Source organism: Silurus meridionalis, chromosome 11, assembly GCF_014805685.1.
Source record: "Silurus meridionalis isolate SWU-2019-XX chromosome 11, ASM1480568v1, whole genome shotgun sequence".
Lineage (NCBI taxonomy): Eukaryota > Metazoa > Chordata > Actinopteri > Siluriformes > Siluridae > Silurus > Silurus meridionalis.
This window is the reverse complement of record NC_060894.1, coordinates 12950133-13016400: the sequence shown is the minus strand read 5'-3', so window position 1 is coordinate 13016400 and position 66268 is coordinate 12950133. Positions and strand designations below refer to the sequence as shown.

The following is a 66268-nucleotide window of genomic DNA, read 5'->3' as shown; positions in this document are numbered from 1 at the left end:
GCTATTTTAAATATTTGGTACTTGGACACATTTTTATTAGTTTAGACATTTAAAACAATTTTAGCGATGCACTACATTTATTAACATCGGTCAACAAAATATTTTGTCTTTTTAGTTTAAGTTTTAAAAAGAATTTTAAAACTCCAAAACAACATGCATTTCAAAATCAACATTTTATCATTTGTATGAACTCTAATTAAAAAAACAAACAAAAAATATTGTCCAGGAACAACAGTAACACAATTTGATGATATATAACATTTCTTTGTCCAATTTTGAGGTCAAATGATAGACGTGATTGCGTATTTGTCATGTTCTTTCCTGACCATCTGAAGTCCTTAACATAAAGTGACACTTCTTGAGTTGCCCGGGTTGCATATCACTGTAATTATATCGGTTTTATAGAATAAATACTTACCCCAACTTAATTTTAAAAAGTTTATTTCATTCAAATTAAATTGGTTTCTTTGAATCAGTATACGTTTGACTAAATCAAATTAATATACTTTTATAAGTTTAACTTAACTTTGTCCAAATGATTTTACATTTGTCCAGCATAATTTGATTACTAATCATCTACTTGATCTAATGTTTCATTTCATTTTAGTGCTACTTCATTTTAATAGTTTTCTATTGTAAAATAATTTAATATTGGCCACTTTATTGACTACTTATTTAATTAAGTAAACATCTTTATTAAATTACTATGATTAAATGTATTTTCCCATGTTAAAATTAAGCAAATTTATAACTAAATGTTTATTAAAGATTGTAAATAAATTTTCTCTTTAGATTTTTGTTACACATGTATTAAAAAAACATAAAATGCAAGAGAACTCAAACGCAAAAAAGAAAACACAAGAAAGGAAACAGAAACCTCTATTTCTAAACATACAGTGCCTTGCAAAAGTATTGACCCCCTTTGTCATTTTTCCTATTTTGTTGCCTTACAACTTGGAATTAAAATTGATTTTTTTTTTTGGATTTCATGTAATGGACATACACAAAATAGTCCAAATTGGTGAAGTGAAATGAAAAAAATAACTTGTTTCAAAAAATTCTAAGAAATAAATAACGGAAAAGTGGTGCGTGCATATGTATTTACCCCCTTTGCTATTAATCCTCTAAATAAGATCTGGTGCAACCAATTACCTTCAGAAGTCACGTAATTACTTAAATAAAGTCTACCTGTGTGCAATCTAAGTGTCACATGATCTCAGTATATATATATATATATATATATATATATATATATATATATATATATATATATATATATATATATATATATACTTTCAGAACAGGTATATATATATATATATATATATATATATATATATATATATATATATATATATATATATATATATACACACCTGTTCTGAAAGGCCCCAGAGTCTGCAACACCACTAAGCAAGGGGCACCACCAAGCAAGACCATCATAGAGACTTTCAAAAACTATAAATTTCTATGAAATCTTTACACTGGTTTGGAACATTCAACATTCAGACACAAACAACATAAATATTGCAGATTAATTGTACAATACTACATTATAGTATTTTCCCTGAGTATGTTCAGAAGCACACAATATACTTATTAAATATAAATTATTTTTATTTGTTTAAAATTCTACTGTCACTCAAAATCATTAACTTGCATTTAATAAATGTAATAAATAATAAATACGCTAAACAAGGCTTTATACACTTATTCTGCAAATGTAAATGCAAAACTGAAAGCATTACATTCCTGCCTTGTGAAAAAAACAGCACAAGCCGCAAACTGCACATTTAAGAAAAACTAAGAAAAGCTTGGATTTGAGTGCTTTTGCCTGTTTCTATCCAATTTCATAATTATTTTCTGAATTACCTCAGATGTATACTTAAGTTTAAACGCAAATAGAGTAAAACACCCAGCAGCTATTCAAAGGAAACACTTGGTAAAATGCTGTGCACTTTCAGCTAATAAACTACTTCCAGAATTATTCCAATGTCTGCTGGGGCATCTATGGCTTCTGCACCTTCATGTTTAAGAACAAGTAAGAAGATTCCAATCTCTGTCTCAGACATGTAAATTCTGGCATTTCTGCATGTTCTGAGACAAGGCTATCGAAGTAGGCACAAATGTATACATTAAAAACAGGTATATTAAATGAATTTTACTCATTATACCACCTGATTAATCAAGATTTTTATGAAAATGTTCTCTCAATTACTGTGTTAATGCAATGACATTCAAAACGCCTAGATTTTTCAGACTATTATTTTTTATACTTAGTATTCTTAGTATAGAAAGTATTCTGAGACTTGTCAACAAGCTCAATACAGGACAATGAAGCAACATATACAGCTTGAGTTATAATCCAATTTTGTAAGTGAAAAGAGAGATTTGTGTAACACTTCAACTTTCAAATTTTTTTTTTCATTCCTTCCTCTATAGCTTTTACAATTCAATCTCATGTCATAAATGACAATTTTAATTCCCACCAGTTTATGAGCAAATGTGGAAGTTTATAAGGAATTAGTCATGGATGTTTTGATAAATGTCGTGTCATTGGAAATGAGGGACAATAATTATTTAATAATTACATCTGTAAATAGGCCAAATTCTGTAAATGTGTAATTACTTAACGTAAGTACCCACCATCCTATCCATTCCTATCAACACACACACAAAATGACACAATCCTACACATCAATTCCCTTTAACTTGGCACAAAAAAGAGCACAACTTTACCTGGTTCATGTGCTGAGCATTATGTCTATAATGCAGTGGTAGACAAACCATGTAGTTGAGTTAAAATAGAAATACAGTAGTTTAAATATTACTTCATTAAAAGTAAAAGTGCCCCCTTTAAACTTTCACTTGAGTAAAAGAACAAAAGTATTGGCTTTCAGATGTACCTAAGTATCCAAAGTACTATGATTTACATATTTTGGCTACAATGTCCTATTATTATTTTGGTCACAAGTTTCTTTCTTAATCAACTCAGTTTATGTGGAAATAATCTAATGTAACTCTTAGCACACCAATTTATTAACAGAATTATATTAATTAGTCAAAATCTGATTAACATCTTTTTAAATTATCATGAGCCCAAAACCTTCTTTTCAACTACTTTAGAAATAGCATAAATAACGCCACGGGTGTTGTGGCGAGTTACAGTCAGGAGCTTCTTTTATTACTCTCAACATGTTCTGCTTGTTGTTGAACTGATGCTGAACTGGATGTTGGTGCATAAGATATGTATTATTATTTGAATTGTGGTTATTTCCTTTTGAGTGTGTAATGTAAGAGGGATGTCCCCCTATGCCTAAAGGTTTGCCACAAGCAAAGAAAGCCATGATCATAGTGAAAGATTTGAGCTGGCTGTTAACCTCTTTGAGAGCTGGGACTAATTCTGGATGAGCTACTGTTATCAATTATTTCATGTTTGTGTTTATATATATAATTTTTTTGTCTTTTTTTGTCAAAATCTTTGTACCTTGGCCATCTGAAGGGTTTCGTTTTTGGGCCCATGCTCTAAACAGGGTTTTTCTCCTTCAAATTCGCTTTGAAGGGGTGGCGTAGTTGCTACAAGGGCACAGGTGGAAATTAGGCTACTGTTGGCTGAAGGAGGAGAAAGAGAGGAGGATGGAGTCTACAGAGACGGCAGGAAAAAGAAATGTGGAGGTTAGGGTTGGTACTTTAAATGTTGGTACTATGACTAGTAAAGGGAGAGAGATAGCTCATTTGATGGAGAGCAGAAAGGTAGATATGTTGTGTGTTCAGGAGGCCAAGTGGAAGGGGAGTAAGGCCAGGAACATTTGAGGTGGGTTTAAACTGTCCTTCATGATGTGGAATGGAAAGAGAAATGGTGTAGGGGTGATTCTGAAGGAAGAGTTTAGAGTTAAGATTGTAGTGAAGTTGAAGAGAGTTTCTGATAGGGTGATGACAGTGGAGCTGGAAGTTGAAGGGGTGATGATAAATGTCATCAGTGCCTATGCTCCACAAGTGGGTTGTGAGATGAAGGATAAGGAAAAATTCTGGAGTGAGTTAGATAAAGTGGTAGAAGGTGTACCTAGGAATGAACGATTGGTGATTGGGGTAGACTTTAATAGCCATGTAGGTGAAGGGAACAGAGGTGATGAGGAGGTGATGAGTAGGTATGGCTTTAAGGAGAGGAATGTGGAAGGGCAGATGGTGGTAGATTTTGCTAAAAGGATGGAAATGGCAGTGGTGAATATGTATTTTAAGAAGAAGGAGGAGCATTGGGTGAGTGTGGGAAGGTGCAGACAGGTGGACTATTTTCTATGTAGGAGATGCAACCTGAAGGAGATTGGAGACTGTAAGGTGTTGGCAGGGGACAGTGTAGCCAAGTATAAGATGGTGGAAACTGAAGGAGGAAGACTGTAGTGTAAAATTAATGGAAGAGGTCAGACAGGGGCTTGGTGTTGCTGAAGAGGTGCAGGATGACTGGGCAACTACTGCAGAGTAATAAGGGAGACAGCAAGAAAGGTACTTAGTGTGAAATCTGGAAATAGAAAGGGAAACAAAGTGATGTGGTGGTGGTGGAATAAGGAAGTGCAGGAAAGCATAAGGAGAAAAATGTTGGCAAAACAGATATGGTATCGACAGAGAAATGAGAAAAGTAGGCAGGAGTAAAGGAGATGCAGCAGCAGGTAAAGAGGGAAAGAAGGAAAAGGCATATAAGGATCTGTAAGGGAAGTTGGACACTAAGGAAGGAAAAGGATTTATCCTGATTTGCCAGGCAGAGGGACCGGCTGGGAAGGATGTGCTGCAAGTTAGAGAAAAAAAGAATGGAGATGGAAATGTGTTTACTAGTGAGGAGAGTGTGCTGAGAAGATTGAGGGAGTATTTTAAGCAGCTGATGAACGAGGAAAATGAGAGAGAGAGAAAAGGTTGGATGGCGTGGAGACGGTGAAGCAGGAAGTGGATAGGATTAGTAAGGAGGAAGTGAGAGCAGCGATTAAGAGGATGAAGAGTGGAAAGTCGTTTGGACCAGATGGCATACTGGTAAAAGCATGGAGATGTTTAGGAGAGATGGCAGTGGAGTTTTTAACAAGATTATTTAACAAGATTTTGGAAGGTGAGACGATGCCTGAGGAATGGAGAAGGAGTGTGCTGGTACCGATCTTTAAGAATAAAGGAGATGTGCAGACCTGCAGTAACTACAGGGAATAAAGTTGATCAGTCACACTATGAAGTTATGGGAAAGAGTTGTGGAGAGAAGAGGTAGCCATCTGTGAGCAACAGTATGGTTTCATACCAAGGAAGAGCACCACAGATGCATTATTTGCTTTGAGAATGTTGCTGGAGAAGTATAGAGAAGGTCAGAAGGAGTTGCATTGTGTTGTTATGGATTTAGAGAAAGCATACGACAGTGTTGAGCAATAACGCGTTACTAGTAACACAGTTACTTTTGACAGTAACTAATACTGTAACGCATTATATTTAAATAAAATAACTGTTACCGTTACCTTATGGTGCGTTGTCTGTTACGTTTTTAAATTAATTAATTTTGGCTGAAGTAGCCTACAGCTTAACCTGTTTACAGCAACGACGCATTGTAGGATTGGTGGATGCCAACCACTGTAAAAACAAAGAAGACGCACCGTGGGCATGTTTCCGTTTATTCAAGTACTGTATGTGCGGCAGTAATGGCAAGTCAAGGCAAGAGCAAGACGAGTTTCTCAAAGTGGAAATATGTTCATTATTTCACTTTAGTTGAGCATTAGGACAAAAACTTTAGTCAAATGTAAGCTGTGTCTTTCTGGTTCGAAGGTTGTATCTACTGTGATAAACAACAACTCCAATCTGTTCTCCATCTCCAGAAACCCCATGCCTCGACAAAGCTAGAAGCTAACCCGGTGTTATGTTGTACATGGTTAATAGTTTTCATACTTAAGCTATGAAAGGAACATTTTTAAAGGGCTCAACACAACAGCTTTTATGATGCAGAAGCCACTTTAGTTTTTGATTCTGAATATATTATTCAGCTTGTTTTGTTAATTATTTCAGAAATCCTTGTTATATATTCAGTTGTGCTGGTCTGACAAATAAAATAGTGTTTAAAAATTACTTTGTGTTTAAGTCAGTTTTGTGTCTATATAGACCATAACGCATAAAAGGGCATTAATGGGAACATTAAAGAACGTTTTTTAAAAAAGTAACAAAAAAATTACTTTTAACAGTAACGCATTACTTTTTGGTGTAAGTAATCAACAAAGTAATTGAGTTTTTGAATGAAGTAACTAGTTACTGTAACTAGTTACTGTTTCTTAGTAACTAGCACAACACTGGTTATAATACAGTTTGCATAGTGTTTATTAAAAATGTAATAAAAACTCTTCTTTTGGTAACCTGGAATGTCTGTGATAAGCTTGCTGGCTCAGGGAAGAAGGAGTGGGAGGCAGAATTCTCGACAACAGACATTATTTGCTCAGTTCACATTCTCATTTTACTTTACTGATTCCCTGTGTTTTTTTAAACAATAGAAACTCAGAGCCACAATTACATCAAAACACCTTGAACTTTGTGTGTTTTGTGGAAAAACTCTGTGCTAGTTTCTGTTTACTGCCCATCGTTGTTCTTCTTATTTTAGCTTCTCCCATTAGGGGTTGCCACAGCAGATCATCCGTCTCAATACCCCCTGTCCTCTACATTTTCCTCTTTCAAACTAACTACCTGCATGTCTTTCCTCACCACATCCATCCAAACCTCCTCTTTTCCTCCTTCCTGGTGGCTTCATCCTTAGCATTCTCCTACCAATATACCCTATGTTCCTCTGCACATCTCCAAACCATCTCAATCTCGCCTCCCTCACCTTATCTCCAAAACGTCCTACATGCAAGTTTATTATTGAAATATAATAAACTCGTTTCTAATCCTGTCCATCCTTGTCACTCCCAACGAAAACATCAACATCTTCAGCTCTGCTACCTCCAGCTCCATCTCCTCTCTTTTAGTTAATGCTGCTTTCTTTAAACCATACAACATAGCCATTCCCTTTCACTCTTGCAGATGCCCTCCTATCACAAATCACTCCAGCCACTCTTCTCCTGCACTCTTTTCTTCACTTTTTAACACACTCTGTGTTACTTTGCACTGTTGATCCCAGGTACCTGAACTCCTCCACCTTCTCCACCTCTTCTCCCTGCAACCACACCACTCCACTGCCCTTCCTCTCATTCACAGACATGTACTCTGTGTTACTCCTACTGACTTTCATTCTCCTTCTTTCCAGCGCATACCTTCAGCTCTCCAGGCTCTTCTCAACCTGCTCCTTTCTTTCACCACAAATCACAATATCATCCGCAAACATCATAGTCCACGAAAACTTCTGTCTGACCTTGTCCGTCAACCTGTCATCACTGCAAACAGGAAAGGGCTCAGAGCTGATTCTTGATGCAGTCAAACCTCCACCTTGAACCAGTCTGTCGTTCCAACTGCACACTTCACTGCTGTCACACTGTCCTCATACATGTTTTGCACCACCCTTACATACCTCTCTGACACACCTCACTTCCTCATACAATACCACAACTCCTCTCTTGGCACCCTGTCGAACGCTTTCTGACCTTCTCTATACTTCTCCATCAACATTCTCAAAACAAATATTGCATATTAAGTGCTCTTTCTCAGCATGAAACCATACTGTTGCTCACAGATGGTCACCTTTTCTCTCAGCCTGGCTTCCACTACTCTTTCCCACAACTTTATGGTGTGACTGATCAGCTTAATTCCCCTGTAGTTACTGCAGGTTTGCACATCTCCCTTATTCTTAAAGATCGGTACCAGCACACTCCCCAGGCATCCGCTCACCTTCCAAAATCTGAACAACCTGGTTAAAAACTCCACTGCCATCTCTCCTAAACATCTCCATGCTTCTTCCTGTATGTCATCTGGTCCAATCTTTCCACCCTTAATTGCTGCTCTCACCTCTTCCTTACTAATCCTATCTTCCTGCTTCACCATCTCCACACCATCCAACCTTCTCTTTCTTTCTCATTTTCCTCATTCATCGGCTGCTCGAAATAGTCCATCCATCTCCGTAACATACTCTCCTCACTAGTCAACATATTTCCATCTCCATATTTTATTATTGTACTTGTACTGCTTTGTACAAATACAAGTATTTATTGTACTTGTAATCCTTGTACTCCTGTCTACTTTTCTCATCTCTGTGTCAATCCCAATTCTGTTTTGCCACTTCCTCATTCCACCACCACCACCTTTGGTAGTTGACCAAACATCCAGCACCTCTTTACCACCATTGAGCCTTCTTCTTCACCTCCAAAACCATCCTACAGACCACCATCTGATGCTGTCTAGCTACACTGTCCCCTGCCAACACCTCACATTCTCCAATCTCCTTCCATACCCACCAATCACCTCCTCCTCACCTATGTTCCCTTCACCTACATGCATTTAATTCTGCCCCAATCACCAATCTTTCATTCCTAACTCACTCTAGAATTTTTCCTTCACCTCCATCTCACAACCCACTTGTGGAGCATAGGCACTGATAACATTTATCATAAACCCCAGCCTTTACCTAAGAAAAAAATCTACTGATAAAAGGCTTGACTAAATAAATAGATTTTTAACCTAGACACTGAGACTGTGTCTGAGTCCCGAACACTAATTGGAAGGCTGTTCCATATCTGTGTGGCTTGATAAGAGAAAGATTTGCCCCTGTAGTCTTAATTATTTGAGGTACCAACAGATAGCCTGCAGCTTTTGATCTAAGTAGGCGTGGAGGATCATACTGGTACAGAAGTTCACTCAGATACTGCGGTGCGAGACTGTTAAGTGCTTTATACGTCAGTAGTAGTATTTTATAATCAAATCAAGATTTGATTGGGAGCCAGTGTAGACTGATTAAAACAGGGGTGATGTGGTCATATTTTCTAGCTCTAGTGAGGACTTTTGCTGCTGCATTCTGAAATAACTGAAGCTTATTTATGCACTTACTCGAACACCCAGACAGTAAATGCATGAACTAGTTTTTCTGCATCCTGTAACGACATCATATTTCTAATTTTAGCAATATTTCTAAGGTGAAAGAAGGCGATCCTGGTAATATTATTCACGTGAGCCTTAAAGGAAAGACTAGGGTCAATAATAACACCAAGGTTTTTGACAGCCGTACATGCTGAAACAGAAACACTATCCAGAGATGCTACATAATCGGAAAGTTTGCTTCTAGCTGCATGGGGTCCTAGTAAAAGTACTTCTGTCTTATCTGAGTTGAGCTGAAGAAAGTTAAGTTAAGAGAGAGCTGTTCCCTTTATTCCAACAACATTCTCAAGTCTAGCAAGCAGTATAGTATGATCAAAGGTGTCAAAAGCTGCACTAAGGTGCTCTAAGCTGCACTAAGCTGCACTAACCCTGATCAGAGGCCAATAGCAGGTCATTTACCAGCTTAACTAGCGCCATCTCTGTGCTATGATGAGGCCTAAATTCTGACTGATACATTTCAAAAATGTTATTCATAAGTAGATGTGAGCATAACTGCTGTGCTACAACCTTTTCTAAAATTTTGAATATAAAGGGGAGATTTGGACAATTGTCTATTGTCCTGCACTGTCCTGTGTTGTTTTGCACTGTCTTGTGTTGTCTTCTACACTGTTTGCACCAGTTGCACACATGCACTTTATGTGGCAAGGATCTTTTCACTAGTTCTTGGCCCTGTGTTTTTCTGTTTATGTGATTGTTGTTTTATGTTGTTTTATGTAGCACCTGGGTTCTGGAGGAAGGTTGTTTTATTTCACTGTGTACTCCATCAGCTATATATGGTTAAAATGACAATAAAAGCTTCTTGACTTGACTTGACATAGGCCTGTAGTTGGACAGCTGGTCAAGGTCAGATTTCTTAATTAGGGGTTTGATAACTGCCAGTTTGAAGGATTTAGGTACATAGCCAGTGCTAATGGAAGAGTTTATTATTTTTAAAACAGGTTCAATTACCTCTGGAATTATCTGTTTGAGGAAACTTGTAGGCAAGGGATCGAGAATGCAGGTTGATGATTTTGATGAGGAAATTAATGAAATTAAGTCATTCTCATGAATAGGAGTAAAGCTTTGTAATTGATTGTCTGTTATAATTACACTGCTGTTTACAGGGTTACTTGTAAAATTATTTGGATTTATATTAATCTTCTGAAATTCTTGCCTGATGTTTTCAACTTTAATCACCTGACAGAACTAATAAGCACGGCCATGGTCACACTTGGGGATTGACTTTGTGACGGACCGCAGTCGGAGGGGTACACCTGCATTCTTGTGGTGGGGCCCGGTTCTCCAAGGTCTGCTGCTTCGTCCCCTTCCGTGGCCTCCCTACTGCACTAGAGACCGCCGAAGCCCTCTTCCACCATGTATTTCGGAACTTCGGTCCCTCAGAGGACCGTGGCTCCCAGTTCACTTCACATGTGTGGGGGGCATTCTTTCGGTTCCCGGGAGTATCAGTCAACCTGTCTTCTGATTACCATCACCAATCAAATGGGCAAACAGAATGAAAGATTCAGCTTCCCCCACCCCCCAATATCGGATACATCCAACTGTCCATGTGTCGCCCAATTAGAAAATTTAGATCAGCTCATCAGATTGCTTTTGCGTTGTTTTGCAGCGCATTTTTGTTGATCTTATGAGCACAATAATGGCCAATTAGAGGCATTTAGATTATTTAGTAGTGGAAATGCAGGAGTTGAGTGCACTGAATTCTGAACACTAAGAAAATGTTTTTATTTTCTATTAATCGACAACAATATATATTACATTAATGAGCAATAATCAAGAATTGTATTATAATTTGCAGCCCTATTAGTTGAAAAAAATTTATATAAATTTATATACAGTTTTGAAGTTTCTATAGTTTAATAAACTATTTTGAATTTAATTAATTAATTGGTTAAATTAGTATTTTACATTATACAACAAGGTGTGATTATTGAAATTGCCTGACACATTTTTAAAAAGGCCCTGGAAATCAGTTCAAGGGGGCAAATATTGCCACTTATTGGAAAAGTTAATTTTTTACCCTGGTTGAAGACCACTGATCTAAACTAATAGTAAAGGAGTTTAGAGTTGTGAAGCTGTCTCTCTCTTTGTGATTGAAACTATACAGGAAAATCAAAAAATATCTACATGACTTGGAAGGCGAAACTTTCCAGAGTGACACTAATGAGGTAAGTCCTAAGTAAGAAAATAAATCAGACAGATTTACAAAGTAAATGTTTCAGAAGTTGTTGTGGTATTGTAAATTGTGATTTTTATTTTTATCCACCTTGAAATGGACTGTTTTGTTTCTCCTCTTTGTACATTTCCTTTTGTCCTGTCTTCACCCCAGGGTACTGAAGAATCCATCCCCACAGAAACAGGGCCAAAGGAGAAGAAGGAGAGGTGGAAGACGTCTACAGAGGAGACAGGGAAAGGAGAAGTGTAGGAGAGTAGAGGTTAAGGTTGGTACTTTAAATGTTGGCACTATGACTGGTAAAGGGAAAGAGGTAGCTGATATGATGGAGAGGAGAAAGGTAGATATGTTGTGTGTTCAGGAGACCAAGTGGAAAGGGAGTAAGGCCAGAAACATTGGAGGTGGGTTTAAACTGTTATCATGGTGTGGATGGAAAGAGAAATGGTGTAGGGGTGATTCTAAAGGAAGAGTACAGTAACCGTGTAGTGGAGGTGAAGAGAGTTTCTGATAGGGTAATGATTGTGAAGCTGGAAGTTGAAGGAATGATGATAAATCTCATCAGTGCCTATGGTCCACAAGTCGGTTGTGAGATGGAGGAGAAGGAAAGATTCTGGAGTAAACTAGATGAAGTGGTGGATGGTGTACCTAGAAATGAACGATTGGTGCAGACTTTAATGGACATGTAGGTGAAGGGAACAGAGGTGATGAGGAGGTTATGGGTAGGTATGGCCTACAGGAGAGGAATGTGGAATGGCAGATGGTGGTAGATTTTGCTAAAAGGATGGAAATGGCAGTGGTGAATACGTATTTTAAGAAGAAGGAGAATCATAGGGTGACCTATAAGATTGGAGGAAGGTGCACACAGGTGGATTATGTTCTATGTAGGAGATGCAACCTGAAGAAGTTGGAGACTAAGGTGTTGGCGGGGGCAGTGTAGCTAGTCAGCATCGGGTGGCGGTCTGTAGAATGGTTTTGGAGGCAAAGAAGAAGAGGAGGAGAGTAAGGACTGAAAGAAGAATAAGATGGTGGAAAGTGAAGGAGGAAGAGTGTAGTGTGAGGTTCAGGGAAGAGGTCAGAGAGGCTCGGTGGTGGTGAAGAGGTGGTGAAGAGGTGGTGAAGAGGTGCTGGATGATTGGAAAACTACTGCAGGAGTGATAGGGGATGCAGCTAGAAAAGTACTTGGTGTGACAAGGAAAGGAAGATAAAGAGACATGGTGGTGGAATGAGGAAGTGCAGGAGAGCATAAGGGGAAAGAGGTTAACAAAACAGAAGTGGAATCGACATGGTGATGAGAAAAGTAGGCAGGAGTACAAGGAGATAAGGCAGCAGGTAAAGAGTGATGTGGCGAAAGCCAAGGAAAAGGCATACAAGGAGCTGTATGAGAGGTTGAACAGTAAGGAAGGAGAAAAGGATTTGTACCGATTGGCAAGGCAGATGGACCGAGCTGGGAAGGATGTGTTGCAAGTAAGAGCAATAAAGGATGGAGATGGAAATGTGTTGACTAGTGAGGAGAGTGTGTTGAGAAGATGGAGGGAGTATTTTGAGCAGCTGATGAACGAGGAAAATGAGAGCGAGAAGGTTGGATGATGTGGAGCTAGCAAAGCAGGAAGTGAATAGGATTAGTAAGGAAGAAATAGGAAAGGGCCCTGGGCCCTGTCAAAACACTTGGCCAATAAACCTGATTCTGATTCTGATCTCCTAGATTCTAGAAAAGGTTGCAGCACAGGAGTTATGCTCACACCTACTTAGAAGTAGGATTTAGGCAGCACAGAGCACAGAGACAGCACTGGTTAAAGTGTGTAAATGACCTGCTATTGGCCCCTGTTGAATGCTGTGTCTCCTTTGTGTTGCTTGATCTTAGTGCAGCTGATGTAAATAGTTAGTGCTCTACACTCTCTAAGGTAAAGTTAGGTATCCCACAAGGGTCTGTCTTGTTCACTGCTTTTCTCTTTATACATGTTGCCTTCGGGAAAAATTATATGTAAACAAGGGTCTGTCTTGTTCACTGCTTTTCTCTTTATACATGTTGCCTTCGGGAAAAATTATATGTAAATATGTAAAGCTTCCATTGCTATGCTGATGATCCACAGTTTATGGTTCAGCAAAGCCAGATGAGAGAGATCAGCTTAACAATGTTGAGGAGTGTGTAATGGACTTTGGACAGTGTATGCTTGCTAACTTCCTTCTGCTTAACTCGAATTAGACAGAAGTAGTATTGCATCCAGCTAGAAGTAAACTTCCAGATTAAGTAGATCTTTCCATCTCAGTGTGTACAGCAGTAAAAGATTTGTGTGATTATTGACTTCAGTCAGTCATTAGAGGCTCATGTGAATAACATTACCAGGATAGTCTTATTTTACCCTAGAATTATTGCTAAAATAAAAATATGATATTGCTACAGGATGCAGAAAAAATATTTAATGTTTTGTGCAATCGAGATGCATTTGGTGCCACCCAGATGAGGATAGTTCTCTTTCAAACATCCGTTCGGTATCTCACTATAGGAATCGTCTCGGGCGTGACCAATCTTGGAAGCATCAATCACACCACGTCTGTCGGCTGACAGACCAATCACGACAGTGATGCGGGAAGTCCCGCCTCCCTATATACACTGCTGCTGACGGTCCCTGCCTCATTCTCGTTTTCTTCCCCATGAAGATCCTTTTCAGGATGCTATCCTCAGCAGATCCCCTAGGGGTGGTCGCTAAACTATTCACAAGCCGTTGAGGTACGTCTTCGAGCGCGGCTGAGTATTTAAGGGGAATATTCACTGTTAAAGTGGATTCGCTTCTGCTGTTCCTTTCACCTTGCACTAAGTGTATAGAAAGGTATCGTACGAGACCCGTTTTTAAAAGGGTCTCGTACGTTGTGGTGATCTCGTTTTTATATCCCGGTGTTTGCACCTCCATTATGGCGACTGCGAGCCCATCCGGTTGCACGGCGGCGGGGAAAGATCCCTCCCGACCGTGTGCATGCGGGTCTATGATCTCGGCTAAAGACTCTCATCCCCTGTGCATAGTGTGTTTAGGAGTTAGACACGCACAGGCTGTGCTCGCTGTGCTGCGGAAAGGGATGAGGCTGCTTCTCAGGCACAATGTAGCTGGATGTTTGGAGAGTTGATGGATGAAGTGTCTCCTGTCCTTCCTTTGCTCTTTGATTCTAACCCTTTAGTGGGGGACAAGGGTGTGGAAGAGAAAGATGATGAGGTTGCTCATTTGTGGCCAAACGTACTGCTTTACGCATTTCCTCCGCTGAGTTTGATTGTGCCGACTCTAAAAAGAGTACAAGAAGACGGTCACTCTGTAATACTAATTGCTCCAAAATGGCCAGGGAAGTTGTGGCTGAAGGAGATATTCCAACTCCTGCACGATTGATCCTGGCCTCTCCCGTTGCGCAGAGATCTCCTCACGCAAGCGCGCGGGGGGATTTTTCACCCGGCACTGGACAGAATGGCTCTCTGGGCCTGGCCCGTGAGAGGTTGAATCTCAGTGTCACTGGTTTGCCTCCGAGGTTGATTGAGACGATTCAGAATGCGCAAGCAGCTTTGACACGCTCTGCATATGGGAGAATATGGAGTATATTTAAACTATGGTGCACTCAAAGGCAGATTGTCCCTTTTCACTGTTCTGTGGCAGAGGTGTTGTGCTTTTTGCAAGAACTTTTAGATAAAGGCAGGGCGTTTCACCCGTTAAGGTTTACCTCGCCGCTGTTTCCGCATGCCACATAGGGATTGACGGTTATACTATTGGTCATCACCCACTCATGTGCAGGTTTATGAAGGGAGAGCGGCACCTGAACACGTTTTCGAAGCCGCTGATTTCGCCGTGGGATCTGTTAGTGGTCTTGAGCGCTCTCTCTCAGCCTCCTTTTGAGCCAATAGAGAGTGTTAATTTGAAGCTCATTTCGCTGAAGGTCGCTTTGTTATTGGCTCTTTCTACCGTGAAGCGAGTTAGTGAGCTTCATGCTTTGTCAGTTCATAACTCCTGTATGCGGTTTGCTATGGATTTCCTGCGAGTGACTCTCAAGACTAATCCGGCATATAATATATATAAGAGTGATGAAGGAAAGATCGTAAATTGAATGTTTGTAAATTAGAAAATTGATCAATTGGGTGTTTGTCATTTCTTTCTTTTCATTTCATTGTCGTTTCCGCTCTCTTCGGTGAGGGGTGGAAATCTTATGTTTTTTTTTTCACATCACTGAGTTGGTTGACACCTGCTTCGAACAGCATATCTGCAATACGGGGGTTGTCTATATTCCATAGTGAGATACCGAACGGATGTTTTGAAAGAGAACTTTAGGTTACTTACATAACCCCGGTGCTCTGATAACAGGAGTGAGGTATCTCACCACACTTACCTCCTTGCAGTGCATGGAGAAGAGATATGTGAGAATGAGGCAGGGACTGCCAGCAGCTGTGTATATAGGGAGGCGAGACTTCCCGCCTCACTGTCGTGGTTGGTCTGTCAGCCGACAGACGTGGTGTAATTGATGCTTCCAGGATTGGTCACACCCGAGGCAATTCCCATAGTGAGATACCTCACTCCTGTTGTAAGTAACCTAAAGGTCTTATACCCCCTAATCAGCCATCAGGAAAGACGGTTTGTTAAATTATACTTTGCATTTAGTCATGAATGAAAGGTAAGAAGAGATTGACTCAAACATATTATAAAACTGCCCCTTTTGAGTTTGACTCTTTTTTTTCCTCCCACAAGTTTAGCCATGCAGCAAACATTTTAAAATAGCTTGCAAAAATACTTTAATTTTTTAATCCAATTTCTATTTTCCTTTTGTTTAATAGGGCCAACATTTAGACAAAGTCGTATAATAAAATATGATTGTAGCTTAATAGCTGTGACTTGATGGCAAGTACAAGACTGTTTTTTAATAAAAGAAAGCTGTAGTTTTTTATCATTATTATTATTATTGTTATTATAATAAACTAGGCTACATAAAAAAAGTAAAAAAGAACAGTATTAACTGGTATTTTTTATAATCAAACATTTCAAAATGTTAATAATACAGAAGGATATTTAAAATACAGATTCTGCTTGGAGTGAACTGATTGAATATTTTTTTCTGTTTTTAATCCCTTTAAGAATATATATTACACATTATACATATTTCTTTCTTAGGGTGGAAGTTGCTACACCGTCCCACCACGGTAAATCCACCCATTTGCCAAGGACAATAATATGAGTCGGTTTGTGTGCGCTACACACACTGGATCTGGTCGGCAAGAGCGTGCTGTGCCTCCTACACATTGGCTTGTGGTGGAATGTAAACACCATCCAGAATGAATGAATGATGAATTAATTAATGTAGAAACTAATTGCTCCAACCTTCTTCTTGAGAGCTCAGTGTTGTAGTCTGCTCTTGAAAGCTGGAATACTGCCAGCTGCAGAGTCCGGTATCTGTTCACACAGTCACGTTTCTGTGAAGCGCGTAATGGAGGACGAAGAAAAGTCTAGTTTATTCCCAGCAGAAGCTGTAATTCGTATCGTTTTATTACATAGTGAACACATTGGAGGGAAATAACTCAAGCAGTGGTGTGCGATATCTGCGGAGGCGCATGAGCACACCGGCATGGTTTCCTCTACATATTGGCTTCAGTAAATGCAAGAAATGGGAATTAAACACGACTGCCCCCACTAGTAATGTACTTCATGTGAAAGAGAACTTCATTATGTGCTGTGTTTTGCCGTGGCAAGTCGTGGGATCCGTTTTCCCCTGATGCGCATTCTTAATAGACACATCTGTATTTCCTGCCCGCATTGTGCCCATCCTTATGCCTGTCAGTAGGATCAGAGAAGGGCAGTCAATGTCAAGCAATTCCAGAGACTGCTCAGGCTTATGGCAGCAGCGTCCAATGTGATTCCACTTGGCCTCCTGCACATGTGAGCCCTTCAGTGGTGGCTCAGGACCCAAGTGTTCTCATGGAAAGGGCAATCCCCTCTGTCCTATTAATGGCCAATTCAGACAAACCGGAAAAGGTAGGTATAGTTTGTGAATGGAACACTTACCGATCCTGTCATTCAAGATATACAGGAAGTACAACAGTCTTTTTTTTTTTTTGTATTAATTAATTTTTTTATTAAGCAATTAGCCATATACAAACAAGGTGGCAATAACAGAACAATTTACATTACAATACACAGAACAGGTGCATGAAAATACACATATTTAGGTTAAAGAGGGAAAAAAAATAGATAAATAAATACAATTTATAATAATAATAAAATGTAATAAAAAAAGGAAAAAAATGAACAGGGCTATGGTTTATTTTGTAAATTATATTTTTCTATAAAGGACAAAAGATTTATTGCATTTTTAATCACTTTAAGGGCTTTTGTAAAATAAATAAACTCATTATAAAATGCAAAAAAACTTTGGTTTCACTTTCAAGTATTTCGATTTGTGATGTATCTACACACATGTTTTGCGGATGCAATTCTAGGCTAAGTAAAATGGGTCTGGTTAAATAAACAGACCCATTTATAATTTTCTCTATGGTAAAAGAGACAGCAGTATAGACTTTGCAGGCCCTGGGCAGATTAGATTGACAGGACAGCACATAGAGGCTGAATTCTGATTGTACAGAAATTTAACATCCACATACACATACTGGAAGCAGTGCAGCCAAAAGCAACGCTACGAAATGAAGATAAAAAACTGTTGGGAATAAATTAATACAATTTAATGGAACAAATATTAGAATTTAAGTTGTAAATGTAGGTCAGTGCTTCTGATAGTGTTTAGGCCAGCAGAGAAGGCTTTGCTGGCCCTGACCGCCCACCACTGTGTTTACCTGTATTTCTTTGGATATAGGCTGCCCTGTATCCAGTGGTAGCAATTACTACCTCCAGGTGCGCTGAGTCCAGAATGTCCTGCCTGCCCACCCAAGACTGCTCCTCTGGACCATAACCCTTCAAGTTCACCAGGTATTCGACGACTCTGCCCCGACAGCGGGGGTCCAGCACCTCCCGAACCGCATACACAGAGGGCTGATCCAGGTTAAATTAACTAATAAATGTGAATATGAAGAGAATCTTATTTAAGAAATAAGGATTCAAGTGTTAATATATGGTTCTTTTCAATAAAGGAAATATCACATTAGTGTTTAATGCAGACATGGGCAAACTATGGCTGCGGGCCACATGGCCCGTTGGGTTTATTAATCCGGCCCGCCAAACGTGACCAAATTATATTAAAATATGTACGGGTAAACCTTGTTCAATTTACCTTTCCTATGTAATGCCCACGTTTCCCCAAAAGATGGCGCACTTCAGCTACATTGACCTTGCTCGCGTGTATTACTCTCTTCTTCTCTTATGAGCCCTTCTGCAAAAATGTGCTTATCAAAGAAAAGAAAAGTGGATAGTGAGCGCCGAGTGTATAATACGGAATGGACAACAACATATTTTATCACTGAGGTCCGATCAAAGCCCCTTACTGATCCAGGTTAACTGACCAACACCTCGGATCGATCCTGAGAATTGCCACATCAAAACTTACTCCAGACTTTGATGAACTGGCAAAACAAGGAGTTCAACAACACTGTTCCTACTGAAACTGAACTTGAGTTTTTATGCTGTGTTTATTGATGCACTGGCAAAAAAAAAAGATCAACAAGTTGTCACTTGATGAAACTGAATTTGTGTTTTTCTGCTGAACTGAAACTGCTTAACTGAAATTTAATAAATTAAGTATTAATTTAGTTAATGCATTTGGAAAACGATTTGTACAATGAGCCATGAATATTCCTGCTTTGCTACATGTTATAGGCCAAATCTCTAATGTCTTCTTTTTCTTCTTTCGGCTGCTCCCATTAGGGGTCGCCACAGCGGATCATCCGTCTCCATACCACCCTGTCCTCTACATCTGCCTCTTTCATACCAACTACCTGCATGTCTTCCCTCACCACATCCGTGAACCTCCTCCTTGGTCTTCCTCTTTTCCTCCTTCCTGTGGTGGCTCCATCCTCAGCATTCTCCTACCAATATAACTCATGTGCCTCCTCTGCACATGTCCAAACCTTCTCAATCTCACCTCCCTCACCTTGTCACCAAAACGTCCAACATGCGCTGTCCCTCTAATAAACTCATTTCTAATCCTGTCCATCCTCGTCACTCCCAACGAAAACCTTAACATCTTCAGCTCTGCTACCTCCAGCTCCGCCTCCTGCCTTTTACTCAATGCCACTGTCTCTAATCCATACAACATCCCAGGTCTCACCACAGACCTATACATTTTCCCTTTAATTTTTGCAGATACCCTACTATCACAAATCACTCCTGTCACTCTTCTCCACCCACTCCACCCTGCCTGCACTCTTTTCTTCACTTCTCTAACACACTCTCCATTACTTTGCACTGTTGACCCCAGGTACCTGAACTCCTCCACCTTCTCCACCTCTTCTCCCTGCAACTGCACCACTCCACTGCCATCCTTCTCATTTATGCACATGTACTCTGTCTTACTCCTACTGACTTTCATTCCCCTTCTTTCCAGCGCATACCTCCACCTATCAGGCTCTTCTCAACCTGCTCACTACTCTCACCACAAATCACAATATCATTCGCATAGTTTAGGGAGACTCCTGACTGACCTCGTCCATCAACCTGTCCATCACCACTGCAAACAGGAAAGGTCTCAGGGCCCCCAGGGGCCCCAGGGGGAGTGGTAGCTCCAGCGGTTAAGGCGCTGGGTTACTGATCGGAAGGTCGGGGGTTCAAACCCCGGTATCGCCAAGCTGCCACTCTTGGGTCCTTGAGCAAGGCCCTTAACCCTCTATGCTCCAGGGGCGCCGTATCATGGCTGACCCTGCGCTCTGACCCCAGCTTCTAAGCAAGCTGGGATATGCGAAGAACAAAAAATTTCACTGTGCTGTAATGTATATGTGACAAATAAACATTATTCTATTATTCTATTATTCTTTCCTATTTCCTCCTTACTAATCCTATTCACTTCCTGCTTTGCTAGCTCCACATCATCCAACCTTCTCTCTCTCATTTTCCTCGTTCATCAGCTGCTCAAAATACTCCCTCCATCTTCTCAACACACTCTCCTCACTAGTCAACACATTTCCATCTCCATCCTTTATTGCTCTTACTTGCAACACATCCTTCCCAGCTCGGTCCATCTGCCTTGCCAATCAGTACAAATCCTTTTCTCCTTCCTTACTGTTCAACCTCTCATACAGCTCCTCGTATGCCTTTTCCTTGGCTTTCGCCACATCACTCTTTACCTGCTGCCTATTCTCCTTGTACTCCTGCCTACTTTTCTCATCACCATGTCGATTCCACTTCTGTTTTGTTAACCTCTTTCCCCTTATGCTCTCCTGCACTTCCTCATTCCACCACCATGTCTCTTTGTCTTCCTTTCCTTGTCACACCAAGTACTTTTCTAGCTGCATCCCCTATCACTCCTGCAGTAGTTTTCCAATCATCCAGCACCTCTTCACCACCTCTTCACCACCTCTTCACCACCACCGAGCCTCTCTCTGACCTCTTCCCTGAACCTCACACTACACTCTTCCTCCTTCACTTTCCACCATCTTATTCTTCTTTCAGTCCTTACTCTCCTCCTCTTCTTCTTTGCCTCCAAAACCATTCTACAGACCACCATCCGATGCTGACTAGCTACACTGCCCCCGCCAACACCTTAGTCTCCAACTTCTTCAGGTTGCATCTCCTACATAGAACATAATCCACCTGTGTGCACCTTCCTCCAATCTTATAGGTCACCCTATGATTCTCCTTCTTCTTAAAATACGTATTCACCACTGCCATTTCCATCCTTTTAGCAAAATCTACCACCATCTGCCATTCCACATTCCTCTCCTGTAGGCCATACCTACCCATAACCTCCTCATCACCTCTGTTCCCTTCACCTACATGTCCATTAAAGTCTGCACCAATCGTTCATTTCTAGGTACACCATCCACCACTTCATCTAGTTTACTCCAGAATCTTTCCTTCTCCTCCATCTCACAACCGACTTGTGGACCATAGGCACTGATGAGATTTATCATCATTCCTTCAACTTCCAGCTTCACAATCATTACCCTATCAGAAACTCTCTTCACCTCCACTACACGGTTACTGTACTCTTCCTTTAGAATCACCCCTACACCATTTCTCTTTCCATCCACACCATGATAACAGTTTAAACCCACCTCCAATGTTTCTGGCCTTACTCCCTTTCCACTTGGTCTCCTGAACACACAACATATCTACCTTTCTCCTCTCCATCATATCAGCTACCTCTTTCCCTTTACCAGTCATAGTGCCAACATTTAAAGTACCAACCTTAACCTCTACTCTCCTACACTTCTCCTTTCCCTGTCTCCTCTGTAGATGTCTTCCACCTCTCCTTCTTCTCCTTCGGCCCTGTTTCTGTGGGGATGGATTCTTCAGTACCCTGGGGTGAAGACAGGACAAAAGGAAATGTACAAAAGAGGGAGAAACAAAACAGTCCATTTCAAGGTGGATAAAAATAAAAATCACAATTTACAATACCACAACAACTTCTGAAACATTTACTTTGTAAATCTGTCTGATTTATTTTCTTACTTAGGACTTACCTCATTAGTGTCACTCTGGAAAGTTTCGCCTTCCAAGTCATGTAGATATTTTTTGATTTTCCTGTATAGTTTCAATCACAAAGAGAGAGACAGCTTCACAACTCTAAACTCCTTTACTATTAGTCTAGATCAGTGGTCTTCAACCAGGGTAAAAAATTAACTTTTCCAATAAGTGGCAATATTTGCCCCCTTGAACTGATTTCCAGGGCCTTTTTAAAAATGTGTCAGGCAATTTCGATAATCACACCTTGTTGTATAATGTAAAATACTAATTTAACCAATTAATTAATTAAATTCAAAATAGTTTATTAAACTATAGAAACTTCAAAACTGTATATAAATTGTACAAATTGTACAATTTTTTTCAACTAATAGGGCTGCAAATTATAATACAATTCTTGATTATTGCTCATTAATGTAATATATATTGTTGTCGATTAATAGAAAATAAAAACATTTTCTTAGTGTTCAGAATTCAGTGCACTCAACTCCTGCATTTCCACTACTAAATAATCTAAATGCCTCTAATTGGCCATTATTGTGCTCATAAGATCAACAAAAATGCGCTGCAAAACAACGCAAAAGCAATCTGATGAGCTGATCTAAATTTTCAAATTGGGCGACACATGGACAGTTGGATGTATCCGATATTGGGGGGTGGGGGAAGCTGAATCTTTCATTCTGTTTGCCCATTTGATTGGTGATGGTAATCAGAAGACAGGTTGACTGATACTCCGGGAACCGAAGAATGCCCCCACACATGTGAAGTGAACTGGGAGCCACGGTCCTCGGGGACCAAGTTCCGAAATACATGGTGGAAGAGGGCTTCGGCGGTCTCTAGTGCAGTAGGGAGGCCACGGAAGGGGACGAAGCAGCGGACCTTGGAGAACCGGTCCCCACCACAAGAATGCAGGTGTACCCCTCCGACTGCGGTCCGTCACAAAGTCAATCCCCAAGTGTGACCATGGCCGTGCTTATTAGTTCTTTCAGGTGATTAAAGTTGAAAACATCAGGCAAGAATTTCAGAAGATTAATATAAATCCAAATAATTTTACAAGTAACCCTGTAAACAGCAGTGTAATTATAACAGACAATCAATTACAAAGCTTTACTCCTATTCATGAGAATGACTTAATTTAATTAATTTCCTCATCAAAATCATCAACCTGCATTCTCAATCCCTTGCCTACAAGTTTCCTCAAACAGATAATTCCAGAGGTAATTGAACCTGTTTTAAAAATAATAAACTCTTCCATTAGCACTGGCTATGTACCTAAATCCTTCAAACTGGCAGTTATCAAACCCCTAATTAAGAAATCTGACCTTGACCAGCTGTCCAACTACAGGCCTATATCAAGTCAAGTCAAGAAGCTTTTATTGTCATTTTAACCATATATAGCTGATGGAGTACACAGTGAAATAAAACAACCTTCCTCCAGAACCCAGGTGCTACATAAAACAACATAAAACAACAATCACATAAACAGAAAAACACAGGGCCAAGAACTAGTGAAAAGATCCTTGCCACATAAAGTGCATGTGTGCAACTGGTGCAAACAGTGCAGAAGACAACACAAGACAGTGCAAAACAACACAGGACAGTGCAGGACAATAGACAATTGTCCAAATCTCCCCTTTATATTCAAAATTTTAGAAAAGGTTGTAGCACAGCAGTTATGCTCACATCTACTTATGAATAACATTTTGAAATGTATCAGTCAGAATTTAGGCCTCATCATAGCACAGAGATGGCACTAGTTAAGCTGGTAAATGACCTGCTATTGGCCTCTGATCAGGGTTAGTGCAGCTTAGTGCAGCTTAGAGCACCTTAGTGCAGCTTTTGACACCTTTGATCATACTATACTGCTTGCTAGACTTGAGAATGTTGTTGGAATAAAGGGAACAGCTCTCTCTTAACTTAACTTTCTTCAGCTCAACTCAGATAAGACAGAAGTACTTTTACTAGGACCCCATGCAGCTAGAAGCAAACTTTCCGATTATGTAGCATCTCTGGATAGTGTTTCTGTTTCAGCATGTACGGCTGTCAAAAACCTTGGTGTTATTATTGACCCTAGTCTTTCCTTTAAGGCTCACGTGAATAATATTACCAGGATCGCCTTCTTTCACCTTAGAAATATTGCTAAAATTTGAAATATGATGTCGTTACAGGATGCAGAAAAACTAGTTCATGCATTTACTGTCTGGGTGTTCGAGTAAGTGCATAAATAAGCTTCAGTTATTTCAGAATGCAGCAGCAAAAGTCCTCACTAGAGCTAGAAAATATGACCACATCACCCCTGTTTTAATCAGTCTACACTGGCTCCCAATCAAATCTTGATTTGATTATAAAATACTACTACTGACGTATAAAGCACTTAACGGTCTCGCACCGCAGTATCTGAGTGAACTTCTGTACCAGTATGATCCTCCATGCCTACTTAGATCAAAAGCTGCAGGCTATCTGTTGGTACTTCAAATAATTAAGACTACAGGGGCAAATCTTTCTCTTATCAAGCCACACAGTTATGGAACAGCCTTCCAATTAGTGTTCGGGACTCAGACACAGTCTCAGTGTCTAGGTTAAAAATCTATTTATTTAGTCAAGCCTTTTATCAGTAGATTTTTTTCTTAGGTAAAGGCGAAGATCTAAAGGGATCATGGATATAGAGTGTTTGGTGATCTGGAATATTTGTATGCTGTTGTCCCCTCACTTTCACATGTTCACTCAAGTTTGTTGATGGTGGTGTGGTGGGTCGTCTCTTATCCCAGAGATTGGTCATATCTGTGTTTCCTACTGGTTCTCCCTTTTAGCTATGCTGCCATAGCAAGTCTTGCCGGAGTCTAAACTGCACAGTGATATTAACTTTCATACAACAATAATTACATATTTAACCTTCCTCTTGTGTTAGGGTCGGCACCGACCTGTTTGTAGGTTTAAATGCACAGAAGTACCACATAAATTTGTTTATTGCATCAAGGTTTTTTTTACTTTGTCAGGAACCTCTATTTAAACAAAATAAAACAAAAAAAATCTCTTTAAATAAATTATAAATTTCTCTGATTAAAATTATGACCTTTGTGGTGTTAGGGTCGGTTTTAAAACAATAATTAGTGCTAAATCTAAAATCATAAACACACTGTCAGCTCACTAACACAGTCAGCCAACAGCTCACTGACAGTCAGCTCCTCTCCTAACCCTGTAAGCTTTACTTAGGGGCTTCTTTTTTGTTGCCTGTTTGTCACGTTCCCTGAACAAGCAAAACAAACAAACAAAAATGGACATGTAAGACATGCATAAGAACAATTCAGTTTAGAGATGGTGACTTGCAGAGTGCATATATCCAGTTTGCAGCATGCAAAAAATGAGAAGATTTAGATCATCTCTTCGCTGGAAATGAGACAGAGGACACAGAGCAGCATCGCGATACAGATGATACATATGGTACTTATGTCCACAATTCACAAAGATGCAGATGTGTCATCAGGAAGTGAGACAAAGCCCATACTTATCCTGGACTATAATAAAAACAAAGGAGGAGTGGACAACCTGGATAAGCTGACTGTCACCTACACTTGCCAGGGAATGAACAGGAGATGGCCAGTGGTTGTGTTTTATAACATCCTAGATGTGTCTGCATACAATGCATTTGTGTTGTGGCACCACATCTAGCTAGGGTGGAACTCAACCAAAAAAACAAGCGAAGAATGTTTCTTGAGGAGCTAGGAAGTTCCTTAGTCAAGACACCCATTGAGCGAAGCTGAGACGCAGCCATGGTTAGACAGCTGCAGAGTTCAACAACCTTTAATTTATTTATATAATTCTTTTGAGGTTCATTTTACACTTTTTTAAATTGAAAACGAGAGGTATGCTATCAAATGAAAGGCCCAGGGGGTATTTTCATGGGTAAGGAAACCTAACAAGGTAACCAAGAGGTAGGAAACAGATTGGATGATAAATAATAGTTTAGAGGGTATTTTATGACTGTTTTAAGACACGGGTCAAAACCGACCCGTTAACATAAGAGATAGTAAGAGAAAGCTAACATAAGACGAAGGTTAATCCATATCCATCTCTTCCTGTCACCTCTTCTCTCTCTCTCTCTCTCTCTCTCTCTCTCTCTCTCTCTCTCGGTCAAGTTAAATAAGAACGGGAGCTTTGAGAATGGATTGGACTGTAGTAATGTCAACAGTCTGCTACATTGACTCAGGACTACTTTTCGCTTATGATCATCATCACTGTACCCCACAACACCATACATCTATAAATGGACAGTCGGTGCAACCCAGATGAGAATGGGTTCCCTTTTGAGTCTGGTTCCTCTCAAGGTTTCTTCCTTATGCCATCTCGGGGAGTTTTTCCTTGCCACAGTTGCCACCAGCTTCCCTGTTGGAAAGATCTCACAGGGTGAGCCAAATATGTCTGAGTAGAAACAAGGGTGGCCATTAGCGGTCTCTATGGTAGCCCCAGGTCTATAGCACAGTGGAGCTCACGGACCTCTCGAGACATCTCCAACGTCTAGATCCCACAGCAGATCAGCCTGATAGGCATGCAGCACAGCCATGGTGTGCAGACAGCCTGTGGCCTGACCCGCTGAGGCATAGGCTTTGCTTACCAGCGGCGAGGTGGTTTTCAGGGGCTTGGTGGGCAGTGCTTGGGCTTTGAGCGCTGGCAACATTACAGGTCACAACCTCTAGGAGCTCCTCTGCCTGAGGGGTAGGTTCAGGAGGCTCACAGACTTTGGAAGAGGAAGAAAGGCAGAGCTGAGCGCTCACCACACAAAGGGAAGAAACTGTTGAAAGGCATGCTTCCGAACCTTGCGATCGGTCGCTGGACCAGGCAGGTGAGGGAGGCGAAAAGGGTGAGCCCATCTCCAATCCCTCTGCCCACTTGTGAGCCCCAGGCCCTTAAATGCCACTTTGCCTTCATTAAAGCTGGGCCAGAACCACGAGCAGAGGGAGCACCCTCCTCAAAGAGTGCTCTTTGGGAGCGAGCGTCATGCGAGCGCAATCTGCGCAGTTGGCTCCCTCGAGAACCAACCTGGCATGCTCCACTCCTAGACAAGTGACAATGCAATGATTGGAACATTTTATAAACCCATATTTTATTAAATATAGAAAACACATCAAATGTTTAAATTGAGGAATTTTTTTCATTTTAAGGGAAAAATGAGAAAATTACTAAAATGGAATTGGGGACATGGGTAACAAAAGTCTGTTATTTTGTGGTGTGTTTCACACTCGAAAACCTGATAAGGGACTGATGATTTTTATGATTTACTTACACATCAAACATAGACTTCAAAGAGGCTGTACTTTCATTTTCACATGATGTACGTTGCTGTCTGATTTTGTGTGTGTGTGTGTGTGTGTGTGTGTGTGTGTGTGTGTGTGTGTGTGTGTGTGTGTGTAAGGAAGTGACAGTTGTTCTGACAATTCCATAACAGTAGATGACAGGAGAGACTGCTCATAGACATACAGCAATGTGTCAGGCAAGCATTTAACAATCTGCATAGCCTGTGGCAATTTTGAAACCATCACACAACCTTACACATGGAGTAACACATCAGATCTGTGCCTAGAACATAAATGGTAAATTTTACAGTAAGAATTAATGTTTAATTGTGCAGTGTTCCAATGTGAAAGATATTGCTGTTGTATAGGGCTTTGTCATTGGAAGATCTCCAGCACCCACAATTGTGCTGTTTCTACTTCTTTTCTTTGGGGTTTTGGATAAGGCAGATGATAAATAATTTATGGCTTGTAAAGAATAATAAATAAGTCTCTCTGTGTTGTTTTATTGTAAACAGTTGTTGGTAAACCACCTCTGGTGTTTACCTCCAGTGGTGAACAGTAATGAGGTAAATGTAATTAAGTAGTTACTGTAATTAAGTAGCTTTTTCATGTATCTGTACTTTACTGAAGAATTTCCATTTGGGCAGACTTTTACTTTAACTTCACTTAATTTCAAATTAAAATCTTACTTTTTACTCAAATACATTTTGCGAAATCAGTCGTTCCATTTTATTTATGAGTGTAAAAAAACTTAACTGGTTAAGCATGTAGTCAGCCACCAATCAGGGTAGAGAGCACACACTGTTTTTAACTTGTTTTGGTGGCATCTACTTAGCACAAACATACAGTTCAGGGTCAGTTTAAGGCCAAGAAGAACATCTTAAGAGTAATAATACAAATAAACTTTAAACCAAAACTGTCTCTCTCAATTCCTGGTATTTTTTAGCCATAATAAATCATAGTATGACCTCAAACTTCACTCCCTACACTAGTATAAGTATTAGTATAAAAACTTTCTTTCGGCTTCTCCCATTAGGGGTCGCCAAAGCGGATCATCTGCATGTTTGTTTTGGCACGTTTTTACGCTGGATGCCCTTCCTAACGCAACCCTCCCCATTTATCTGGGCTTGGGACCGGCACTAAGAGTGGCTGGGGTTGGTTCCCTGACAGGAATCGAACCCGGGCCGCAGCGGTGAGAGCGTCGCATCCTAACCACCAGGGGACCAGTATAAGTATTAGTATATATGAGTATAATTATAGCAGGTATTAATATTAGATAAATACAACTTCCAATGAAGAACAAGATAACATACTACACTGTGTCAATATTTATTTTACAAAAATAAAGACACATTGGAAAAGCCACATGTAAAAACTAAGTACACATTTACCATTTTCCACAGGATTTAAGAGGCTAAGTAGCAGCCTGGTGCTGTTAATCATATGCCCTTGATTAATTGATCATCAGCAAATGTGACCACCTCTAAAAAGTCAAAGTTTTAGCAATTTTTTGGTCTGAAACATTCAGTTGTGTAACACATTACCAAAGAGGAAAGACATCAGCAATGATCTTAGAGAAATAACTGCTGCAGGCAAGCTGCCCATAAAGCTGGTAAGGTATATAAGACTATTTTCAAACATTAGAAAAGTCCATAATTTTACAGTGAGGAACATTATTTACACTTTGAATATGGATATGCAATGCTCCAAAAAAAAAAATCTCAGATTCAAGGCCTCATTTAGCATGTTAAATATGAAATATTTATATAAAGTATATTTTGTCTGGACAAAGCTTTTTCTCTCTAAAAAAGAACATGGCAGCATAGCTTATGTTTGCAAAGCTGTATCTGAACAAGCCACAAGATTCCTGTAAAAAGGTCCTTTGGCCAGATGACAACAAAGTGCAAATGTTGGCCATAACACACAGCCCCACATTCGGTGAAACATTCATCCCAGCTGTCAAGCATGGTGGCAGAGGAGTGAATTTTTGGGCTTGTTTTGCAGCCACAGCACCTAATCACCTTGCATGAGCTCCTTTGTATAACAAAGTATTTTAGAATCAAATTTGAGGCCATCTGTCGGATAGCTATATCTTGGACAAAATTGGGTAATGCAACAGGAAAATAATCCCAAGCACAGCATTAAATCTACAGCCAAATGGGGAGAAAGAAAGAACAGAATCAAATGTTGCAGTGGTGCAGCCAAAGTCCAGACCTCAATCAGACTGAAATCTTGTGAAAAGACCTTAAGATAGGTGTGCATAAATAAATGCCCACGAATAAAAAAAAAAATACTGAAGCTACATTGTAAAGTGAGAGACTGAAAAATTCAACACAATTACTTCAAGTCTTTGCTTTGCTGTTAAAGGCGGTTCAACAAGCTATTGAATTATAAGGCGTACTGATGGTTTCTCCATTTTGGCTTGATTTTTTGTAAAAGTAAGTAATGACGGTGTAATATGTCAAATGTTATTGCTAATCTGAGGTTGTATTTACCTAATGTGAAATAAAAAAATAATATGTTTACTGTAAGTAATATTAAAATGTTTTGTAATTTTACATTAGATACATACAACTACTGTTTTATCTTTACACATTTAGCATTTTTCAGTAAGGTTTCTAGAGTATACATAACCATGCAACTGTTGCCAGTTTTGCCTGTTTACAAAAACTGCACTCTCTCAGGAATTCATATCTTGTCACACTAGTGATTTGGGACTTTTGGGTATCTATAGAGAATAAATTAAGGGGTATATGTTGTGTGTTAAAAGTCTTACAAACAATGTTAATTGCCCTTTCTTAATTCCCACAGGCATACACAGAAACATACTGTCTTAATTGGCCTACCGTTTTTGCTCACCTTTTTGTTATGTCCAGACCAATGTGAGGACAAATAATATATCCCTAATTATAATATGATAAGAAAACATAAAAAAAAAAAAGACATCATAAAATTCAAGTGATATACAAGGGGCATTATCAAGGATTAAGTCATAGACAACAAATAACCATATAATTGTGAGCCTTTCAATTAGTGTTCAGGTCGAGGCTGAAAACGTTCAAGCCTTTTATTTGTAGGTTTTTCTTAGGTCAAGGAGCAAATCTAGAGGGATCATGGAGGTAGAGTGTTCAGTAAACTGGAATATTTGAATGCTGTCGTCCCCTCACTATGAAGCGTTTACTCAGGTTTGTTGACGGTGGTGTGTTGGGCCATCTCTTATCCTAGAGATCCCTCATGTCTGTGTTACCTTTTAGTTTAGTTTAGTAAACTGCACAGTGTTTTTTACCTTTACACAACAATAAGAATACTTAATAATCTATATATGTCACCCCTCTTCTTTCTCTCTTTCTCAGTCAAATTAAACATGCTCCTGAGGTACCAGTGACCACTGTTCCTGCCACTCTACTCACTTCACCCCAGCCTACCTCTGGATGGTGTTCTTTTTGATTGGAGGCCACTGAATTAAACACAGGAACTTTAAGGATGGATTTGGACTGAACAGTCTGCTACATTGACTCAGGACTATAGTTTGCATTGTTCACCATCACTGCTAATCTGATCACCTCAACATTGTTTGGCTGTAATAAATGGACATTTGGTGCCACTCAGATGAGGATGGGTTCCCTCTTGAGTCTGATTACTCTCAAGGTTTCTTCCTTGTGCCATTTTCAGAGAGTTTTTTTTTTTGCTACAGTCACCACCAGCTTGCACATTAGGGACTGGTTGGCATCCATGGTGGGCCATCAGAAGTGTTGCTTATGCAGCTCTAGGGTTTGCACTAGGATGACAGGAGAAATGGGATAAGTGTCCTCACTGGAAGACTCAAATATGTACAGATTTGGGGACAAATAATTGGTTTGGAGATTACCTGGGTCCAGTTGGCTGGACCCACCATGGATGCAAACACTAGGGCCTTTGCTTTTTTGCTCAGTGTGTGCTCATCTGGTCTGCTTCATCCCCTATCTGTCTCCAGTTGACCATGGACCCACATCGCTGTTTTAATTAAATTAAATTTTTTTTTTTTTGTATAGCACTTTTAAAAATGGACAATAAATAATAAAGAAATATTTTTTTATATTAAATTTGTCTGTAATGAGCAAGCCAGTGGTGAATGTGGCAAGGAAAAACTCCATGAGATGGCCTAAAGAAAAAACTTTGACAGGAACCAGACAGCACATCCTCATCTGGGTGGAACCGAATGTTCATTCATCCATGTAAAACATTGTTAAGGTGTGCATTGATGGTGATTAAATGCAACCTGTAGTTCTAAGCCATTGTAGCAGACTGTTGACATTAAGTACAGTCCAAATCGATTTTTAAAGCTCCTGTGTTGCTCCATATTTACATGTGACCCAGGCCATTGATGCAAAACCATTCCCAGCTGCACAGAGTGGCCTCTATTCAAAAAATAACTGCATCCAAATGCAGGCCAGGAGAGGAGCAACACAGGAACACTGGTCATTGGTACCTTAAGAACATGTTTAACTTGACAGAGAGAGAAAGAGAGAGAGAGAGAGAGAGAGAGAGAGAGAGAGAGAGAGAGAGAGAGAGAGAAAGAAAGAGAGAGAGATAAGAGGGGTGACAGGGCTTTTTTTTTTGTGTGTTTTTTTGCAAGATTTCATTGTAAGCCATTGTAGACTGATTAAAACAGGGGTGATGTCATATTTTTTTAGATTTAATAAGGACTCTTGCTGCTGCATTCTGGACTAACTGAAGCTTATTTATGCACTTACCCGAAACACCCAGACAGTAAAGCATTAACATTGTCTAATCTAGATGTAACAAAAGCATAAACTAGTTTTTCTGCATCCTTTAATATCATATTTTTAATTTTAGCAATATTTCTAAGCTGAAAGAAGTCTATCCTGGTAATGTTAGTCACATGAGCCTCAAAGGAAAGACTAGGGTCAATAATTACACCAAGGTCTTTGACTGCTAAACACACTGAGACATCCAGAGATGCTCCGTAATCGAAAGTTTACTTTTAGCTGCATGCGGGCTTAGAAAAAGTACCTCCATCTAATACGAGCTGAGCAGAAGGAAGTTATCAAGATGTTTGGATGTCATCATATACGATAGAAAGATTTTATGTGAAAAAATAAATGGAGCAAAACATAATGAAATACTGCAAAAGAACCTGCTTAATTGGATTGAAGAAAAATATAAGTGGCCCAATCAAGTCCTGATCTCAGTCCTACTGATAATCTGTGGCAGCCCAAATTCCAAAAGAAATTGGGAGACCATGTAAAATGTAAATAAAAAGAATGCAATGATTTGCAAAACTTATATCTCATATTTTATTCACAGTAGAACATTAAAAACACATTAAATTTTTTAACTAATGAAAAGTAAAAGTTTCTGGGAAATTAGAGTGATTTTGAATTTGACAGTCTCAACAATCTGTTCGGACAGGGCTGAAAGGACCATGTAGCATCCACTTTCTTTTAACAACGGTCTGTATACATGTGGGAACTGAGGAGACCAGTTGCCCAAGTTTTGGAAGAGGAATGTTGTCCCTTTTGTGTCTGATACAAATTTCTAGCTGATCAACAGTCCTTGCTCTTTTTTGTATTTTTCATTTCATGATGCACCAAGCATTTTCAGTTGGTGAAAGTTCAGCACCCAGGCTCTTCAACTATAAAGCCATGTTGTTGTTGTAGATGCATTATGCAGAATAGCATTGTCTTGCTGAAATATACAAGGCCTTCCCTGAAAAAGACATAGCTACACGTAGAAGCAGCAAGTTTTCGCATTTCACTTTTTACTTTCACTCTTGATCAATACACTATATGGTGTGACAACGGGCCTCCACCTCAGGTGCCAAGAGGGGCAAGCGCTCCGAACATAACCGTCAGCAGCGGGCCGTAGGAGCACGCTGAAGCGGCGCAGCCCAGCACAACAAACGAGGGGGCGTGGCATCCTAACGAGACATGGCTGGAGCTCAATCGGAGTGGCGGATCATCACTGTCTTCAAACCCAGTAAAAAAAATGCATAAAAAGGAGGACAGTAAGTTTAAGAACCTCAGGTTTTCTCTTTCTCTAACTACAGGCTTCAGACAAAAGATGTGGAAGAGGAATTGTGGAAAAGTGGAAAAGACCCCTATGAGCTAATTGTGATGGCGGCAGAGCCAGCTGCCCAACGGGACCTGAGGCATCGGAGCGTGTCGAGAACACTCCGCTCCTTCTCCCACTCCAGCCACTTCTCACTTCCTTTCCTGGGCACCAGAACACTATTCCCCTTCAACACTATCCCCTTTCCCTTTTACCCTCACTTCTGGTCCCAAATAAAGACACTCTTAACCCCAATTTAAGCTTTGCTGTGTTTATGTTCAGCCTGACGCTGCGGCAAGTCGCCACAATGGGAAAAAGTATTGTTCTATTCCAAACTGTTATTGCAAAGCTGAAGGTTCTCATTCGGAGTCTTTGAATGCAGTAGCATTAAATTCACTTGAACTAGGAGACCCAAACCTGTTCCAGCATGAGAATGCACCTGTGCACAAAGCAAACTACATAAAAATATGCTTTGCATGGTTTGGAGTTAAAGATCTCCTGCTTTTGGAATACTGACTCCACTCCAGGCCTCCTCAACTCACCTTTATCATTACCTGACTTTACTAACACCCTTGTGTCTGAATTAGCACAAATCTCAATAAGCACACTCCCAAATCTAGTGGAACATCCTCCCAGAAGAGTGGATGGAATTATAATAGCCAATTGGGACTAAGTGTGGAATGCAGTGTTCAAAAAGCACATGCCATACTTATGAACAAGTGTCCACATATTTTTGCCAATATAATATACATATCATGAGCCAAACGATGTAAATGAAACTAAATTACGAGCACAGTGTCTATATTTCTTGTTCTTTGAAGCTTCTTATAAATTTGGACAACCCTAAAGGCAGAAGTTCATTAATCTGCAAAGAAATGTCTACATATTGTTGAACAGTTTCAAAATAATGTTCCTCAAAATAAAATTGCAAATAATATCTACAGTGCATAATATCATCAAAAGTATCTGAAGAAATATCTGTAAAAAAAAAAAGATGAGGGTGAAAACTGCATGGACTCAGAAATTATTGTCTGTGAACACAGTTCCCATGACATCTACAAATGCAGGTTAAAGATTTGATATGCAAATAACATAATCCAGAAAAAATTCTTCATCTCTGTTGTTAAAAGAAGAGAGGACCTCTTTCCTGAAAATGTTTGTATTGGGTTTGTATTAATATAATGATTCGTTTAAAACTGTATTTTACAAGCAAGACAGCAAGGGTAACAACCTGAAAGCAGAGTTCCTGCCTCTCTAAGATACTTTTATTTTATACATTTTACTCTCCACAGTTACCATGTCTTTTAAAAAAAAAAAATCCTCCAACTGTTTCTTTTTTCTGTTAGTTCTCACTCTCCAGTGTTCTGTATTGTTGAAAGATTTATGATCAAACTCTTGATGTCACCCAAATGAGGATGGGTTCCCCTTTTGAGTCTGGTTCCTTTCAAGGTTTCTTCCTCATTACATCTAAGGGAGTTTTTCCTTGCCACAGTCACCATGGCTTGCTCATCAGGGATAAACACACACCATTCACCTTGACTGTTGATTTCTGTAAAGCTGCTTTGAGATAATGTCTGTTGTGAAAAGCGCTATACAAATAAACTTGACTTGACTTGACTTTTTACATTTATTATTAATCAATAATAATAATTAATAATAAATAATATTAATTATATATAATAATTGTAAACATTAATTAGAGTCTAATCCCTCTCATGCTTCTTTAGTGGAACTGTCCACAATAGAATCCTAAATCTTTAGGCTGTAAATGTGGAGCCATTATTAGCAGCAATGAGTGGTTTCCAATTTATGAGAACTTCTTTCAGAAGGTATTTCCAACAAGATGTAAAATGAAACAAAAAAGAAAGGGAGAGAAGAGGGAGAAACATTGATCATGAGGTATGCTTAACATAAGGAAAAACTCCCTGAGATGATATGAGAAGGGAAAAGAGAAGAGGGGGTGAGATAGAGCATGAGGGAGAGGATTATTAGGTATGCATATTGTCATGAAATGGTTAAGGGCACTCTACAGTGTGATCAGAATGCCAGGGTGAATAAAACAGGGGTGATAAGCTTATGTCCTCTGAGTTTGTCAAAGTCTCTTGCTGCTCCTTTTTGGACTAAAGAGTGCATATGTATGCACTTACTATAAAATCCAGAGAGTAAGGCATTTCAGTAATCCAACCTAGAGGTAATAAAAGCTAAAAAAAACTAGCTCCCACTGTATAAAATCTGTTACACATTCCTCAACATAATTAAACTGGTGTCTTTCATCTAGCCTTGCTGAAACATACACCCAGCTGTGTATTGTCAGTATAACAGTGGAAGAAACACCAATAGAGATAATTTAGTTCAAAACTTTTAAAAGTGTTGCCTATTGCAACAATGACACTGGAAGAGTTAGAATTCTACACTGTTCTGGTGTTGACCTAATACTTTAGAAAAATGAAAGTCACAATTTATTTAACCAAATAGAAGTAAAATATTACAACATCCTGGTGTTGACAGAACACTTTTTTAAGAAATAAAATAAACACTGAGTTATCAGGTTTTCTTATTTGGGTCTCTCAATTGGCTACTTTAAAAAACTGTAAAATAAACAGACAAATAATTTTATCTGAAAAGAACAAATTTACTGTGAATTAACATATGACTCTATATTACTTAAAAAAAAAATTATAGCACAGAACAACAAGCCATCAAGCCAGTGACTTATATAGCATTACAATTAACAGTCCAAAAATAAGGTAAAATAGATTGTCATTACCATAGGACATTTGTAAATCAAATAGATTGTAGTACAAAAATTCCTCAGGTTTTTTGAGTACAAGTCTGTGCATCACATGCATAACTGTCTGCTCTAAATCAGACATAACAAGTGACAATGCTATTTTGGGATTGGAAGCTTTATTTTGTAGTGATACATTCTTGTTGCTTGATGATACGCCTAAAATAAATCTAAATAAATGTTTTTTAAACACTGCATAACTTTTAAATTACATGGAACAACCATCCTGAGAACAAACCAGCTCAATATTCATGACAGGATACAAACCAAGTTTAAGGTGCTGAAATAATTTTACTGTTTTAGCAAGCAGTGATTGAAATATGTAACATTTAAACATCATTCAAGAGCTTGGTTCTGAGCTCCTTTACCCTTGGGCTCTGACTTGTGGTGTTAACATCAATTCTATCGACTGTAGTCTGGTAAAACAAAATGGTGTATTAAAGAGTTCATCAATTGCGGCTAGTAATGAGAATACTAGACAGAATCAACCACAATGAACACTGACTGCTGCTGCACCTAGAGGGTAGAATGTATGTACACACACACACACACACACACACACACACACACACACACACACACACTCACACACACACACACACACGCACACACACAGTGGCAATCTTTTTGTCTCTCTGCTTGTCTGTCAGCCAAGTGGATGCACATCCCAATAGCCCGTGCCGCCTGCCTTTTTATTCAATTTACATATAATACAATAAACCACCATTGTGTTGTTTGTATGTTATGTTGTGTGATTAGTGTTTTGTTTTGGATGCATCAAAACTAATTAATTGTCCATCCATCCATTAAATATTTAGGAATCCGACTGTCATTAACAGTGGTATGTCTTTGGACAGGGTGGGGTCTAAAACTCACTATTTACCGATCCTTTGAAATACAGGAATGTATGGTTAACTTTTCTCTTCCATCTCAGTGTGTTCCTGTATACTCCAACATGCCTGAATTAAAAAACAAACAGAGAAACAAATAAAAGAAAAAAATTCTATCAACAATAATGACAAAAGTGGTGAAGTACACAAACCATGTACTTGAGTTAAAGTACAAAAATATTTGCATTTAAATATACTTACTGTAGGTATCCAAATTACTATGATTTATTGTGGCTATAATGCCATCAAAAAATCATCAAAAAAAAATTTTTGTCACAGGACTCTGCTTATTCAACTGACACTAGGTAGTCTTACTATAATCTTACAATATTAGCCCTCATTTTAACAGATTAATTTATACAGTGAATTAACAACTGGAGTGATTAATAGATACATTTAAAGCATAATACTTATAGTCCTTGTAGTTTCTTACCAGTGGACTCAACAGAGGTGTGAGCAGATCTGAAGCAGTTTGCACAAACCATGAGAAGAAATGACCATAAAACATTAAATATATTGGCAAGCTGAATGTGACAATACAGAAAATTTTTTATAGCATTTTATTTTGGTTAAAATAGAAAGACAAAATCCATAACCGTCCTTTAACCAGGTAAAATTTACAAAATGATACCATTATTTGCCTTCATATCCTTTTTCTACTATTATTCCATGACCAGAGTTTCACACAAACTGTGAAGTGAATACTAACAAATATTACTGGTTTTGTTCCTTAAGAAGTAACTGAGAGTAACTGAATTCACTACAAATTATTTTATTTGCCAGAAAATCACGTCATGCTGCTCAAACATTTCACAACATTAAAATCTTACCACAGTTCTGAACCATCACTATCACATTAGCATCATCAACGATCAGCAGGAATCCAAACAGAACAAAAAAATTAAATCATTTAGTCAAAATTCATCAATTAGTCTAATGGTCATCTTGATAGGCCAATTTAAGTAGAACAGTGCAGATACTATACATGGGACCTCCTAAAATACAGTTGTGTTCAAAATTATTCAACCCCCAATGCTGTAAATGGTTTTAGGGAATTTAGTGTACATTTGTAATTGTATTCAGAATGAAATCCTACAAGGACTTCTTAAAGAACCATATACAACTAAAATGACATCAATTAGTTTTGTAATACAGTAGTAAATGTTTCTTTTGTGAATTCTTCATTGACATAATTATTCAACCCCTTAAAGACTACCACTCTGAAGAACAGAGGTTCAATGAAGTGTATAAAATTATTATTATTATTATTATTATTATCATTAACAGTGGTATGTCTTTGGAAAGGGTGGGGTCTAAAACTATTTTCCGATCCTTTGAAATACAGGAATCAATGAATAATAACTGTGTTAAGGCATGAACCAGGGCTGACTGTGTTAAAGGCAGGAATGCTAGCAGTTTGACAGAGGGGGTGTGTGTAAACCAAATGTAGAAACAGACTCAGAAATAATGGATGACCCAATTTTTATTTTAAATGTTCAAAAGGCACAACAATTAACAACAGCAAGAATACCAAAAACTCGGGTTAAATCTTAGAAACAAAGACCAGGCAACTAAAGGCAGGAGACTCAGGAAAACAAACACAGGAAACAGACCAGAAAATTTAAAAAATCAAGCCAAAAGCAAGACACAAAAGGGGAGCTTAAATGGAAACAGGGCTAACAGAACTCAGGTGGAACAAGGGGAAGTAGAACTCATGAGGAACAAAGGGCCAAAATGGTGACATCTGGTGGGGAAAAAAGGGAAATATTAAGGTAAGAAAAAACAAAATCCCGACAATCTGCATTTGTAAGTGACTAGTTATTTATTATCTTATATTTGTCTTACAGTCCTTTTACACTTGTTTTTGCCTTAATAAATGAACTATAAACAAGAAGCATATGTGTGGCACAATGAATGTGGAATATATTAAATTAATAAAATAATTATGAACATTTAATAATATATTTTGTAACTTTTAATGAACAGTTTTTTTTTTTCTTGAAGAAGAATCCTACAGAACCACATAATTACTTCAATACTTGATTAAAATTTTCAATAGATGCCATCAAGATTTTTCCATAGCTGGATCAAACACCAGAATGCTATTGATTATGGATGCTGTTTCTGTACCTATGTCAACACTGTGCTGATGAAATAGTTGACAAAAAGTCCTCCTCTGGACCTTCAACATTGCATAAATAAAATATAAATATCTCCTGTCACTACAAAATTAAATAAAGGATATAAAGAAAAACAGTACACAAAAACAATACTTCTAGATCAGTCAAGCTGTCATCTATCCTCATCCTCCTTGACCTTTTGCCAGCATTTGATACAGTCAACCACAAGAATCTCCTGTCCACTATCAGGAGTCTTGGAATTCATGGATAAGCATGGAAATATTATGACTCCTACCTGGAAGGTCACTTATATTAAGTAGCATGGGAGGGGCTTGATATCAGCTACACACAGACTATTCACTGGTGTCATATGCTATGATAGTGTATGCATGTGCCAGAGTGGTGATAAAAAGTTGAGACCTTGTAATTGATTTCATTCTCTCTAAATATGAGGTTATTTAGTGTGATGTAATACCCAGGTTTAAGTGTAAGAGCAAGTGTTATGTTGTGCAATGATATGTGTAATGTTTGAGCTGTATTATACATTAATCACACACAGCAATGTAACATGCTATAAAGGACTGTATTTTCATGTACTCTTCATGTTACTTAAGCAGCCTCATTCAGTCTTCTGTGCATTCAGAAGTTATATTCATGTGTCTGTTTGTTTTCTAACATTATTGGCTGCTACCATTGTCTATGTTAGTGGGTTGTCTATGTTAGTGGGTCGTCTATGTTATGTCTTTATTAGTTGGGTGAACAAAGAGTTTTGTTCCTTACTGTTGTGACTTGGAAAAATGATATGTGCACTGTGATAAAGTGAAGCTGACTTTTTGATTGTTAACCAGTTATTCACTAGTCCTACCTTTCCAACTCCATCTTCCCCAAAGTTTGCATAATTAACGCTGCACCACTTAACATGCAGTCTGAAATAAAAGGTTCCTGTTAAATTATATTATCTGTGTCCGGTGTCATTACTAATCCATCTCCCGGGCTACATAAAGGACTTCCCGAATACTACTGACTTTCCCGGTACGACGCCTATACCCTGGTTTCTCGATTACCACGCGTATTACTTCCCAAAGTCATTACTTTTAACTGCTCTTTACTGTTCTACTTCATTAAAAACTCGTAGAATGCCCTTTGGTTTCCGTCAAGTCTCCGGAAAGCCTTCACCCCAGCAGCGGCAATCCGTGCTCCGGCCTCCTCCTCTGGCAGCCCGATTGGCTCTTCCAACCACCTTTTCCGGTGACGTGTCACGGCTTCCTTCTCCAGATGACGCTATACATTGAGATGCAGCCACATAAATTCCCTTCGGATCGGACAAAGGTGCCGTTTTTTCATTCAGCGCTCCATCCTGATCTCACAACGCCTCACTGCCTGTCGGTCCCGGGAACCTGATCAGACCGGTGCTCCAACCAACCCATCAGCCCTAGAACCCGAACCCATGCAGGTGGGTGCCCAAAGATTATCAAAGAGAGAGAGAGAGAGAAAGAGAGAGTCGCCTTACAGCAGGTGTCTGTCTCTACTGCGGGGACTCAAATCATCTCATCGTTCAATGCCCAGCCTGACCTCCACACCCCGCGGTAAGTACCGTAGAACTTCCTACGAAATTTCTTGTCTGTCCAAACTCACAGTCACCCTAATAACCCCCGCTCTTTCCATCTCGGTTTCTGCCCTAGTCGACTCCGGCTCGGCGGGGAACTTCCCAAACGTATTTCAAACGTGCCATCTTCCAACGTTCTGGTTCTGGAGAATTTGACAGCGAGTGTAATCCTAGGCCGGCCCTGGCTTACTAAACACGCCCCCAGGTGTTTGTGGGATCTCTGTGACATCCTGGAGTGGAACCCCAAATGTAGAGAACGTTGTCTCACCCACCTTCCTTCTCTTCCTCAGACAACCATGGTCCTGGCAGCCACACACGTGGAGGAGGCCCCTAAACCTGCCCAGGTAAAGATCCCGGTGGAGTATCAGGTTACCCCGGCTACCCCCTCACCAACCTTGGGACTGTGCCATCGATCTGGTCCCAGGTGCTAAACTACCTAGGGGTAGGGTGTACCCCCTTTCCGCTCCATTGCATACGGCCATAGAGAAATATATCCAGCAAGCTCTCCAGCAGGGGTTCATCATTCCTTCTAGTTCCCCTGCGGCATCTAGCTGCTTCTTTGTGGGGAAGAAGGATGGAGGCCTTCGACCTTGCATAGACTACCGGAACCTTAACGCCCAGGTTGTTCCTCTTCCGTATCCACTCCCCTTTGTCCCTGCCGCACTAGAGGTCCTACACGAAGCCCAGGTTTTTACCAAACTGGACCTAAGGAGTGCCTATAATCTTGTGCAGATCCGTAAGGGGGATGAGTGGAAGACCGCCTTCATTACTCCCACCAGCCATTACGAGTACAGGGTGTAAGGCGGGGAACCACCCACTGGTCCAACGGCGGTTTCCAGAGGCGTGGCGAAGGATTCTCGCGCATTCTAATCTTTCCTTTCACATTAGATAATAAGATTTGGATTAATGTATTACGTCATTTTTGTTATTGACCTCTTATCTGACTCCATTTAGATAAAACAATAAATATTTGCATAGGTTGTTATTTTACTAATAGTATAATTTTGATGGATGTTTGTCTAGTTATTCTGATTAAGCTCTGGCATTACACTCGTTCATTCGGTTCACACAGTCGCACATGATCCTAGTATGGGCCCTATAATTAATATACTGGTCAACGGTCAGAAGCGAATCAGTATTGGTCGCTGCCAGAGGTTGGACTATATGCTTAAGCGGCCGCTCTCTGCGTGCTCAACTTTAAACATACTTTATTTAGTCCCCTTAGAGGTGACACTTAATTATTACAATAATTATTTCTAACCACAGATAATGAATAGAATAATATTGAAATAATCAGAGGTTGAGGCTGACCCTATTTAGAGTGATTAGAAATGTTACTCTAAACGGAAATACATATTGTTAGCCTCCACGCTTCTAAGTACACTTAAACTAACGCCAAGTGCTAGTCGTATCTCTAAAATCCTCAGTTGATGTATTATTCACTATCTAACTGGGATTTAGGCCGATCCTAGCCTGATTTTCAGTCCTTGCGGTAACTGCGGATGCAACGTTATTACTTGCAGTGTCAACATTTACCGAGCAACACAGAATAAAATCAAACATAACAATTTATTAACCAGGTAAGAAAATCACAATTCAAAGCCAATTTATAGTTCAATTAAAATATAACATAAATACAAACCAATAGTATTTACATTTAAACAGGAAATATAAAACCTTTCATACCTGGTACAAGACAACACACAGTAATCGTGCGGGATATCTGTTTACAGATTCCCTGAATTGTTGGTCAGTTCTCCTTAAATACCCAGATAGAGTAAGCATTATGTAAACATTATTTAGCCATAGAAGTTTGCATTGATTGGTTCTTACAGACCTGTGGGAGGCACCTCGCCTGTATACATCTGTAGTGGGGCACGCCCCTTGTATAGAGTTGTGTTTTCTTTAACTTTATTAAAACCTTTTTTTTATTATTTGTTCTATTGCTGTGGGAATGGGACCTGTGTACCAGTCGCGATAAACCTTTGTAAAGAAATGAAACATGAACATTTTCTGTCGTTATTTACATGTGATATGACCTTTCTTACACATAATCATCTGGTGTGCTGTAGAATGTCCTGTGTTGAGGATGTAACATGAAAAGGAGGGGAAGAGGGGTCAAACACTTGTCTGCAGATCCACCATTTGTATGGAGATGTGGTGATCAAGACCAAGGGTAGCTCGAAAGGGGGGGTCGCGGGGTCTTTAGTCCCCTGCCGTGAGTCCTGGAGGAAAACGTGTTGTGTCGTAAAAGAGTTCTTTTGATGTCTTTGTTGCTTCGGGCATCTACAGGGCCCACATCCTGGCCCACACCCTGCCCTCTCGGGCATCCATGCTGTGTTCTCGGGGGGGGGCCGACCTTTTGGTCAGGATCAAGCAAAAGTCTTACAAGGGTCATGCCATATGGCCTGTCTATCTCCCAGTGGTCTTTCAAGGTTTCATAAATGAGGTGCTCCTACCTTTCCTACAACGATTTGTAATAGTATACATTGATGGCATTCTAATCTTCTCCCAAACACCTCAAGAACATCACAACCACGTGATTCAGGTCTTGCAAGTGTTGCAGGAGCATGATCTCTACCTAAATCTCCCCAAGTGTGAGTTCCACCGTTCGGAGGTTCAGTTCCTAGGGTATGTGATTAATGCAGCTCCAGATGGATAAGAGGAAAGTAAACTCTTCTTGGGGTTCGCGAACTTCTATCGACGGGTTATTCAGAGGTTCAGCTTGGTCACAGCCCCTCTCACCTCTCTCCTCAGAGGGATAGCAAAGACTCTCACCTGGACCCTGGAGGTGGAGGAAGCATTCGATAAACTGCGCAGCAGGTTCTGCGTTGCTCCCCTGTTATGCCACCCTAACCCTCAACTCATCCTCCACTGCATCGTCCAGTGTGGTAGCTGCCGTGTCACAGCTGGTGGGGGACCCAACGCGACTACACCCATGCGCATGTTCCAGGAAGCTATTCGCTGCAGAACAAAACTATGACATCGGTAACAGAGAGCTCCTAGCCATCAAACTGGCCTTAGAAGAGTGGAGACACTGGCTGGAGGGGGCCATGCATCCTTTTACTTTGATCACTGACCAAGAACCTCCAGTACCTCCTCAAAGCTAAGAGGCTAAACCCTCGTCAAGCATGGTGGGCCTTCTTTTTCACCCGATTCCAATATAAGATCAAGTATCGACCGGGCTCGAAGAACGGTAAAGCGGATGCCCTTTCCCGCCTCTATGGCCCAGAGGAACCCACGGAACCCGAGCCCATCATACCGGACAAGTTGTTTCTCTGTCCCATCGTTTGGGACCTCGATGTCAGCCTTCCTTGTTTCCATGGTCAGATGAACCATCCCATGTACCGGCCACTGACTATTGGTTTAGAGAGAACGTGCGTGTATGGGAGTCCGCGCACACCCAACTACAACGGGCCCTCCGCAACACACAGAGATACCCCTTCCTTTCAGCCTTGGGGATCTGTTATGGCTGTCGACCAGGGACCTCTAGTTACAGCTTCCGTGTAGGAAGTTCAGCCCCCGATTCATTGGGCCTTTCAAGATCAGGAGTCGAGTCAACGAGGGGGCCCTACCGGCTGGACTTCCCCATACGGTACCGAAAACACCCCACATTCCATGTTTCTCTGTTAAAACCATTTACACCTTCTGCCTCTTGTCTCCACGAGGAGGCTAAGGATCCTTCTCCACCTGAGATACTGGATCAACCCTCTGTGTACTTGGTCCGGGAGATACTGTATTCTCGCTGATGGGGCGGTACATTGGAGTATCTGGTCGACTAGGAGGATTACAGCCCTGAGGAACACTCCTGGGTGGCCAGGCAGGACGTACTGGACCCGGCACTCTTGGTGGAGTTTTATGCCGCCCATCTGCAGTGACCGGCACTCCCCCCGGTCATGGTCGACCCCGGCGCCGGGTCTGGGTGCTGAGAGCCGCCCCTGGGGGAGGGGGTAATGTCAGAGATCCACCACTTGCCTCTCCTCAACACCCCGCCCGCACAAAGTGAGTCGTACTAAGTACCGGCACCTGGTGTTTATCAGCCCAGGGCCTACTTAAGGCTCCTCTCCTTTCAACCTGCGTCCGTTCACACTGATAATGCTGGCCGAACACCCAAGGACTCTTCTCAGGACTTTACGTTCTGGCGAACCCTGTTGACCTAGCCTTTTCCCTGGCACTCTACGGATCTACTATTCGGACCTTTCTTAAGGACTTCCCAAATCTTACTGACTTTGCTGGTACGACACCTATAACCTGTTTCCTCGATTACCACGTGGATTACTTCCCTAGAGTCATTACCTTTACCTGCTCTTTGCTGTTCTACTTCATTAAAACTCGTAGAACGCCCTTCGGTTTACGCCTGTGTTTGTCGGCCTGACAGTATAACGACAAAGTTCCAAAAAATAATAACCATGCTGGATAATGTTTGGAAAGATTGTGGTGAATTAATACTGCAGAGTCTTATAATTTGTTATTAGGTTGTAAATAAATGTGTTGGTGTTGACATAAAACAAGCATTTGGAATAAATATTATCAATGAACAAGTCCTAAGTGTGATTATTAAGCATTTCACTGGGCAACCTTAAAACCAGTTTTTACAGCTAAAATAAGTCTTATTATTAGGTATGTCTCTGGTGGCAAGCTCAATTTGCAGATAAAATATATTTAAGATTTACTAACTTAAAAAAAAAGATAAATCATTTTAAAACAATCCCAATAATCACATTCTGCTCTTGCTTACTATTTTATTCTTAAAATAAGATAAATAAGAGTTTTATGGCTAAAAATAAGGTTGTAAGTTTTGACTAGATGAGGAGTTTTTGCAGTTTCTCTGATCTCCCCTACAACCACTGCTCGCAACCTTGAGCTAACCAACTGTCCTTTTCTTCACAAGTTCCTAATGTGAGACACTTGTCAGTTTCTTCTCTAAAAGATCAAAAGGATTTGGTAATTTTTATCCACACAGGCTACTCAGGTGCTTGTTAAGTTGCTTGTTGTTTTGAAATTGGACTACTGCAAATCTCTACTCGTAGGTACATCAAGACACTTTTCTGTTCTGGGACCAAGGTGTTGGAATTAACTTTCCCTATGTTGTGTCTTTTATTAAACTCTTTGTTAACAGGAATACATGCACACAATAGTTCTATTCTTCCATTTTACTCATCGTATGCACTTAGTACACACAGAAAACACATAACTTGGAAAACCCTTAGTCCATGCTAAGAATTCTCGCCATGCGAGCTGATGTTCGGAAGACATCTCCGGCTGCCAATCGACCTGGCCTTTGGTTTACCTGCTGATAAATCATCCCTGTCTCACTCAAAATATGTGAGGAATTTGAAGGATCATCTGAAGGAAAGCTACAGAATAGATGGTTATAAACAGATTTCTTTTTCCGCATAACCAACATAGACCTTCTGTGAGGCTTCATGGCAGCCTCTGACAAGTAAAAACCTAAGCTTCTGAAACTATATAGAGCCAAAAGAGAAGCTTTTGGACATCTCATGGATGAGCTACTGGAAAGACCTGATAAAAGGGCAAGTTAAGTTTCAGCATTTCAAACATTTTATGATTTTATGGCTGATAACACAATTTTCATACTTTGGCTATTTGGTGGTTTTATTTGTATGTTTTTCAAGATGACAGAAATTGTAAATCACAGAAGGGTGGCTGTTCTTGAAGGCTTGCTTTTGTTTCTTCAAGAAAACCCAACCAAGCTATTCAAGAAATGTAAAGTATGTATCAAAAACATCAAAAAGCTCAATGAAGGTGTGTCTAAATCTGCTTCTGCAAGGCCAGTGTATAAAGTTTAGCTCCAGCTTACCTGAAAATTCTAGTAATAAATAAGATCTTGATTAGATAATTAAGATGTATATTTGGAGTGAAAGCTAAACTGTGCAGCACAGTGGCCCTTTAAGTGCAGGACTGGACAACCCTAGCTTAAAGGTTTCCCATTTTGGTGTTTTAGCGTATTCACTTGTTATAGACCTGTGTTTGTCATTCTTTATGTGTTGTCTGTTTAATTGTTGTAGTCACTTTTTACTAATTGATTTTACAATGTACAAATATAAAGTTGAAAACTAGTCTGTGCATAGCCTCTTCAGTCTTAAAAATAATAAAATTTGCCTGTGGAAAACACTTTAATAATTTTCAATATTTCTATGCTAAATATATTCTTATTGTGTTGTCATAGAAAACTAAAGATAAAACAAAAGGAAAAAAGAATACTGTTTTGGAAGATAACAAACAAACATCATTACCAGTGATTGTCGTGGCTAATTGAGAAAAAAACAAACTAATTCTGTAACAGAACAAAGACTCCAACCAGAAACATTGAGCCTTACTGTGGATCTACTGTGTACACTTTGTCTTTGGTTATACTGAGTGGTACAATTATCAAAAAGTAGTTAATAAACAAATAGTAATTAACAAACAGAAAGAAATAACACTGTGAATGAACCAAACATCTCCTCCCACATTTGACTAGGGAGGAGTAAAAGATCCCTCATCCAGCCAATTATTACATGTGTCATGTACACAAATTCTTGCTTCCCAACACACTTGCATGCTTATCCAGCAGTTTCATTAATACAGTAGTCACACAAATAATTGTAAACTAATAAATTTAAACTAATTCAATACACCAAGGCAAAATAGTTAGTACCTCTGTCATTAAGACAGCATAAGATTATCCAGTGTATCTTGAGTAAACGTACCATACTAAAAGAGTAAAATAAGTAAATAAGTGTATATAAATGATCAGTAACCTGATCACAATTAAACTTCAAAAATCCTTCCACTAGTCAAAAAAAATCCTTTAACCAGTATCTTCAAAATAATGAAATAATACATTAAAAAATACTTGTTACCGCATATTAATGTAAATGTGTAAGAACATAATGTATAATATATGTGTGCATGTGTGTGTGATCATAATCAAATGGTGACTCAGAAAACTTTAAAAAAAATTGTTTGCTTTCTTAATAAATATATGAGTGTATATGTGTATGCATTAGTCCAGAAGTCCATGTGTGTTTATGGATATGTGTATGTGTTTGTGTGGAAAAATACATATGTGTAGATGAAACGTGTCATTGTGAGAGCAGGAACAAAAGTGCATAGTCCAGTGTTTGTGAGTGTTAAAGCTCAACTAGCAAACTTGAATATCAGTAATCAGCAGTAGTCAAAAACTAAAAGTCAAAAGGTCAAAAATCAAAAACCAAAAAAAAAAATCTAAAAGTAAATCTATGTAAGACATGGCAAAAACCAGTATCCAAAAACCAAATTCATATTTCCAGTTCAGAGATCAGGAACCAAAAATCCAAACACATTGATCTTTTGAGCATTTAATCCAATGTATTACTGATCATGTCCTCATCTTGCAGTATAATGCCCAAAGACAAATCACTGAAGTCCTCACTCAATTACATTATAGCGTCTGGAGGCTCTGTAAAGCTCACAGCCCCTGTGACGATATTTTGTCTTTCTTGATTGACACCCAATGTGCTCTGATGTAATTTGTTCAGCATAGGTGCCATGGCTGCTACACCTTCTGTAGCAGCCATGGCACGTAGCGGACGTATTTGAAAAGGCAGGAAAGTTTGCCAGTGATGGTGCCAAGGCAAAAGGCATAATATGGATTTCATTGCCTTTTGAATTGAATTTTCATTTCGATGCATCCCTAAAATATTATCGTTGGTGTGGCCCTCTGACACAATTTAGGATTCTCATGTGGCCCCTTGTAAAAATTAATTGCCCACCTCTGCGGTATATTCATCTCACGCACATGCGCATTTGACGAAAATAATGTTTTGAACTCAAGCGAAGTGAACACGCACATAAAAAAAACCCCACAAAGTCTGTGTTTTCTACCCTGAAACACGTGAAATCAAAGCATCGACCTGTTCTGACTGACACCCATGTGAAAGAATTGCTTCGAATGGCAACAACGGAATATGAGCCAGATTTGAAGGGGATTGTTCAAGGCAAGGAATGCCAAAAGTCCAACTAAGTAACATGCATAGTAAAAGAAAAAAGCTATTGTAAATTATTATATTTTTGTTTGTGGTCTTGGCTAAACTAAGAGTTTGTGTGTGAGACAGTGCACACAATGTTTATTGTTGAAAATGACTGTCCTGTGGTCTCAGTACTGTAGGAGTAAATTTCTGTCATTATGTTGGTGTGTGACATTTACAATAAATCTGGCTGAGCAGAGGTGTGTGTGTGTGTGTGTGTGTGTGTGTGTGTGTGTGTGTGTGTGTAAGAGGAAGGGATGGGTGATGTTCATGTGTGCCCATGTGTATGATGTGGCTCTTTGCAGTAACAGAGATAAAAATGTGGCTCTCGGTCTCTGACTGGTTGGCCACCCCTGTGATTGGACATTAGTGCAAGTGGCAAAGCATCAACCCAGTTCAGTTCAGTACTAGCACAAATCTTGTTAAGCTCATTTTTGGCCCCCACGAAATTTGAACCCTGGTCACAGCGAAGTTGGCTAACAGCTCCTCTAAGGCTAACAAAGCACCTAAGAGTGTTTATGAGAGCATCTGTGGACATATCTTCAAGCATTTCAATATGGACTGCTCGAGAATACAAGCATGTGAAGATGAGTCCATATCTCTTGTGCTCCTTGCGACCCTTCTTAACAACAAAGGGGCCGAAGCAATCCATTCCACAAAATGTGAAGGGGGCTGAGGCTTCACAGCGTTCTACAGGAAGTTCAGACATTCTTTGTTCTTCAGCTGGTCTTCTAAGTTTCCGACACCACACATTTGTGAATCAGCCTGGCACCTGATTTGCTTCCACCGATGGTCCAAAATCCATTAGCTCTGATTTCATTAGGGTTTGAGTTCGTCCCTGATGATGGATTTGGTTATGGAAGTGAGATAGAATCAACTTAGTAATATGGCAATCTTTAGGCAGAATAATGGGGTGCTTTAATTCTTGACTGAGAGTTGACCCTTTCAGTCTTCCCCCAACACGAAGCAGACCTTCATTCAGAATGGGATCAAGGCGGAAAAGAGGGCTTGACTTTGGAAGAGTTGCCTCCTTAAGGTCACCTTGGAGAATATTTAGTTCTTTAGGGAAGGCCTGTTGCTGGATGAGATTAATTATCACCTTAGCAGCTCTCTTGCATTCCTCGACAGTGACAAATTCACTGTGCTGTTTTAGTTTGGACCCTAGTCTCTTAATTCTTGCAACAACGTTAACAACTGTTGTCCACATGGAGAAACGACTCAAGTGGCTTATAATATCTTCCACCCCACTGACCTGACTTACAAATACGAATGGATTTAACCTCTGGATCTCCGACAAGCAGCTCGGTAGAGGGCTTAGGTGGTGGGAGCACCTCTTGTTCCCATAAAAACTTGGGCCCTGATAACCAACTAACTGAAGAGATCTCTCCTGCCGCAAGACCTCTCGAGGCATGGTCAGCTGGGTTTTGTGCCGTGTCAACGTAATGCCATTGATTTGGGTCTGTACACTCTCTTATTTGCTGAACACGGTTTGCCACAAAAACATTGAATCGCCATGCTTTGTTGTTGATGTAAGCCAGCATGACCTGAGAGTCAGTCCAAAAGAATTCTTCATCAATTTTAATCTCTAGCTCTGCCTTCAGCATAACGCTCATCTTGGCTGAGGTAACTGCGGCTGACAGTTCTAATCATGGAATGCTTATTATTTTTGGAAATGCAACCCTTGCTTTAGCCATAACAATGAATCTCATCCTTATCATTTTTATACCTTAAGTAGGAACATGAGCCATATCCTATGTTACTTGCATCTGAAAAGTGGTGCAATTCCACTTTAACAATGTTGCCAAAGTCATGAGGATGATAACACCTTGGTATAGCAATTTTCTTTAATCCTTGGAGTCCAGTTTTCCTCTGCTTCCACCGTGAGCGCATGCACTCAGGAATTGGATCGTCCCATTCAATGCCTCTACGACACAGCTATTGTAGGATACGTTTTCCCATTAAAGTGAAAGGAGTCACAAAGCCAAGTAGATCGAATAGAGAGGCAATAACCGATAGGATGCCACGGCGAGTTGAAGGGTGGTCCTTTGTATCTAGATTGAAAGTGAAGGTGTCACTTTCTATTAACTATTGGATGCCAAGCACGTGTCTGGTATCACATCTAGGTGGAGATTAAAAGAATCGGTGGATACTGCCCTTTCCGAGGGAGCTACACAGGAAAGGACGTCAATTTGATTTGAATTGAACTTGTGCAGATGTAGGTCTGCAACTTTGCACAATTGTTGTGTCTGGAGGATCAGGTCCTTAGCTTTCTGCACTGTTGAAACACTGGTTAATCCATCATCCACGTAAAGGTTTTTCTCTACAAACGCTGAGGCTAAAGGGTAGTTAGCCTTGTGTTGTTGCGCTAAATACTTAAGGCTGAAGTTGGCACACCCTGGGGAAGATGCAGTGCCAAAAAGGTGGACTGTCATCCTATACTCCTGAGGTTCAGTTTCCAACTGTCCGTCTTTCCACCAGAGAAATCTCAAGCAATTGCGACCTTCAGGAGAGACATAGAACTGGTGGAACATCCTTGCGATGTCACATGTCACAGCTACTGCTTCCCTTCTAAAGCGACACAGGATTCCCACGAGTGAGTTGATAAGGTCTGGACCTGCCAGTAGGGTGTCATTTAGAGAGATTCCACAGAACTTAGCTGAGCAATCAAAGACTACTTTTAGCTTATTGGCTTCCTTGGATGGTACACTCCATGATGTTGGATGTACCAAACAGTGTCTCCATCGGATGCTGGAGGTGCTAGCTCAGTATCACCCCTTTTTGATTATTTCATCCATGAAGGTCATTTAATGGTCATAATACTGTCTTTAGCCTTTAACCTTTTCTTCAGATGTTGCAGCCGAACAGTGGCTAGCCTTTTATTGTTCGGAAGTGAAGGTAGACTACTACCTTTGAAAGGAAGTGGCATCTCATAATGTTCGTTCTCCATCTGTCTTATTTTGTCGCTTAGGAGTTGTATGAAACAGATGTCCTCTTTCGATGCATACTTTTCCTCATAACTCCTCTCATTGAAATCTGACTCTTAGATCTTTACCACGTCAGCAGCAGCTGGCACAGGTATCTCTTTCACAGCAATTCAATGAACAAAACTCTGTCTTCCTTGTCTATCTAAGAGAGGGTTAACTGTACCTATAATGCTCCAGCCTAGTGCAGTTCTTTGAGCAAAGGGCTCGGTTTCACGACCTATGATGACCTCTAGGGGAGCTAGTGCTGATGGACAGTCGTAGCCAATTAACAATCCTACATCGCAATCTTGCAATGAGGGTAAGTTATTTTGTAGGTGTCTCAAATGAGACTACTGAAGTGCTGTGCTATTGGTAGGGATATGAGACCTATCTACTGGAATAAAATCCCGTGTATAAGCTTGCTGCAGTTTGACATGTGCATTGGTGTTCAGTCCCCGAACTTGTAAACCACTAACAGTTTTACTTGCTATCACTGAGTTGACAGCTGTCATAGTACTGAGCTTGAATTGTACTGACTGCATGTTCACATTTAATTCTGAGGCTAAGTCCTCCAAGATGAAGGTTGAATCACTTTGGGTGTCGAGAAGAGCATATGTGAGAATTTCTTTCTGAGGTTACGTTGTTAATAACACAAAAACATGGACAATGCTAGAGGTGGCAGAAATGATCTGTGTCAATAAGCGGGTCATAACCTTGTCGGTTTCTTTACTTGCACCATGTCCTGAAGTTGTGGGATTTTTACTTGCAGTTTGCTCAGGTTTTACGTTTCTCTCTATGTGTAGACAGGTTGGATGACGTTTACCCCATGTGCTGCAGGTGTGGCAGCTTTTACACTCTTTGGTTATGTGCCCCTTTCTTAGGCATCCAAAACAAAGTTGAACAAATGATCATCTGCAGTCTTTGCTGCAAAGGTTGGACATCTTGCAACACCATGTGTTTCATCTTTACAACCTAAACAAGGTGGCTTTAGATTTTCAGGTGATGCTGAAGTAGGATTTCTTACATAAGTGCTTGTGTTAAGTGCTTTGGCTCTCTTTGGCACCCTCTCATCTGTGGGTTTGGTGTTAATTAGGAAAGAAAAGGCTACTAAATTACATACTACTCGAGCTTCCTTTTCCATGAACTTTGTGAAGTCTGCAAAACTTGGATATTCACCAAAATTATAAAATTTATCCACGACTATACGACTCCACCAGCGCACCACCCATTCAGGCAGTTCCTTAAGAGGCTTGTGATTTTCTTCGCAGTCATTCAAAATTGCCAATCCATTAACATAAGGTATAGCTGCAGCACATCCCTGAAGGAAATCAGCGAACGCTCTCAGTGCATTTGCTGCTATCTTTGGCCACTTCCCAATTTGTCTCGGAAAGCATTTTGTACTATGAATGAACTTCCATACCGATCTTCAATAACTGTCCAGGCACTCCTATATGCTTCTTCCAAGTTTTGGTAGAAGAATCCCTCTACTGCTTTGCGTGCTTCACCTGCAAGATAACTCTTAAGATAAAGCAATTTTTCATTTGCAGGGAGTGCCTTTTGGCCAATGAGGGCATTAAAGCATATCTTCCAATCCATAAACTCTAAAGGATCACCAGAGAATTCTTTTGGCTCTGGGACTGGTAATCGACTCTGAGCTTGCAATTGCCTTGGCCGAATTGACCTCTTCCTGAGTTGCTGACATAGATGGTGATGCAGGATGTGGCAGGAATGGTATAGCTTGTGGGTCTAACGAGGATGGAGGTTCATTGGTTTGGTAAGCAGACAGGAACTTAATGTGGCGGGGCGGTGATTGGTAAGAATTGACACTAGTATACAACTAGAACGAAAAGCAGACTACACCACCCGTTTCTATGAACGGGGAAATTTAGACCCAAAATAGAGCACACAGGTTTGTTTCCACTAAACACAGGAGACGTGAATATAAATACAAAAATACTTTTATTTCACAATAAAAATAATTAGTTAAAATATAGAAAACTGTTGACCAGGCAGAAATGAAATAAAGGAAATAAAATACTTTCAGGCTGAGGCTTACCAGTAGGGTGGCTAGCTGCACAGTGAGTATCTTGAGACACACCACTCACCCAAGTATGCTCCACGCAAACACACACACTCATGCCACACACGCACACTAAGTGAGAGGAATGCAATGGTCACGGCAAAAACACTCTGTGAGAGAAACACCACCACCACAGGGTCAAAACAGCTAGCTTCCCTCACTGGAGGCCTTCAGCTCCTGAAATAAACAAAAACAACCAAGAGTATAAAAAAACACAATCAAAACACACATACGATTCAACAATTTGCATTGGATCAAGTTCAAACCATGAATAACAAGTATGGACCATTTACTGGCCACAAAGGTTCAGAGAGGCAGGAACTCCGCTAGGTTGGAACCAAAAGCTCATGAACCTAGTCGCAATGGCTCAACAAAGAGTTCAACAAAAGAACAAAAACAAAAGGGAAAAGAATGAAAACAAACAAACGAAAACAATCAGGGTTCAAATCAAATCACAAAAACAGCAAATTAATCAAGGAAAAAACTGAAATAGATCTCAATAAATACTCAAATCAATACATTTAAACAGGGAACAAAAACTTAATATTCTCAGGTACCAGATATTAAGTGTTCTTCCACGCCGTCCTTTAAGCCACCAACATGAGCGTGGGGCAACGAAACAAAAACAGACAAATCCAATACAAATGGTCACATAGTAATAAAATTAAAAAATAGCAGCAGAACAAACAGTGCAGTCTAAATCTGGTATAAGGAGTAACTTATTTGCCCTGCAGTCCACAATGACAAAATGCTCGCGAGCAATTACCCCCACCAGAAGTAGATTGTTAAACACACAGGTTCAGTTACTCGCAGTTTTATCCAAAATCAACGAGCTGCAAATATGCAGGTGTTCCATCAGTGCATACACAGACTGGAGTGAAAGACAGCCTGTACCCAACAGCAATGTCACGCCAATCCTAAACACAACCTGGCTCCCGCAAAGCTGCGTGCACCCGCCCACAAACGACAATGATTGGATCATGCACACTCAGGTGGCATAAACAACGTCTTAAATATGCTGGGAACGGCAGCCAATAGGCTGTCACACCAGTCTTTCAGGCGACAGTCACGTTTACTAGAGCGGTACCTAGAATGCCCTACTACCATCTACCCCTGGCTCTTGCATCGTCGCCCCGACTATGGACGAAACCCCACTACGGCCAGGAAATGAATTAGTGCCATGGCCTGAAAAGGGCAGAAACAGAATAAGACACAGGAGCTATCGTAGAAACACCGCCCCTCCCTGCTTACACTGCCTGAGGGAGGTGGTGCAGATTAGAATGATGACCAGCGTTAGCTTGCCTCGTCCGCCGCAAGGCAAGTTCACTATTACCAGACTGACTTACAGGTGAGGGTTCCCTTACTGACTCCAAATCAGAAGATACCACACCAGATGGTCCAGGAGCCACAAGTTGTACAGGCAGTATTTTGGGTTAGGCGTCGAGGTACAAGGGCAGGTGAAGACACTGGGTCCCTTAGTGTTGACCCACCAACACCCTGTGGAGTTTCAGGTACCAAGACCCACAGATCGACCTCCTCAGATGGAGAGTCCTCCGATGGTGGAACCTCCACTACAACAGAATCATCTGCCGAACTGATAACAGGAGAATCTCTTTGTATGCGGGTCAAGTCAAGAGTCAAGAGGCTTTTACTGTCATTTCTACTATACACAGTGGTACACAGTACACAGTAAAAACGAGACAACGTTCCTCCGGAACTCTGGTGCTACACTAGACAACATAAAGCTACAATACAACACAAGCTACATAAAGTGCATTGAGTGCAACCTAATGCAAACAGTGCAGACAAAAAACAGTACAGACAGACAGTGCAGACAGAAAACACAAGACAACACAAGACAAGACAAAAAAACCAATATAGCGCCGACTAGTAAACCTACTGTAAACTCAAATTATACAGTACTGTGCGTGGTGAAAAATGTAAAAACTATAACTGGGAGTAAATATAAGCAGAACAAACAGAACAATGTAGTGCAAAAGAACAGCAGCAGTGCAAAGACAGCATGTAAACATTATACTATAATACAGTCAAAGGTGCAAAAACAACATGTAAACAACGGTATAATAGTGATAAATGTGCAAAAAACAGCAGTTAAGAAATGTGGTACGGTCGAGTATAATAAATAATAAATAAATGAATGGTTGTGGAATGGATTGAGATGAGTGTGTGTTAAGTGTTTAGTCCAGGTTGTACAGTTTGGTACGGTACACACATTGAGTGAGTGTGTGTGTGTGTGTGTGTGTGTGTGTGTGTGTGTGTTCTGTTTCATTTCTGTGTATTAAGTTGCCTGATGGCTTGGGGAAAGAAACTGTTGCTCAGTCTTGATGTGGCGGCCCGACTGCTTCGGAACCGTTTTCCTGATGGCAGGAGTGTAAAAAGTGTGTGTGATGGGTGTGTGTGTGGTCGTCCACAATGCTGTGTGCTATGCGGATGCAGCGTGTAGTGAAAATGTCCATGATAGAGGGGAGAGAGACTCCGATGATCTTCTCAGCTGTCCTCACTATCCTCTGTAGGGTCTTGCGATCCGAGACGGTGCAATTCCCAAACCAGGCAGTGATGCAGCTGCTCAGGATGCTCTCAATGGTCCCTCTGTAGAACATGGACAGGATGGGGGAAGGGAGATGAGCTTTCCTCAGCCTTCTCAGAAAGTAGAGACGCTGCTGGGCTTTCTTCATGATGGAGCTGGTGTTAAGTGACCAGGTGAGGTTGTCTGCCAGATGAACACCAAGGAATTTGGTGCTCTTGACGATCTCCACTGAGGATCCATTAATAATCAGTGGAGATTGGTTGCTCTGTCCTCTCCTGAAGTCAACAACCATCTGGGGCAGGTTGTTAGCTCCACACCAGGCAGTTAACCGTTGCACCTCCTCTCTATATGCTGACTCGTCGTTCTTGCTGATTAGACCCACCACGGTCATGTCATCGGCAAACTTGACGATGTGGTTCGAGCTGTGCATTGCTACACAGTCGTGAGTCAGCAGAGTTAACGGCAGTGGGCTGAGCACACAGCCCTGAGGGGCCCCAGTGTTCAGTGTGGTGGTGCTGGAGATGCTGTTCCCGATCCGGACTGACTGGGGTCTCCCAGTCAGGAAGTCCAGGATCCAGTTGCAAAGGGAGGTGTTCAGGCCCAGTAGGCTCAACTTCTCGATCAGGTGCTGAGGAATGATTGTGTTGAATGCTGAGCTGAAGTCAATAAACAGCATTCAAACATATGAGTCCTTGTTATGGAGTTTTGGAAACACAGTCCTGAGATTCACATGGTTGAATTCTCCGGCGATAATAAACAATCCGTCGGGGTGAGCATTCTGCAGGTCGCTAATAGCGCCGTAGAGTTCACACAGTGCCTCCTTAGCATTAGCACTGGGAAGAATGTACACTCCAACAATGTAAACAGTTGTGAATTCCTGTGGTAAATAAAATGGTCTACATCTAACAGTCACAAACTCCACTAGCGATGAGCAGTAGTGTGAGACAAGCACAGAGTTCTTACACCATTCCGGGAGAGCCGGCCAGCTAGGGTTAGCATTTAGCCTAGCACGGACACCGCTTCCTCGAACAGCGCTTTCGACATCCTCTGTCCCGGCCACAGGCATCAGGTAACTCCGAGGGCTGGGGGCCTGGTCTTTGTGGCGAAGGTCGCAGCAAGCCGAGGTCGCGAAGGTTGTTGATAATATCATCATGCAGATTATTGGTTGCATGATGCCTGTACTGTAGCAGTGTCTGGTGGTCGTACACATGAACACAGCTGACTCTGGTGTCCATGTACTGTAATAGGTCGGGCTAAATATGGTGAAAGCACCATTTTTGGATCCGGAGAGGCCGCTGTGAGCTACTGCCGCCATCTTGGATAATTCCTTCGGGTCTTCAACAAAGAGCGGTGAACCCGTTTTACCTTACTCAAATCATCTACTGGCGCAATTGTGTATACTGACCCACCTACCGGAGGCGCTCTCACAACCTGATACACCACTGGGCTCCACAGGTGCCGGATCTTATGGCGCCCTCCCATGCCATAATCGCGAAGGTAAACCAGCTGACCCTCCCCAATAGTGTATCACAAACTTGCAGGTCGTGCTGCTTCTTGCAACGCTCAGCCGTCACCTTCAAATGTTCTCGAGCCCCCTTAAAGGCCACCCGTAAGCGGGTTTGGTGCTCCAACACCCACTCATTCACCCCACCCACCACCATCTCCTGGCTTCTGCCTAATAAAAAATCGATAGGGAGCCTTGGCTCTTGGCCAAACATCAAAAAGTAGGGTGACTCACCAGTCGCTTGATGAGGGGTAGTGTTATAGCAAAAGAGCACCTGGGGGAGAGCAGAGACCCAATCTGCCTTCCGAGAAGGAGGAAGGGTACGCAGGAGATTATGCAGGGTCCTGTTAAAACGTTTGCACTGCCCATTACCTGCCGGATGGTAAGGGGTAGTGCGGGATTTCTCAATCTGATAGAGACTACAGAGCTGTTGTATCAAAGACGACTCAATGCAGCGGCCCTGATCAGAATGAATGCGTCTAGGGACACCAAACTTATAGAACCACTCCCCCACCAACATGCGGGCCACAGTTTCGGCTCACTGATCCCGAGTGGGGACCGCCAGGGTGTATTTTGTGAAGACATCGGTCATCACCAAAACATTTTCCAACCCGGAGCGAGATGGTTCCAGCAGTGTAAAATCAATTGCCAGGATTTCATTTGGCCTAGAGGCCAACAGATGACCCATGAAACTACGAGCTACTGGCTGCATATCCTTGGCGATCTGACACCTTTCGCACTCCCGACACCACTGGGCTACATCGGATGTCAGTCCTGGCCAATAGTAACGCTGTCGCACTAGCTCAGTGGTCCGTTCGACCCCTTGGTGTCCATGTCCCTGGTGCACTTGTGTCAAACTTCCCTATACAAAACACCTGGCAGGACTACCGGGAGAATCTCTTCACCACCGTTAGAACGAAACACACGGCGATGCAGAACCCCTTCTTTTTCCCACAATCGATCCCACTGACGCAGTAAAACTAGGGCTGCTTTGGACAGCTGGTGTCGCTCTTCAGAGCTTCAGCATTCCGGTTACTCCTCCCTGGCCGATACCGGATACTAAAATCAAATGCTGCATGTTGAGCAACCCAGCGCTGCTCGGTAGCCCCAAGCTTTGCAGTGGTCAGGTGGCTGAGAGGGTTGTTATCCGTGTACACAACACACTTCTGCCCTAACAAGTACTCCCTAAATTTCTCAGTCAAGGCCCACTTGAGCGCCAAGAACTCCAACTTCATGGAGCTATAGTTGGACATATTACGCTCAGTGGGCCTAAGACTGCGGCTAGTATAAGAAATTGGCCGTACTTTACCTCCTTGTTCCTGAGAGAGGATGGCTCCTAAGCCCCCCATGGCTGGCGTCTACCTCCAGGATAAAAGGCAAGGTAAAGTCAGCATAGGCGAGTACTGGGGCAGAAGTGAGCCTCCTCTTCAGCTCATCAAAACACTGCTGGCACTGCTCAGTCCAGGCGCTGGAGAAACCCTGCCCAGTTTGTGTTCTAGGCTTAGCAGCAGCCCATTCAACTACCAACTTATGCAGAGGGGCTGCCAACTTCGCGAACCCCTCAACAAAGTGGCGATAATAGCTTGAAAAGCCTAGAAATGAACGCAATGCCTGCACACTAGTGGGGCGTTGCCAATTAACTACGGCCTCAATTTTACTGGGGTCCGTGGATACTCCCTGAGCTGAGATAACATGTCCCAGATACTTTACCTCATGTTGGAAAAATGCACATTTACCCAATTTAGCTTTCAGACCCTCATGCTCTAAACGACTTAGAACCACCTCCAACCGCTCTAACTGCTGCGACACCAAGGAAGAGAAGACTATGATGTCATCAAGGTACAAAAGTACAGACCTACATTGCTGGTCCCCAAACATCCGTTCCATTAGACGATGGAACGTTCTTGGAGCATTGCAAAGCCCAAAGGGCATACGATTCTATTCGAACTATCCAAAAGGAGTGCAAAATGCAGTCTTGGGCTTGTCTCTCTCAGTGACGGGGACCTGATTGTACCCACTGGCCAAGTCCATGGTGGAAAACCAGCAGGCCCCCGGTCAAAGAGTCCAACGACTCCTCGATGCGTGGCAACGGGAAAGCGTCCTTACGGGTCTTTGCGTTCAGTTGGCGGTAGTCAACGCACATACGCAGACTATGGTCTTTCTTTTTAACAAGCACAATTGGGGATGCATATGGGCTACAGCTCTCTCTTATAACGTTAGCCTCCAACAGCTGATTAATGTGGGACTTCACCACTTCATATTCCGACGGAGGTATACGCCTGTACCACTGCCGGACGGGAACGTTATCTAGCAGGGAATATCATGCGAAATCAGGCCGGTACATCCTAAATCACCCTCATGAGTGGAGAACACTGACTGAAACCTATAAAGCAGGTCCCTTACCTGACCCTGTTCTGTTTCTGATAAAACAGACAAGTCGAGTGCATCAATTTGTTCTATAACGCCGGGGATGACTTCACCAGCTGGAGAATGCACTGTGGCCGCCACCAACTGGACCTCACTAACTCCTGAAGGCAAACTAACCACACAAATATTAGTCAGTGTACCAAGGACAGTGTTAGCATAGAGCAACACATCAGTGGTTCCCACATTTACAACAGGTAAATAAACAGTACCTCGTGTAACCTGCACTAGTACAGGAGAAGCCAACAGACCAGCTGGTAACCCGGCATCTGGGGGTTCAAAAAGAACAGTACTGTTGGAATATTGCTCGGAACAAGTTGCTGCCACAAACCTCATCATGCCACCTGGGATGCGACATGGTCTCCGCCCTCGTACGCTAACCCTTCCTGAACGTACCACAGGAGACTGATTATCAACTCGACGACAATGTTGCAGTGCCTGTAAAACAGAATTTGGAACATCTATGGTTGAGAGTGAATCAAACAAGGCCGGGCCATGTTGTCCGAAAAGCCCCTGGTAGCATCAACTAAGGACATTCATTCCCAGAACACCTGGGACCCATGTACACAAGCCACCAGGAGGATCCCGCACAACAAGCACGCCACATTCTGTTATTACTTAATCGCACAGTTCGATATTCAACTCCATATACTCAATATAGGGGATTGAAAGAACATTAGCGGCTCTAAGCTGCAACCACTGGCACGATTTAAGTCGATCCTGGCCCAATGGTTCAAAATGTTCGCGAAAACAACTCTCAGTAATCGTAGTTACCATGGAGCCAGTATCCACCAGACAGGGCACTCAAACCCTGCCAATTGAAACTACAAGGTTTGGGCACGATGACATTAAGTGCGACATATTTGAAACGTTTGAGCCAGTTACCTCCCCACCCATGCTATGGCCCTGAAGCACGGTGGGGGCTAGTTTTCCGACGTTGCTGATGGGCCAGGCCGTCTACCTCCAGCTCTCGACGGGATAGAGGGTGAGGAAAGCTCAGTTAAATTTCGTTTGCGAGAACTGGATCTGAGTTGTTTCCCTTTGGAAGAACTGTCTGATTGGTCAACACATGACATCTTGTTGCTCTGTACTTTGCTTATACTATTAAACATAAAGTGTCTATGTCGGAACTCTAATTTGAGAAGTGGTGACCTTAACGTATCCTTAGAACTATATATTACCACTCATATCAGACATTTACATATCAGGAAAACACAGAAGTAAGCAAGTAGGAACAACAGAAAATGTCAGAAATCAACACAGAAATAATGTAAAATCAGACAATTTGCCAAATTGATTTTTTAAGACCTCATGAGATGACAATGACCTTGACTTACAGTAACTCTTTGTATACTCAACTTTGCAGCTCGCATCAACATTAACATGTGTTCTCCAAAGTCTCTGCAGCTGAGGGACCAAAACGATAGCGTGGTGGACAACAGGTTGTATACTCCTTACTGAATGGCACTGGCACAGCGTGATGGATGACTTTCAGTAAACTGGCACGACGTGTAGCGATGACCTTTACTTTAGCCATGCGTAGCGTCGAGTTTCACTGTAGCAGCCCTTGGCATCGATAAATGAACAGAGAGTCTCTATACGGGTGTAGATCATTTATTGTGACACGTCTTCACAGTTCACGAGTCGTACTCTTCAACATGAACCATCCAATGATCACCTTTCAACACTGTGAAACTTAAATTGAAGAAAGAAAAATACACATAATGTAAACAAATGACATACACTCATTATAAACTTAAGAATAATAAGCTATAAGCTATCATAGCCACATTAAACAGAGTCCACATTAAAACAAAAAAAATACCTCGCTTCGCTTTACCAAGGGTGCAAAACATTACAAACTCTGCTAAACTCCGACAATCCAGTACCAGTATTCAAAAATAAAGGATTACAAAAAATTAGAATCCACGCTACCGATTACAACACATGCAGAGACAAAAACCAACAGCTAACCAAAAAGACACATGTTGTGAGCATGCGCATCGTATAAAAATTCCTCCGATCAATCTCATCCCGAACACAGGTTCCGCCTACCCACACAACCCTGCAACATGAACAACGGTTTAAACAAACGAAAACCCAAGGCCACTTACACCATCAATGCTGAAAGGTATATCCAAGTTCTAGAACAACATATACTCCCATCCAGATGCCGTCTTTTTCAGGGAAGACCTTACATTTTCCAACATAACAATGCCAGACCACATACTGCATCAATTACATCATGGTTGCATAGAAGAAGGATCCGGGGTACTGAAATGGCCAGCCTGCAGTCCAGATCTTTCACCCATTTAAAACATTTGGTGCATCATAAAGAGGAAGATGTGACAAATAAGACCTAAGACAGTTAAGCAACTAGAAGCCTTTATTAGACAAGAATGGGACAACATTCCTATTCCTAAACTTGAGCAACTGGTCTCCTCAGTCCCCAGACGTTTGCAGACTGTTATAAAAAGAGGAGGGGATGCCACACAGTGGTAAACATGGCCTTGTCCCAACTTTTTTGAGGTGTTGATGCCATGAAATTAAAAATCAACTTATTTTCCCCTTAAAATTATAAATTTTCTCAGTTTAAACATTTGATATGTCATCTACGTTGTATTCTAAATTAAATATTGAAATTTAAAACTTCCTTGCATCATTGCATTCTGTTTTTATTTACAATTTGTTCAGTGTCCCAACTTTTTTGGAATTGGGTTTGTATAAGAAATTATATTCAGTAAGGCTGACATCATTGTTTTACTATAAATTAAACTGGATTGATGATTAACGCTTTGTGCTGATTGTTCGCTTCCTGATTTGCTGGGTTTCTCTCTCCAGTAGTCACACCTTTTCTTTTGATCAATTGTCCCATACTGGACACTGTATACATATATCTTATGTTGTCTTTGCACTGTCTGTCTTGCACACTCCTACACCATTTCCCTTTTTTTATCCACACAAGATAGAACAGTTTAACCCCCCCTCCAATGTTTCAGGCCTTACTTTCCTTCCACTTGGTCTCCTGAACACACAACAAGTCTTCCTTTTTTCTCTCCATCATATCAGATACCTCTTTCCCTTCACCAGTCATAGTACCAACATTTAAAGTGCCCACCCTAACCTCCACTCTCCTACATTTCTCATTTCCCTGCTCTCTCTGTAGACATCTTCCTCCTCTCCTTCTCCTCCTTCAGCCAACAGTAGCCTAAATTCCACAGGTACCCTGTTGCCTAACAATAACTGTAGCGGTCGTCGGTAACCCGGGCCTCGACTGATCCGGTAAGAAGTTCTGGTTCGTGATCCACATATTTGATTCGGCACATGTTTTATGCTGGATGCCCTTCCTAATGCAACCCTTCCTATTTATCCAGGCTTGGGACCGGGGCTAAGAGTGCACTGGCTTGTGCAACCCTAATGGCTGGGTTACAAACCTTATTATATATATATATATATATATATATATATATATATATATATATATATATATATATATATATATATATATATATATATACAGTGTTGTGCTAGTTACTAAAAAATAGTAACTATTTACAGTTACTCATTACTTCATTTAAAAAGTAACTCAATTACTTTGTTGATTACTTACACCAAAAAGTAATGCGTTACTGTTAAAAGTTACTTTTTAGTTAATTTTTTAAAGAACAGTCTTTAATGCTCCCATTAATACCCTTTTATGCGTTATGGTCTATACAAACACAAAACTGACTTAAACACAAAGTAATTTATAAACACTGTTTTATTTAAGTCAGACCTGCACAAACTGAATATATCAGAAGGATTTCTGAAATAAATAACAAAACAAGCTGAATAATATATTTAGAATCAAAAACTAAAGTGGCTTCTGCATCATAAAAGCTTTTGTGTTAAAATCTTAAAAATGTTCCTTTCACAGCTTAAGTATGACTATCAACAATGTATAACATAACACTGGGTTAGCTTCTAGCTTCTAGCTTCATCGAGGCATGGAGTTTCTGGAGGTGCTGCTTGCGTAGTAGATACGACCTTTGAACCAGAAAGACACAGCTTACATTTGACTAAAAAGTTTTTGTCTTTATACTCAACTAAAGTGAAATAATGAGCATATTTCCACTTTGAGAAACTCGTCTTGCTCTCGCCTCGACCCACCATTACTGCCGCACAGACCTGAATAAACGGAGACAAGCCCACAGTGCGTCTTCTACGTGTTTACAGTGGTTCGTCCACCAATCCTACAATGTGTCTCTGCTGTAAACAGCTTAGACTGTAGTCTACACTTCAGCCGAAATTCATTCATTTAAAAAAAGTAACGTGTAACGCACCATACGGTAACGATAACGGAGTTATATATAATTTTGGTACGGTTAGGGGGAAGAAATGCGAACATAAAATTGCCGGGTTTTTAAACGTAGTGTATTATTATTAACATTTGTGATAATTGATATTTGAAGAGTTAAAATTTTTGAAACAATTGCCTGCTTGGAATAAATCTGTTTCATTTTTAAATAAAAATAAAAATTTTATTTTATTACTCTGTTTATTAGTTTACCTTTTAACTTTTGTATGTTTTTTCTGGACAAGGGCGTCTGCTAAATGCCACAAATAATAATATTTGTTAATATATGTAAGCCTAATTCTGTCTTATTTTATTTTTTATGTAGAATACATTCTTGAAATGATGATTTTGTGCATCTTGTTCAGTGGTATACTCAAATTATATTGCATGGCTAAATTGCAGCTGATGGTATAGACAACATAATGACAGCCAAAAAACCCAGGCAAGATATTACAGGACTCTGCAAGAAATGTACAAAGCAAAGAAGTCAACTGCTGTAACTTATCATATAGACCTGGAGTTCCAGTACAGACGAAATTTTCATTGTTTAAAAGTTTACTGACTTCAATAGTATTATTTTTTCCTACAATATCAACATTCTTCAGAATGTCCTACTTTGTGTTCAACAGAAGAAAGAAACCTATACAGGTTTGAAACTACTTGTGAGCATATGATGACAATATACATTTTTCGTGAACTATCCCTTTAAAAAAATTTACTGTAGACCCAACCCAGCTATTGGGAGGAAAAAATAACCAATCATTTTAAAGAGTTAAAGTTTTTTTTTTTTGAGGGGGGTAGTTATTTTGAGAATTATAAAAATGTAAATACAGTGGAACCCGGTTATGTCGATGTCCTAGGGGGTCGCCAAAAAGCATCGAGATAACCGATGATCAAGATAAACGAAAATCAAAATGGCGGCAATATATTAACGTGCTTGAAATTTCTTTATGTACATGATGTGCGTTAATAAATGAGAATGTGCATGCACGTGTTTTTGAAGGGTTTTTTTACACAACAGCGTTGCCGCGATTTGTTTGATGAAGGCATGCTATAAAAATACATACAGTACATGTTTATCTGTCAGGAATCCACCTGCCACGCCCCCTTCAGCCCCCTTCAGCGTGTCAGGTGCTTTCTCAGCCGCTTTCTCTGAAGCTCCCGGCTTCACTCACGCACATATGGTGCTCGTTTAGCATCATCACCAGCTCCTATTTAAACTTCCACACTCTCACTGTCCGTTATTGTTGGTATATGTTGGTTCACGACGGTCGTTGTTATCGCTCATGTGTATCCCGGTACGTGCCTTCCCACCGGCACTCTCTCAACGGCTGCTCTTTTCTTCCCAAAGCGCACCGCGGATTCCCCCGATCCTGCCGGTGTTCATTCTATGCTTTTGCTGCTCATCCCACGTTCCGCGCCGCCAAGCACGGCTTCCGCCTCCCGTTCATCGCATAACATTTAACAACAAAAGGCATATGTGCACTAACTAACAGCAGAGATTCACCAGTATACAATACAATACAACACCTGTAGCAGCTGTAAGCCTTGATTTTTCCGCCACTTCTGCGAGTTCTTTTGAGGCTGCACCGAGATAACCGACGTTAAATGGCAAATTTTTTCCCCCCTTGTGCTCGAGATATCAGGGTTCGGCGACATAAAAGAATCGACATAACTGTGTACCGCGTCAGCGATATATGGTTGAAATGACAATAAAAAGTTCTTGACTTTACTTCATTTGATGTAAGTTCAAATATTGTAGTTTTAAAGCAGTTATATATTATTCAATGCTTATAAAAAGGTAAAAACACCCAGTTTTAAACCTTTGTCTAGATACAGTCCCTAAAAAAAAGTCTTGTCGCTTATCTATTT

General features: G+C 40.7%; 1 long non-coding RNA gene across 1 annotated transcript; it reads left to right on the top strand.

The window, feature by feature from the left end:
• The first annotated feature begins 13848 nt into the window (after nucleotides 1-13848).
• On the top strand, nucleotides 13849-33357 carry LOC124393880. The gene is made up of 4 exons (XR_006927400.1): nucleotides 13849-13925; nucleotides 18026-18138; nucleotides 21556-21684; nucleotides 33124-33357. It is a non-coding gene; the product is annotated as an uncharacterized LOC124393880 (long non-coding RNA).
• The last annotated feature ends 32911 nt before the right edge of the window (nucleotides 33358-66268 follow it).